This window comes from Megascapheus bottae, chromosome 5 (genome assembly GCF_031878675.1).
Source record: "Megascapheus bottae isolate mThoBot1 chromosome 5, mThoBot2.hap1, whole genome shotgun sequence".
Classification (NCBI taxonomy): domain Eukaryota; kingdom Metazoa; phylum Chordata; class Mammalia; order Rodentia; family Geomyidae; genus Megascapheus; species Megascapheus bottae.
This window is the reverse complement of record NC_143513.1, coordinates 64527849-64599937: the sequence shown is the minus strand read 5'-3', so window position 1 is coordinate 64599937 and position 72089 is coordinate 64527849. Positions and strand designations below refer to the sequence as shown.

Here is a 72089-nt window from a genome sequence, read left to right as displayed (position 1 = left end):
AAGTTAGATTTCAACATAGGACAAATACAGATTCAAATTAAAGCAAAAAACAACAATGACAAAACTTTTATTTGGGATTATATCCTATAGTAGAAGAATATTATTTATGAGTTTATTTCAAAGTCTCAGTTATAAGCATCTAACAAATATTTGTAGTAAGAACATTTACAATAATTACTTCCTAAAACATTTTTAGTCCTAGAGATTTGGGATCTGCCTCAAAACAATTAAAAATTTTAACTTTTAATCATTTAGGCTGGTGCTTGTATATGAGAACAAAAATATACTTAATAAAAGAAGGATCTTGACCAGTTATAATTTTATGGGATAATGTATAGAGGGGTTAGAGTTACATTCACCAGGTAGTAGGTACATTACATCTCTCACATTAATAACCCTTCTCATGTTTTTGTCTCCATTTCCCTTCCCCCACCCCTCCCAATCATCTTTTTCCCCCCTTTCCCTTTTTATTTCAAATAAACAAATAAATGTATATACAATATACCAGGTAACAAAGACAGATACATTCACAATATGAGATTAACAATAGGTCAAAAAAGAGAAGAAAAATAACATATTACATTAAGAACAGCAATTACACAAGATAAAGCTCTTGTTCCAGTTATACCTTTTAAATTTTTTTATTTTGTAGGTGTTTTCAAGGAACCAAAAGTTTATGTATGTAATTTCAAAGGACTACTGGGAACTATCTCGTGAACCTTGAAGGCTTTCTTAAATATATGCATTATATTTTTTCATATCAGAGGTGATAATGTTATCCTTATAAAAATGACTCATGTTAAGAATGAAGAATAACATTAAATATACAAACCCAGAATTCAAAAATATCTTGTATTAATACCAGACAATAACTATCAGAAATTCTCGTACACTAGGAGAGAACATACAAAGATAAACACAAATAACTTTGTAAAACACAAATCATATTATTTTCAGTATTTCATAGCAAAGTATTAATGTCTAAATGAAACAGGAGAAAACTGGAAGAATCTGAACTTTACATAAATGTTTTCTCCCCAGTCTCAAAATTATTATATTCTCAAAGAACCTTCAGGAAGAACAATATTCTTCTATTCAAATCAATACTCTCAGCAATTATTGGTCTAAATCCATGATTAAGAGCACAGGTACCTCTTCTAGCTGAAGAACAGAGTAATTAGCCAACACACACACACACACACACACACATACATGTGGTGCTGGGTTTGAACCCAGATCCCTAATGCTTGCTAGGCAGGTGCTTCACAGCTTAATTCATGCCTCCAGGACTGTATTGCTTTAAAGACTGAAAACATTAGTTCTGATGGGATCCGAACTCCAGTTTCTCTAGTTCCTACTGGAGTGATCTTTACCATGCTATGAAACTTCATTTCCTGTGAGAAGTGAACATGATAATGAATCCTATTGTTGTATGGATTATACTAGATTAAGATGTCTGTAGGATACCAATATATACCTAAGATGGTGGCAATTGTTTAATCATCCTGTCATTTTATCCATTTGGATATATTGCTGTCATGTTATCTTTTCTTTTTTTGGCCAGTCCGGGGGCTTGAACTCAGGGCCCAGGCTCTGTCCTTGATCTTTCTCAAGGCTTGCACTTTACCACTTGAGCCACAGCACCATCTCTGGTTTTTCTGCATTCGTGGTGCCGAGGAATCAAACTCAAGGCTTCGTGAATGCTAGGCAAGCACTCTACCACTAGGGCACACTCCCAGCCCTGTCATGCCATCTTTTAATCACAATTTTCCTCAAAGTCTTTTTTTCTGTCTGTATTTCAAGCAGGAAATAAAAAAATCAAAGTATTTGCGGAGAATTTTTAAACTTTTAAAACTTTATTTTTGAAATATCAGTTAGATTGTAGGAAAACTGACAAATCTGGTGTTTTCATAGACTAGGCAGGGATTAGGGGGGATTATTTGCACTAGACCTGAAGTATAAAGGGAAGACAGAGGTACTATATAAACTCAAAGAGAAGGTTGGCTATAATGGTGCACTCTTATGAGTCAGGGATTCTGGAAGCAGAAGACAGAGTGAGAAACTGAGGCCAATCTGAGATATGCAGAGAGATTCTGTCCCCCAAATAAACAAAAAGTAGGGGGAAAAGAGAAATAAAAGAAAAGAAACTCAAAAAGAAATATAGAGGCTGTGTGGTAGAAAGATGAAGGTGTTAAGAAAACCTATAGGTTAGGGAGATAGCCAATACATTGGGATCCTATAAGAAGAGAGCCAGGAGATTTAATTCTCCTTTTTCTCTTCTAATTACCAGCAGTTACTTCTCTTTAGCCAACACAACCATAATCTCAGGAGAAAGAAGGCTTTGATCTGTTTAGCCACTAAGGACACATTACAATGAAAGCCAAGTGGAAAATGGTCAGAGCTTTGGGCCATTTTTCTTCCCTGTCAAATTCTCTGTTTTCTTGCTACTTCTAATTTCTTAGTTTTGTGTTGGTGATAGTTGAACTTGAGATTATTTGTCTTGACCCAATCTCTTATATGGTTGATTTGTCACTTACACTAATCCTAAAATGCATTGTATTTGTATTTAATCTTTTGTTCAATTTGTGTTTTATTCAAATGGGTTACACTTCTAAGAAGGATTTTAGAACTATGTTCCATAGGTAACCTTTGTTTAGAAAGTTCTATACTTTTGGTTTGTATGTTCTTGTATTTTGCTTATTTTTTACACTTTCTGCATTCGCCATACTGCTGGTGTTCAGTTTGTTCTGTCTGACATAGGATTCCTTATTAAAATTTCCATGTGCTCTGATTGACTGAGTACAGTTGAATTCTATTAAACAGCCTTATGCAATTGGAGTCCTACGTTTTACACTAATGGAAAAAGCAGTGCGGAGTGGGGAAGAAGAAAGGTGTTCTGCAAGTAGGGACATATTTTGTGGAAAGGACTTGGATTTTACTCTCTGGGATGGGTGAAATGGCAGGGGTACTCATAGAGCTCAAATCCTTTTCAATTCATTGAAGGCTCAGAAGCGTGGGTATAAACGTTCTTTAATCCTGAGTGCCTCACCTGTATCTCCCTACCAGCTATTTCTGCTCACTCTCACCAGAAATGGGCAAGCAAGAAAACCAACCTTAATCATTTCTGTGTATACATCCACCTATTCATGCATATTTCCTAGCTGCAGCCATATTGTTTCTGCAAGATGGTTGCAGAAATGGGTCTGAATTTACACAGCAAACTCTATCATTATTACTGCCTCTTGAGGTTTAAGGAATGTGGGTAGGCCTTTTACTTTGTTTTTTTCCTGAATGATTATGCTTACTTTTCACCATTTTGGGTATTGACATTTCATGTGGACATTTAGCTGTATGTTTCAACTGTATTATATATGCATACATATTGTACACATATATGTATATCAATGTGTGTAAAACTGGAAAACAAGCGGTGACATTATATGAGGTAAAAAATAGGGAATAAATTTCTGTTAATTTTTTGTAGACAATTTTGTAGGCAGTTAATGTTCAGAAATTTTTAGAATGATTTGAAGTATCAGAAGAAAATTGTATCAATACAATCAGTATTCCTTCTGGCTAACAATACTAAGAATAGATGAAATGATCACTGTTACTCACTTTGAGCATCTTAAAAGGAGTGATTGCATTCCTTTTATATGGTTAGCTTGAGGTACTTTGTAAGTCAGAACTCAGTAACTGCTTACTGATCAATGGAAGCTCATAACTAAAATTCCTGCCACTTCATAGATCTTAATGTCTCATGTAATTTAGTTATATTTCACAAATCATTGAGAAATGGTTAAGTGTGAAATTGCCTTGTTTCCTTGTGTTACAGAAGCCTGCAGGCCCAATCACTCATGCTGGATGTTTTGTGAAGCTCTGGACAAGCTTGCTACATCCTATTCATCATAGCAACAAAATAATCAACCTGTTCCCTGCAGTTCATAAGAGAAGCTCTGGCTATGTTGAGAAGAGCAAAACGGTAAAAATGATGATGCTGTTATTAATAACAATTAATTATTTATTACAAGGCTGACACAGAACTCCCAGATGGAGATGGCAGTGAATCATAGCTAGATTCCACTGTGCTTAAAGGACTGAATCTCAATGACATTCGAAATTCAGAAACAAACTAAACCTTGACACTGTAACTTAGAATTTCAGAACTTCAACAACAACAACAACAGCAAATACAAATCTTACTTGTTTTTCTTCTGTTTACTTTTGGTGACATTTTCTGACATTTGTCCTTCCACAGAATTATGTATATGTTGAACACAATAAAATATATCTTCTTATCAAATCAATAGCTTGAGGTTAAATGATCCTACTAAATTATACAAGTATTTTGTCTATAATAATGAAGATGGCATTTGATTCTTTTTTATCTTTCTCACTTGACTTCATCTTTACCTGAAATCAGAGTGGGTTTTATTAAATGCAGTTTATAAACTCAATGGATTACTAAATTCTAGTTCTAAAAAGGCTGAAAATAACATTCCAGTGCATTTTTGACAGCAATTTCTATGCCAAAGATGAGCAATGGAAATAAAAATGCTATTGCTCTTGGAATCAACAAGATTCTTGAAGGCTCTGAATTTTCTCAGGAAATCTTTAGGTCTAAGTTATTATCCAGTACATCTATACCCATGTGAGCAATTCTCAAATGCATTCTATGATTTGGGAAGAAAAATGGGAGAGGGAGAAAGATAATAGAAAAGCAGGCAATAGTCTCAAACATGCTTTATTTCCCAAGAGTGACAGGAAATGTGCTAAGAAAAAGGCTGGTCTGCCAAATGGCAACGAAGACCCTTTTCTATAGTTTCCTAGTTTTTCATTTTTGTTTTTAATCATTTTGCCTAAATATTTCCTTTAAGAAAACATTTCAGTTAGGGGCCGGGAGTATGGCCTAGTGGTAAAGTGCTTGCCTAGCATGCACGAAGACCCAGGTTCGATTTCTCGGTCCCACATACATAGCAAAAAAAGGCCAGAAGTGGTTTTGTGGCTCAAGCGCAAGAGCTTTAGCCTTGAGAAAGCCCAAGGGCAGTGCTCAGGCCTGAGTTCAAGCCTCAGGACTGTCAAAAAATATTTCAGTTGTCCTTAGGACCAATTAAAATATTGGAAGTGAAAATGATTTTTTTAAGCTTAAATTGTCTGGAAGATTCATCTTCCAGAAGAAACAAATAGATTGTTTATAATACATAGTGTAAACTAAACCATCCAGAATGATGGCTGCTATGCAATGGCTTTCTTTAGACTTGCTATCTTTCTTTTCTCTAGCAAGAACGCTTTGACTACTGACTGAGACATTCATATTTAAACAATGCCCTCCAAAGCCAGATGGAACTTTGGAGATTACAGTATTTCTAGCTAGGATATTTTGGCTATCTTTAACTATAGCCATCCCAAGAACAAGATTTTAAAAACGTAAAATCACTCCTCAGTCTCTTTCCCCAAGCTGCTAGTATATGCTATTTTCTGTGCCATAGTTCATCTCTGCTTCATGCCTTATCATCTAGGATTTAAACTGATTAAACTTTGTTGGGTTGTCTGAGTGAGCTCTTACCTCTGTCCAAGTATCTTCCCTATCCCACTTTTCTAAGCTAAGTCTAGGTGTCTCATATTACATAAGGATCAACTCTAACTAATTGCACTGATTGCTCATTTCCACTGCTACTCTGCCCTCAGCAATGGAAATTCGCTAGCATTCTGTGATGATTTCCTAGTGCGTTATAAAAACTCTGTTGGCTAGATTAAGATGAAATGTAAAAATTCTATTGGCTGTACTAAGGTGGAATGTAACTCAAAACCCCACTGTTGGTATTAGTAGAGGTTGATCTACATAAAAATAACAATACTTCCAATAGAGCATCATTCTTGTTAAGCCAACATAAATACAAAACTCTGATGACTATAAATAAATAGACATGTATATATATACATGTTATAAAATATATATACAAAATCTCTACTGAGATATGTATGTGATCTGAATATATGTGTATAAGGTGATGAACCATATATACACAGGGTGTTGTATTTACATGAAATTACTAGTCTTTCTCATATTCTACTCCTATGTTAATAATCTTTCTTGTTAAAACTGTAAACGTAATTGTTTTTAAATTTAAAATTTTTGTGAAGTTGATATACACGTGGGTTATAATTATTATTAATTATTAATATTCAGTCTACCTAATCATTAATTTTTAATTATTTTCTAGAGGAATAAATCATATCACAAAAAATTTCTTTGAAGTTGAATGCTTTCTGAATTCTCTCCATTCTAAGTAAAAAGAAATAGCTCAGTTTGGCTTTTCTTGTCCTTTCATTTGTCATTAATGTTGTTGAAAGGTTTTTTAACATTCATATTAGCGATATATCTATGTATTACAAAATATCTTACTAAACCAATTATAAATTATTTTCTTTTGTAAAAGATTTAGGTTTCAGTAGCCTTAGTATAGTATATTCCATATGTAGATACATATACAGCACTGTATATATAATTTATATATATATACATCATTGTATATGTATAATTACACCTTATTGGTTGATCATTTTGCATTTCTTGATGATGTTTTGATCAGTTAAACTCAATGTAGAGGATTTTTCAGCCAGATAGCCAGTTTTTTACCTATGCACAACACGCCATATGCACAGATACACTTACCCACACACTGTGTAAACTGAGCCAAAATGCTGACCAGTGAGATAACTGATCACATTTTCTCGGATAAAGAACTAGCATTCCATTGCAAGTCAAGCCATGAGGGGTGGGTAACACAGGTTAAAAATAATAAACTACAGAGCCAAGTGAACCCATACCTGCCAGTGTTATTTTTGTTTTCCTTGCATATAGTGATGGCACAAATGCATTCAAACACATAACGACAGACTGACCTTTCTATCTATGAGTAGAGATACTCATTTGGCTGGTGTCTATCACTGTGGGGTGCATGTATACTTGAAGTGTATCGAAAATATCGTAAGTTTATATTCATGATTTTAATCAATTTGATCATGGAATCGAATGAATGTTGTTTAAGCTTCCAGTCCCCTCCACTTTGTTATTGTTGCTATAATGACATAATCACTTAATAATGGATAGGTAGACTGAATACTATGACAATATCAAATGCTGCTGAACAATTTAGAAACAACGTATAACTGAGAAAGTTTTATAAGGCCTTGGTGTTCACAATCACATTAAAACAACTGAACATTACTCTGCAGTAGTATTTATGTAACACTCTTCAACATGCCATATGGGAAATGAAAAAGAATAAGACATAAACTCAGTCTCTGTGGATTTTTTTATATAAAAACCATAATGCTGGGAATATACCATATATTATACAAATATAGTCAAATAAATCAGAATTTGCAGTTCAGGTCTAAAGGGTTTATTTCAGAGTGACAGAAGGCTATATAATTGAGACAAGGGTAAGGTTTGTCCTTATATGGCTGGGTATTCAAATCATCTGTTTTCCCATAAGAACAAAACAAAAATGTTACGGGCTGAGTTATTTGCTACAAAAATTTAAGCTTAAGTGAACACTACAATTTTAACCTATTCCTGTTTCATAAAAAATGCCATATGGCATTTTGTAAACAGTTTTGGTTATCAGATTTGCTATAACTATTCTAGAAGAATTAGTGGAGAAGTATAACAAGAAAACTTTTTCATATATTTTTAATTGTAATTAATAGGATTACATTATATTCACCAGATAGAAGGTTCATTACTTCGCATACATTGATACCCTGTCTCATGTCATGGTCCCCATTTCCCTCCTCACACCTCCTCTCTTCATCTTGTTTTCCTCCATTCCCATCCAACTTCTAATAACCAAATACACATATATATAATATATCAGATAACCAGGTGAAATACTGTAACAATATGAGATAACCAAGGGACAGCAAAAGAGATGAGAGATAACATAGTACATTGAGGACAACAATCACTTGTTATATGGCTTTTATTTCTATATCCTGGAGGTCATTTCATTTAGCTTCATACTATATGGCCTTGTGTTTCTAGCTTTTGTTCTATTGTAAATCTCTGCTAGGAGAGCCCAGCACTATTTACCATAGCAAAGATATGGAACCAATCCAGATGTCCCTCAGTTGATGAGAGGATCAAGAAGATGTGGTATTTATACACAATGGAATTCTATGCTGCTGTCAGAAAGAATGGCATCACCCCATTTGTAAGGAAATGGAAAGACTTAGAAAAAATCATATTAAGTGAAGTAAGCCAGACTCAAAGGAACATAGGCTCAATGGTTTCCCTCATTTGTCACAAGACAAATTTTTTTAAAGAAAGCTTTTCAAGAAGAGAAGAGTGTGAGAAAACAAAGTATGTCAATGTTTTTGTGAAGAAATATTTTCTTTTTAAATGGTAAAATTAATGTTGACTAATATCACAAATATAGCAATAATATATATAAATAAGTCATCACATACTAATTTATCAGTAGATGATCACTATTATCACAAAATTAGTCCATTTGAACTTGAACTCAAAAGCTTTCGTAGCTGACAGTCTCATGAAAAATTATGTGCTTTGCATCTCAGCATAGCAATTGGGTGAGGATAAAATACAAGTAATTCTTTTCTCTAATTTCTATTTATACCCATAAGTAGAAAATTAGTCTGGAGTACAGAAAAATAGGAGTTAGGGAATTAGGCTGGGGGCTAAGGGTCCATATCTATAATGCTGAGAACTAAAGTCTGAGTTTCAAAGACAGGCACAGCAGAGCACTCCATGAGATAGCAATCTCAAATATCAGCAGAAAGCCAGCAGGAAGTATAGATCAAGTGACAGAGCAGCAGTTTTCTGTAAGCAAGCCAAGTAAAATGTGTGAGGCCCTAAGTTCAAGTTCCAGGACAAGTTCCCACCTTCCCCAGAAAATTACTGAAACACAGGTAAACAATAAAACAAAGTAGAAATATTGCCAAGAATAGCGTCATAGAAACTATTTAGTATAATACTTCTTAGAGATTTCTTGTATGCCCTTTGGTATGTTAAAGAAGTTCCTATTACTGGTTTTTAAGGAGTTATTACGATCTGGCATTGAGTGTTATAAAAAGGACCAGTAAGAATATTGTATTCTTATTGTTAACAAGCTATTAGTTTGTGTTTTCTCTACTAGTCTGACTTTCTAGACTAACTGACTACAGAGAACAAAGGAATATCTCTCACACGTGAGCAACTTGTACAACTGGAAAGATAAACCAAATCTTAAAGGGAAGATGCATGCTTATGTTTTCTTTATGAAATGCCATGATTATAAGCTAAAGAGTAAATGAAAAGCAAAGGAGAGGCCTCTTCAATGAGATATTGTTATTCCACTACTCACTCATTGCAGTGGTTTCAGAATGTGGGTTGTGCATCCTGGAGCCCTTATTTATTGTTACTGTTTATTACTTGGTACTCCTTATTGTTCAACCACAGAGTTAGCATGCAAAGATTTCAGATTCTGATACGTAAGAGTTCAACTGGAATTGTTGACATAACGCTATACAGCAGAGTCCAGACCAGAGGTCCAATATTTTTCTTCACCAAAAATACTCTTATGCTCTTGGTAACACTGAAATAATGATGCATCAAGTTTTTATTTCCCAGTGAGCTAGGCTTACTGCTAATGAAACTAAGATTGCATTGTCACAACTGTGAGGAATGGTTCCAGGATCAAAATTGCTACCTCCAGATACTTTGCTTTCTCATGACTGTCAGCTGTCATAGGAAATGGAAACAGAGGAGTGGCTCACCTTAACTTGCTTGCGTTATCAGAAGCACAGAGTGACACATTGACAGGATGTCTGTACACATGAGGCATCAACATATTGTCATGGTACAGCCTGACATTTTGAGGGGTTATCAATTACAGAGAGCAGCGCAGAGCCTGCTAGAAGATAGTTTGCATGTTTTCTCAGGCACAGTTTCTCAGCAAGTGTTAAAATACCCAGGAAAACTTGATTGGTGTCAGTACATGAGGAAACCAGGGCAAGGTGAGTAGGTTGTAAAAAAGAAAATGGAAATTCTTTTTCCTCCCTCACAGTTAACAAGTACATTCCACAACCTAATAAGAGTTTAGAATATAAGAACTGTAATAATATTCATTTTCCAGAGTGTGATTCCTCCCAGGCATTGTGCTTATAGACTTGCAACCATTTATGACTGAACTACGTCTCTAGTGTATGAACCTGAGGTATCAAAAGATATAACACATGCTCCAGAGAGAGACATGTCATTTGGAAGGCTTCCCCATGAATAACATGACTTAACACATGCCCTGACAAAGTCTGTCAGATGTGTTCTTTCTCCAGTGGATAAGAAAAACCATCTGGTTTGAAAGAAAATAGCATCAGATCACTGCAACAAAAGGGAAAAAAACCATCAACAGTATTTTATCCACCTTAAATGTGGGCAAATGCAATGGGAAAATAGAATTATTTGCTCACTACACTATTTTTGTCCATCCAGGTCATCACAAAACAGGAGATAACAGAGAATCCTGCATTCGTATGGATCCAGGTGGTTAAAGTGAGCGTAGAGACTTAGGTATTCATTCATCAAGATGGTAGGCTGAGCTGGAGTTGTAATCCAGTGGTAATATACTTGCTTAGTATGTCCAAAGTCCTGAGTTCAATTCCCATCACCATATAGTAAAAAGTAAACTATGTCAGGTATAAGGTAAACATGTTAGAGACAGATTACGGTACTTCACTCAATGAAGTTTGTCTTTGGTGAAGGAATTCCACAAATAAATCATAAGTGTGCTGACTGAGATGGGAAAATTCACACAGATGAGTACTGGAGAGCTGTGCGTCAGCTAGAACTGCCAAAGATGGCTTTGTCATTGGAAACACTGATTTCCCTCACACAACAACTGAGAAATATTTACTTGTCATGACACCCGCTTTTAAAAACCTGAAATCTCTTCTCATATTCCTTCATTTTTGCTTTATATTTTTCCATCCAAAACCACACTAAATAAAATATGCTTTAGGAAGCAATAGTTCAAAATTAAAGTTTCAGGCAAAGATACACATGGTCACTCACCATAAAAGCCTGCCATCAAAGATTCACATAAAACAAATTTGATTTGTATGCAGCATTATGAGAAACATAACATGTTTTTCTTTAGGTATACATATTGAGTAAGAAATGGGTTTTTTATATCTCTTCTTTTAGACTCTTTCATGTATAGAATTCACCACCATCATCATTTCCATCAACGCCATACACTCAGTCCTGGTGTATTTCTTTTTATGTAAACTCCAGATTTCTTTACTTATAAAAAGGGAAGGGAGGAAAACAAGATGATTGGGAGGGGGTGGAGGGAGGTAAAAACATGAGAAGTGGTATCAAAGTGTGAGAAGTAATGCACCTATTACCTGGCAAATATAACTCTAATCCCTCTATACATTACAATAAAACAAAGATAAAAAAAAAAAACTCAGGAAAGCACCCAAACCTTGAGTTCGGGCCCCAGGACTGGGATTTTGGGGAAAAATCAGCATAGTATTCTGTTTTATAATTGTATCACTCATGTATTTTTAGGTCTAGATTCTGCATTGAGAAGAAACATGCAATATGTGTATTTTTCAGTTTGGATGATTTCACTAAACACAATGACATCCATTTCCAGATATTTTCCATTAAAATTGTCTTATTAATGGGCAGAAAGGTATAAGAAGGAATAATTTGTCAAGGTATGTTATATGATATATGGAAATACCACAATAAAATCCCTTGTAAGATTAATATATGGTGATAAAAAGTTAAAAAAAGATTATGATTTGAATGACATCGCCCCATTTGTAACGAAATGGAAAGACTTAGAAAAAATCATAGTAAGTGAAGTAAGCCAGACTCAAAGGAACATAGGCTCAATGGTTTCCCTTATTTTTCATAATCAGTAGAAACCTTGGGCTCTCCTAGCAGAGATTTGCAAAGAGCAAAACCTAGATACATAAGGCCATACAGTATGACACTAAATGAAAGGACCTCTAGGATATAAAAACAAAAGCCGTATAATGAGTGATTGTTGTCCTTAATATACTGTTATCTCATTTCTTTTGCTGTCCCTTGATTATATCATATTGTTACAGTATTTCACTTACTTATCTGATATATTGGATAAATGCGTATTTGGTTATTTGAATTTGGATAGGGAAGGGGGGAAAACAAGATGAGGGGTGGGAGTGGGGAGGAGGGAAATGGGGACCAAGACATGAGAAAGGGTATCAATGTTTGTGAAGTAATGCACCTTCTATCTGGTGAATATAATGTAACCCTTATATTACAATAAAAATATATGAAAAAAGATTATGATTTGTGTATGAATTCGATATTTCTCCTTTTCAACTAAATCTGTCTGTGAAAACTGTTGGGACAGAATGCATCATAACTTCCTAGTCACAATAAAAGCACTTTTAGTGCAATCAACTTTTCACTTAGTAGCATTGTTCTCAAGGAAAACAATTATGGTTGATAAAGAATAAGTGTACATGCCTGAGGTAAGTCTCAGGCTAGTCTTTGGAATAAGCCAAGCAAGTCAAGAGAATTCAGAAGCACGTGTAGAAGTAAAGGAGAAAGGAGTAAGTTTAAGGTTGAAGAGTCAGCTCAGAAAAACAAATGGAGTAAAAGGAATTTTCAAAATTAGATCCAAAACAGATCCAATCCTATCCTGAGTGTGATATCACAGTTGCAAATATAAAAATCTTTGATAAAGAACTCTAAAGATCATTTTTTTAAAAAGTAATATAGTTTTTTGGCTTTCTGGTTTTTTTTTATTCCTCCTTTGTTGCTGTTTTGGATTTCTATGTCTTTTATCTTGTATGTAAGTTTATCTGTTTTGAGGAGGGGGACGGGGAGCACAGAAATGATGAGACAATGTGTGAACAAATGCAGCAGTGACACTAGATACTCTGTTGAAAATGAACTATAGAACTTGTGAGGAAAAAACTGGTAGAAAACAAATGAAGAAGTAACACTGTTTAAAAAGAAATATATTCATTACCTGTCTTACATAACTGCAACCACTATGTGCATCACCTTTATAATAACAATAAAAAAGTAGAAAAAAGAAACTATATAGTAAGTGACCTTTTATTATAGAAAGCATACACAGACAGGCTGAAAGACCAAGGGAAGAGAGGCTTTTCCAATGTCCCACTATTTCATATGTGAGTTTTTGCACAAGTAAAAAATCAGAGATACATATTGAGCTGATAACGTGAGCAGTTTGGTTGGAAGTGAAGATAGTTTGCTTTAGAGAAACAGGAAAAAAAGTAGGTCTAGATGAGATCACTGGTGCTGAACATACACATGAATAAATTTGAATGAAAATAATTCAAGTAAATATGGATATAAACTACTGCTCTTGACACTTAGCTATAAAATGCTTTATACTATCATTTCTAGTTGATTGTTTAATGGATTCACTATTTCATACATTTCCCTTTTAGTTCTCACTATAAATTTATAAGTTTATATGAGATAAATATTATGTCATATATTAAATTCTCAGCCTAACACATGGCTATCAGCACATCAAAGTGAGTATTATTTGTTGGATTAAATTACATATCCATATAAAAAAGTCATGAGCTCAAAGCGGACTTGATGATTCCTTTTACCATTCATCTTGAGAGAATTCATACTCCTATGCCAGCACTGGGCCTGGTCACCCTGCAGTGTTCCATCGTGAGGTGACTGACAGAGGATAGAGCTGAGCTGACATGCCCATATAGGGTTTCAATCCATGATTTTACCCTTTTTGAACACAGCAGGAATGAAATGGGCTCACCCGGCCTCTGTTCATCTTGATACCTGGCAGGAAGCAAAAGCTCACCATAGCCTTTATGATCAAAGTTAATTGCGCATTCCTTCCAGTAGTGAGGGGTTTTCCAAAGGTTTTGAAAACACAGGAATTGCATTAAAAATTCCAAATTAAAAGGAGGTCAACTGAAGTCTCCACAGTAAAATGTGTGCTTCTATACTACAGTTGAAAATAATGGCCTTCACAGCTTACCAAATTCCACTTTTATCATTGCTGCAAAATATTAAAGATACTATGAATCTATTCAAAACTTTAAGAATTGCTATCCTTTTATTTAAACTGTGTTCCAAATGACCAAAGAGACCCAAGAGCAGTTACTAGGACACAAAATCGAGTGTACTTAGACTCACATGGTTTAGGCCCGATACTAAAATTCTTAACGAACTAAAAATTTTCTTCTTCCCATTCAAAAGTGGGAAAAAAAGAATTTGAAGTGTACTTGTCACTCAATCCAATGAAGTAGGCTTCTTGGAACCCCAGGTTTAGAGGAATATAAAAAGAAACCAAACGCACCCCTTTCACTTGATGTTAAGACTGCTCAGGATATTATTATGAATTATTCATGGCAGACACATTTCCCCAAGTACCTAAAATTGAGCTATTGTACAAAGGCAATGAATTAAATAAATTTAAACACAATTCTTTCTTTGGGATTGGAGTTGGTAATTAAAGAAGACTTTTCCCATTGCTTCTAATTCTAAATCTCCATTATCTTATTTCACTCGAACTTTTAGTCATTAAGTATTTAGTGACTGTTTGTTATGTGCTAGCCTGCTGCTAAACACCTGGATAGTTACAATAGAGATGATATTCTGGGACACTTATTTGGTTCTATTGAAGCAACTTAAAAGAGCAAACTCAAAGTATAAGAAGATTTTATTGTTACAGGACTTCCCGAAACTCAAATGAGCAAAACTCAAGACAAAGAGGGGGGGTGAACAGATGTCCTGAAAAAGGCTAAGTCAAGATTTCTGCTGTCCATTTTATCATTGTAGTTCATGCAGTGTGTTCTAAACTTTACACACTTCGTCATTGTACAAGTCATGTTCCAGATATAAAAATAAATAAAGCAGTATACTAAGTCTTCCCTAGAATACTTTTCTACTGTTAAGATCATTGGAATCAGTTGAGTCTTGAGAACTTTCCTGCCTAAGCTGAACCGTGATCCTCACATCTCAGTCTCCTGAGTGGCTAGGATTACAGGTGTGAGCTACCAGTGCCTGGCTGAAATCATATAGTAAGGTACCTCTTGATAGGAAATTACAAAGATATTTTGAGACCTCTCTTTTCAGGTAACAAATTGGCCTGCCATGATTTCATGAGTTGCTGCATAGTTGACACGATGGTTCCTTCAGAGACAAAAGATTTTTATTGGTCACGATAAAGCAAGCAGCTCAGCCTGTCAGTTCTTTTTATCCTCAAGTTCCTTAGGGGCACGGATGATGCACCCCATTTCAAAGCCAGCACAGCTGTTTTCATTAAAAGAGAAGTTCTGAGCACAAGAAATTGATTGCTTTAAAATAGACACATATTATGAGCCTACCTGTTTTTGCTCTAATGAGAAGCACTCTGCCTTCACCATAAAACATCTTTGGAAAGATAGCCAAACCAAGATAGTCAGTACTTCTTGCAAGATCCGCATGGATATGAGACCCATCAGGATTACTGTGCCCACATTCCCTGCCTCTCTGTGCTCTTTGATCTCTTTAACACAGCCTGTCCACTGCCTCTCTGTTTATTTTCCTTGATGGCGACTATGATTTTATTCGTCTCCTCCATAATCACTGTCAGTCTATACCCCCTCTGAAGCATTATCAAATCAGCCCTCCTTTTTCATAACATAGGCTTTGCCCAAACTGTCCAGCCTTCTCAAAATGGCTTGTCATTCACTGCTGACTTGTCACGCCAGGGTCATGAGAGCGCACCTGTCTCCAGACACAAGCAACTTGATCACCTCCATGCGTTCTAGAAGCCCAGTGTCTTCATCTGTAACTCCTGAAATCCTGGCTGGGTTTTGTACTCTCATTTATTCCATGAGATGTTTCTTAAAGCCTCTTTGTCTCTCTCTTTCTCTCTCTCTTGTTCCTTTAGATTAACTGCTTGCATGCATGATGAAAAATGAATTGAATGCACTCACCTGTCTTAGAATTTTCCTTACTATCCACCAGCTAAATCATCTTCCCTCCCCTTCCCCCACACTAAGGCACCTATTGGTTTTGGAAGCAAGCCTAAGACCATAGACATATCTCACACGGAAGCTCTCCTACCCACCTCCATCTCACCTCATGTCTGTCTATCTGTCCATCTGTCCCACTTGACTTTCACTTTTTCTGCCTAACATTTAAAGGAACCTCAGCAGTAAGGGAGGGGTGAGACATTTCTTCACTGATCAGATTAAAGAGACTTGGTTGCCCTTCCTAGGTTTTCCTCCCAAATAAAACTGTGTGGAATGTTGGGTTCCCCTTTCTCTTTGCTTACAATTTCTGTTTCAGATTTCACTACAGTGGAGTGTGAATTCTTGCTTCCTGTGCAAATATCATTTTCATAGAAGCTACAATAATCCTAGAGGAAAACACTGTTCTTTCACTTCTTATCCATCAGGACAGGGACCTTACAGAGCATCCTCATATACCCTGGTAATTGGATTAACATTTTTTGCTAATCATCCCCCAAATACCAGAAGAGTAGATAATAGAGCTAGGTGGCTTTCTCCCTACTCTATATCTTCTGACAAGAAAGGCCTGTCCATAATCTTCTCTCTTAGCCCTCACTTATGCTGGCCTACTTTATTATCCCTCTCTCCCACTGATCATTCCTTCTTCCAAGAAACCCACAAAACCTTCATTAGGATGCTTGGCATTCGGTAACCATGCCATGTTCCTTTCCTTTCATATAAGCCTCTCATTAGTCACCACATCCTTCGATTCAGGTCCTTCTGATGTCTTCTTTGTGTGATGACTAATTTAGGCCTGTCTCCACAAGCCCATTTGCAAGCAGGCTGACTTAGGAGAGGTACAAGTCCTGCTATCACCCTGTTATTCTACTCTCCTTGCAGAGGCTCACAGGGCCTGGTGTGGTGCTAAGAGAGTACTTCCGGGTCATGGCTTACTTTATATCATATATGATATAAGAGCCAAGAGTGAGGAATATGTCTGAGCTTGTATTCTCACCTGGTACCTATCCAGCAGTTCCCTTGTGATATCTTCCCTGTACACCTACAGAGATCCTGTAGAGAAACCCAGCCTTAAAGGACAATTAGGAGAGTCATCATTTTCACTCAATGATCCTCACCTGGATGGGTATTAGCCCAAGGACTGTGCTCAACCATCATCCTCTGCTTATTCTGCATACTGCTAGGCACAATCTTCTCATTAATTATTACCCTTCAAATCTGTTCAGTTCTTTTGGCTGAGTGACATTGCAGATTTTGTATGTGAATTGAGAGAGAAGTTGCCTCCACTATACATCTTCTGGTAACCAGTGACCCACACAGGATGAAAGGTGTATCCAGAGAAAGGGCTGAAACTACTTCAGTTCCTGAAGTTCAAGGAGGTGGCAAAGCCCATGCACCAGTCACCACACTCCACAGTGCGATGCTGGAGTCAAGGCGGAACAACAGACCCTGCTCTGGGGGAGGGTTGGGAGGGGGTTTTATAGGTCTCTGGTAGAACACTTGCCCATCATGCACAAGGCTCAAGAGCTGATCCCAACAGCACAACCTAAATCCCTCTTCTCTGACAGAAGAGAAAGTGTAGTCACAAGCCCTAAGATTTGGAAGGAAGCTGTGCCCAGTTTGGTCTCCAGTATTCTATGAGCTCTCTGAGGAGAGAAAGAATGATATTTTATTCAGGTTTTATTCATACCAGAAGAACTTGCTGCATTTTAAAATGTGAACAGGAAGCTGTGAATGGGGCAAATGAGGAGTCTCAGGCTCAACTAGAAATAACCAGAAGCCTTTAGCTTTGAGCAAACCCTTCAGGAGTGTTCCCTACCGCCTGACTCAGAGACTCTGTTAACCTCTCATGAACTCTGGTTCTACTAACTGGAGTCAGGTCAAAGACTAGGCACTTATTAAAACAATTTCAAGTAACTCAGGAGATCCCCAGAGCAAATCACCCCGGCAGAAATTTAATAAGGTCAGTTTCAAAGACTGCTTAGGGTTTTTGCTGGCACAAAGCTCTAGTCTGGCTTTCCAGGACAATTCAGTAACTCTGTGAGGGTATTTGTGCACCAGAATTCACAATATGTGGTGTACACAAAGCCCAGATTGTGACCACTGCTGAGCTTGAAGTAGTGTCTTGGGAAGGACAGGCTAGGACTTTCTCATTGCTCTACTCAATCTTTTAAGATGTTTTGGAAGAAAACAAACTGTAGAGGACAATATTCAAATAACTGAAATGATCTTTTTTTTCTTTTCTTTTCTTTTTTTGTTAGTCATGGGGCTTTAACTCTGGGCCTGGGTGCTGTGCCTGAGTTCTTCAGCTCAAAGCTAACACTCTTACCTTGGAACCACAGGGCCACTTCCAGTTTTCTATTTGTTAATTGGAGACACAGACTTTAGTGCCTGGGTTGGCTTTGAACCGAAATCCTCAGATCTCAGCCTCCTGAGTAGCTAGGATTACAGGCTCGAGCCACCCCACATGGCTGACATGTTTTGTTTTGTTTTTTGGGGGGTTTTTTTCTACCTTGTCTCAGGATAAACTTCAAAAAGTTAACTAATGTGCCTTTAACATAAGGACCAAAAATAATAGTAACTCATGCTTAGGCTTGGCTAGATTTAATTCTTGAAAATTAAGATAATGAATAATTTAAAATATTACAGTTTTTCCTCAGTAAAAGGGAGGAATATTTTTCTCAATGTATACTTCTCTTTTCAAAAAACCTAGATTTTAAATATAGTTATTACAATGAAATCTGTCTTTGGGAGGGCAAGGAGAGGCACAGAAATGGAGGGAAACAAGGTGAATAAATGAAGCAGTGGTATCAGTAATCACTATGTTGAAAATAAACCATAGCACCTATGGGTGGGGACAGGAGGTTAAATATTAGCCGGGCTCACGCCTGTAATCCTAGCTACTCAGGAGGCTGAGACCTAAGGATTAAGATTCAAAGCCAGACTAGGCACTGAAGGACCTGAGACTCTTATCTCCAATTAACCACTAGAAAATAGGATGTGGGACTTTGGTCAAGGGTAGGATGGTAGCCTTGAGCTGAAGAGTTCAGGGACAGCAACCAGGCCAATCTCAAGCCCTGTGACCCACAAAAAAAAAAAGAATAAAAACTAGGAGAGATAAAAGGAAGGGTGTGACACTGTCCAAAAAGAAAAAAAAGAAATGTATTCTGTACCTGACTTATGAAACGACAGCCCCTCTGTGGGAGAATAAAAGGAGGGAGGGGTAACAATGTTCCACAGGAAATGAACTCTCATTTACCATCCATGTGTAACAATAATCTCTCTGTACACCACTTGACAATACAATTAAATTAAATATTTTTTAAAGAAAGAAATCTAACCATCGTCCCTCAGTGATCTCATATTCTTCATGGTGGCTTCCATAGCATCTAGGGCTCTTCTCAAGCAGGAATCTGTTATTTTTCACCTTCTATTCCTCCCTGCTATCTAGTCTGTCATGCCAGTTCCCCACTGCCTGCACCTCTGGGTAAATTCTTACGCCCATTCAGCTGCTTTTCTACCCATAGGATCCCACCACTGTCACTACAGATTTAACTCCTCTTCCCTGAGAAGCTAGATTCGAGGGACACAACAATAGGAAAGTTGTTTATACTATGAATACTAGTATGTTAGAATAAATTCCAAAAATAGGTATGAGGAATATAGTGCAAAAATTATATGGCCATCCTATGACATTTAGAAACTAAAAGAGCTATATTCAAAGATGTCTCACTGAAGGCAGCAAGATATAGCAAATGAATAGGCACACATGTGATTTTTGCTTTTCCATTTAAAAGAAGAAGGGAGCAGTCCCTCTCTCTATATATATGTGCTCATGCACGTGTATATGTGCACTTAAGAATAGGGAAAGAGAAGAAGAAATCAAGTTTGTGGTGGAAATAGCATGCTGTGGGTCTGTCTCCTCATTGTCTTGACTGTATGTGAGCCTCTAGACTAGCAGCCTATTGGCACATTACCTTACATCAGATTCCCCTGAAGCAGAGCTCATGGCAGACTTTTAGTAGCACAGAACTTAACAAGTAAAGAATCACAGTGAAACATCTATGCTGCTAGTGTAACTTTATTACAGTTTCTGGGTAAGTGAACAATGCCCTGAAAAAAATTCCAACTATAAGCTATTAAACAAATTATTTGCAGAAGCTGACAAAAGAATGCAGTGTCAGAAGAGACGTGCCTAATGGTCTGCTATGGACAAAATCTACTACATACAGCAGAACAACCTGAATTAAACATCCCAGGTTTTCACACGGGAAGTTATTTCAGGAGCTCTCCAAGTATTCTCTGGATATTTCTATCTCTTAAAATTCCCAATGTGGTTCTGAGGTACAGTCAAGATAGGGAAAAAAATCTCTAACCTAAGAAAGAAGAAATAGAACCAAAAGGTGAGAACTGATTTCCTGATGTGCCTGTTGAGACTCTGAGCATAAGCATAACAGTCTTAAGCCTAGGAAACAAAACATAACTCAATAAATGGAAAAGGCACATCCCAAAGGGTTTGTTTCCCAAAATATTATTAGAGCACATATCAGAATGCTACAAAGCCACTACGCAGTCATAGGGAGGGCCGCTGAGAAGCAGCATTGCCGAGATTGTACGTGAGCAAGCACGGTCAAGACTTGTCCTCAGTTAACAGAGACTGGGGGTGTCTACTTTGCCTTATTCCCGTGTACAAGTAAGACAACTTCCAGAATCATCTAGCTGACATTTAAAACATTCAAGCAGGAGTTACAATATATCAAAAAATAATGCTAGTATGACCCCATTTTCATTGGCAAGATTTTGAGCCATTTGAGATTATCCAATATTGAGGACCGGCTGGGATGTAGCTCAGTGGCAAAGTGCTTGCCTTACAAATGCAACGTCCTGGGTTCAATCCTCAGTACCAAAAAAAGGAAAAGACCAATATTGAGGACAAAACAATTAAACCAAAATCCAGACCTCTCAGTGCAGAAGACAATGGCTGTAGAGTGTCATACTACCCAACCATCAAAACGCATGTTGGGAAATATAGTGACTATAGCTAACAATTCATTGCATCCTTGAAAACTTTGCTCAGAGAAATTTTTGAGTGTTCTCATAATCCTGCAACATGTAAGAAGCACTGCATATGTTAATTCACTTCAGTTAGCTACCTTTCAGTGTCACATGTCAAAACACCATATTGTATTTAATAACTATATGCTGTTTTTATTTGTTAGTGAAAAAAGAAAATGTGCTAAGCATTAAAAAAAATCCTGTTTGCAATAAGCACAGTGATATTTATTGTTGTAGAAAAAGGCTCGTTATGTAGCATTGAAGTGAAAACGGCACACAATTATCTACAACATGTCAAAACGTGAATATTCATTATTTCTGGAATTATGAATATATTTTCACTTTCCCAGGTTTTGTTTATTTAACAGGGATTGTTTTCAGAAGTTAAAAATGAAGTTAGAGGGCACTTAGAGGGGAAATGCCAGTCACCACTAACCAGTGTCACATGGACCAATGGAAGAAATAGTGATTAAGCAGAGAACGCTAGTGCAGGTGAGGATTTCAGGCACTAGACTGATTGTAATGAAAACCAAACCTATGGACTCGTAAATCCCTACATGCAGAAAAAAAATAAGCAAACAAAAAAATTGTACTGGAATGGAATCCACAGCAAGTAACACCCACCACAGGAAGTGTTGTAGCCATTTGCCATCTTTTCCTTTCATCATTTCCTTCATTCTTTTACCTTTGGACATAATCTATGCATCCAAAACACCCATGGAACAGTTAAACAATGCAGAATGCTGCAAGGAAAGAAACACAGTGAAAAACACGGTAGCAGCCATTGACTAAGGTGCCAGACAAAAGTGCAACAGAATGGAACAGCAGATGCTTGAGCAAGTGGCCAGATCCAGGTCCACAGTGGTTGAATGAACTGTGCATAGCACCAGTGAGCCCTCAGATTCCACAAAAGAAAAAGACTGTTGCTTCTTTTCCTATAACATTCCCCACACCTAAGATGCTGCTCCACACTGACTCTGCAAGTCCAACTGGTAAGCACAGTAACTGATTATTATAATCCATCTTACCCCAAGGATGATTGTCTGAACTGCCCAAACCGATCTGAGTGAGTGAGAGAAGGAAATTTCACTGGTGACAGGGCTCGGTCCTCTCTCTGAGAAGTAGGAGCTCATGGCCTGGGACAGACTGGAATTTTTTTTAAAAAATGACATCAATAAGTTTTCCTTTCTCTGAACAAAAACACTGGAGCTGTTCCGTACTTACAATACTTTGGAGTGCTTCCCCTGAGCAAGGCAGAGTGGGCCGATACATAGATAGATAGATAGATAGATAGATAGATAGATAGATAGATAGATAGATAGATAGATAGACAGATACATACATACATACATACATACATACATACATACATACATACATACATACATACATAGGCACAGAGATAAAGAGATACACATTATAGTGCTCCTTTAATCACTAGGAAAATTAACCATATCCAAACCAGATCCTGGAACAAGGAGAGTCTTCTCTGAAGAAGAAACAAAAATGGCCTATAGACACAGGAAGAAATGCTCAACATCTCTGGTCATAAAAGAAATGCAAATCAAAACAACACTAAGATTCCACCTCATTCCAGTTAGAATGGCCAGGATCAAGAAAACTAATAACAACAGATGCTGGAGGGGATGTGGCCAGAAGGGATCACTACTACACTATTGGTGGGAGTGCAAACTCATTCAACCACTATGGAAAGCAGTATGGCAGTTCCTCAAAAGACTAAACATAGACCTCCCCTATGACCCAGCAATTCCACTACTTGGCATTTACCCAATCATTTAGAAACAAGGATATACTAAATCCACTAGCACAACAATGTTCATTGCAGCACTATTTACCATAGCAAAGATATGGAACCAACCTAGATGTCCCTCAGTTGATGAGTGGATCAACAAGATGTGGTATTTGTACACAGTGGAATTCTATGCTGCTTTCAGAAAGAATGACAAGGCCCCATTTGTAAGGAAATGGAAAGACTTAGAAAAGATCATATTAAGTGAAGTAAGCCAGACTCAAAGGAACTTAGGCTCAATGGTTTCCCTCATTCGTCATAATCAGTAGAAACACTGGGCTGTCCTAGCAGAGATTTGCAATACAGCAAAACATTGATACAAACAGCCATATAGTAGGATGCTAAATGAAAGGATCTCTAGGATATAGAAACATAAGCCATATAATGAATGATTGTTGTTCTTAAGGTACTATGTTATCTCTCATCTCTTTTTTTTTAACAGGGAAATATTTTTATTTATTTTTTAATAGTTTTTATTATAATTAATAAAAGGGTTACATTATATTTGCCAGATAGAAGGTGCATTAATTCACATACATTGATACCCTTTCACATATCTTGGTCCCCATTACCTTCCCCCCACCCCCCCATCTTGGTTTTCCCCCCTTCCCTATCCAATTTCAAATAACCAAATACAAATATATCCAATATATCAGATAACAAAGTGAGATACCGTAACATTATGAGATAACCAAGGGACAGCAAAAGAGATGAGAGATAACATAGTACATTAAGGACAACAATAATTCATTATATGGCTTTTGTTTCAATATCCTGAAGGTCCTTTCAATTAGCTTCATACTATATGGCCTTATGTATCTAGGCTTTGCTCTATTGCAAATCTCTGCTAGGAGAGCCCAAGGTTTCTACTGATTATGACGAATGAGGGAAACCATTGAGCCTAAGTTCCTTTGAGTCTGGCTTACTTCACTTAATATGATCTTTTCGAAGCCTTTCCATTTCCTTACAAATGGGGCCATGTCATTCTTTCTGACAGCCGCATAGAATTCCATTGTGTATAAATACCACATCTTGGTGATCCACTCATCAACTGAGGAACATCTGGGTTGGTTCCATATCTTTACTATGGTAAATAGTGCTGCAATGAACATTGTTGTGCTAGTGGATTTAGTATGCCCTAGTTTCTGGATGGTTGGGTAAATGCCAAGTAGCGGAATTGCTGGGTCATAGGGGAACTCTATGGTTAGCCTTTTGAGGCACTGCCATACTGCTTTCCATAGTGGCTGAACGATTTTACACTCCCACCAACAGTGTAGTAGTGATCCCTCCTGGCCACAACTCCTCCAGCATCTGTTGTTGTTAGTTTTCCTGATCCTGGACATTCTAACTGGAGTGAGGTGGAATCTTACAGTTGTTTGGTTTGCATTTCTTTTATGACCAGAGATGTTGAGCATTTCTTCCTGTGTCTATAGGCCATTTTTGTTTCTTCAGAGAAGACTCTCTTTAAGTCTTTAGCCCATTTTTAATGGGATGGTTGTTACTTTGGAGATTAGTTTTGGAGTGATTCAATTTTTTGAGCTGTTGATATATTTTAGATATGAGGCCTTTATCTGCTGTATGGTTGGTGAAGAGCTTCTCCCACTCTGTAGGCTTCCTAATTAATTTACTAGCTATGTCCTTTGCCATACAAAAACTCTTCAGTTTAATGCAGTCCCACTTATCCAGCCTTTCTCTGATTTGTTGTGATTCTTGGTTCTTATTAAGAAAGGTTCGACCTGTGCCAAGGAGGTCTAGTGTATCTCCTATTCCTTCCTGTAGAGTTTTCAGTGTGTCAGCTTTTACCTCCAGGTCTTTGATCCATTTGGAGTTAATTCTAGTGCAGGGTGACAAAGAAGGATCCAATTTTAGTTTTCTGCAGGTGCTTAACCAGTTCTTCCAGCACCACTTGTTGAAGAGGCTGTCTTTCTTCCATTCTATTTTTTTGGCTCCCTTGTCAAAGATTAGGTGGCCATAGGTCTGTGGTTTAATATCTGGGTTGTCAGTTCTATACAGGCCTGTTCTTGTGCCAGTACCAAGCTGTTTTGATAGTTATAGCTCTGTAATAGAGTCTAAAGTTTGGTATTGAAATTCCTCCTGTGCTGTTCTTTCTGCTAAGGAGTGTTTTTGCTATACGGGGTCTTTTATTATTCCATATGAAATTTTGGATTGCCTCTTCTATTTCTTTAAAGAATGACATTGGGATATTGATGGGTATTTGTAGGTAGCCTTTGGCAAGATTGTCATTTTCTCGATGTTGGTTCTTCCAATCCAGGAGCATGGGAGGTTTTTCCATTTCCTTAGTTCTGCTTTAATTTCCTTTTTCAGGCACTCAGAGCTATGAATTTTCCTCTGAGTACTGCCTTTGCCATGTTCCAAAGGAGCTGGTATTTTGTGTGCTCCTTATTGTTAAATTTCATAAACTGTTGGATTTCTGTTCTGATCTCTTCGATGACCCATTGGTGATTCAACAATGTGTTGTTCAATCTCCATGAGTTACAGGGTTTTCGTTGGTGGAGATGTGTGTTCAGTTCCAATTTGATGCATTTGTGATCTGAGAGCGTGCAGGGAATAATTTCAATGTTTCTGAATCTGTCCAGGTTTGTTTTATGGCTTAAGATGTGGTCTATTTTGGAAAATGTTCCATGTGTTGCTGAAAAGAACGTATATTGTGCTGTTGCTGGGTGGAATATTCTGCAGATGTCTGTTAGATCTAGTTGTTCTATATAGTTGTTCAATTCTAAGGTTTCTCTGTTGAGTTTTTGCTTTCTTGATCTGTCCATAGGTGAGAGTGGTGTGTTAAAGTCACCAACAATCACTGTATTTCGATCTATGTATGGTTTCAGTGAAAGTAATGTTTGCTTGATGAAGTTTGGAGCTCTGGTATTGGGTGTGTAGTTATTTCAGATCCTATGTCCTTCTGGAGGAAAGATCCCTTTAGTAGTATGTAGTAACCTTCTTTCTCTTTTCTCACTAATTTTAGTTTGAAGTCTATTTTAACTGATATGAGGATGGCAACTCCAGCCTGCTTATGAGGGCCGTTAGCTTGATAGAGTTTATTCCAACCTCTCACTTTCAAAAAATATTTGTCTTTTTGGGTAAGATGTGTCTCTTGAAGACAGCAGAACGATGGATCTTGCTTTTTGATCCAACTAGACAGTCTTTGCCGTTTAATTGGAGAGTTAAGTCCATTGATATTGAGAGTTAGGATTGAGAGATATTTATTAGTTCCTACCATTTTTAAAAGCTTTCATTAGGGCCTGTGTCTTGACAGTTCTTGTGGTCCTTAGATGGTATGATGTTTAGTTGCCATTTTTTTCTCTGTATTGCATTTATGTTGGTTTTCTATGTGTAGAACATCTTTGAGAATTTTCTTTAGTGTTAGTTTTGTTGCTACAGAATGTTGCTGCTTTTCCCTGGAATGGAATGTTTTTATTGTTCCCTCAGTTATAAATGAGAGCTTAGCTGGGTACAGTATTCTTAATTGGAAGTTATTTGACTTCAGGGCATGACCTATATGCTTCCAGTCACTTCTTGCTTGCATGGTCTCTGCTGAGAAGTCTGGGGTTATTCTGATTGGTTTGCCTTATAGGTGATTGATCCCTTCTCCCTGGCTGCCTTTAGGATCCTTTCTTTGGTCTCTATTGATCCAGTTCAGATTACAATGTGGCAGTGGGATGTTCTTTTCTGGTCAGGTCTGTTTGAGGTTCTAAAAGCTTCTTGTATCTTGATGGGCCTGCCCTTCTGGATATTTGGGAAATTCTCTGAGATGATTCCCTGAAGTAAATTTCCAATACCATTGACCTCTTTCTCCAGACCCTCCTCAATACCAGTTAGCCTTAAATTAGGCTTCCTACTTGTTTCTTGGACCTCCTGAAGCGCTCTCTCATATTTCCTAGATTTGGACTGACTCATTCTTTCTCTATAACAACTAAATTATCTTCAGTACCAGAAATTCTCTCTTCTGCATTGTCTAACCTGCTATCAAAGCTATCTACTTTATTTTTCCTTTTCCTTGCTTCTAGTTGCTCATTTTTGATACCTTGCATCTCTTCTTTTAGATCATGTATGGATTTCTTTAGCTCCTTGATTTCCATTTGAGTGGTTAGCTCAGTAGCTTTATTTTCTTTGAACATTTGCTGGAGTTCGGTCACCTTTTGGTTTGTGGATTCTATGAATTCATCCATTTTTCTTTGAAAAACCTTTATTATGGCCTCCTTTATGGCTTCTCCTTTTTCACTTATCACCTTGTTTATGTTTTCCTCTTGTTTAGCTATGGCTTCCTCCCTTATCTCTTTCTTTATATTTTCACATTTTTCATTAATGATGTTTATTAATTGCATTTGTATAGCACTTGGAAGACTCTCCTCTAGGTTTGCCAGTGACTGTTCCATTGTCTGTTTATATTGGGTGGGGGATGTTATTCCTTGATTTGACATTTTTCTTGAGTTTCTTGTTCTGCCCATTTGAAAATGGGAGCAAGATTAATACTAAACATGATTATAGTTGTTCAGATATAACCTACCTAGACCTCTTAAGCTGACAGACACTAGATGTTCACAATTTTTTGTTGGTATTATCACTCTTTCTTTTTGTGCACTTACAGACCAGTCTAATACAACCACTGATAAGCGATTTATGACCAAAAAAATAACCCTCTCAATCCAATCTCTATTGTATTTAAGTCCCTCTGGACCTAGAGTATAATTGAACACCTAGATATACAGTATTGCTCAACAGCCATCAAGTGTAGATCCATGCATTATAAGGGTTGAAAGATGATCAGAGTACCAGAGATAGAAAAATAGTATGAGAGAGAACAGGGGAGGTACAAGAGGAATAACGTAGGAGTGTAAGATTATTATAGTAATGAAGAAAATGTATCGCGTAAAGATAACTGACCTAAGTTGGTAAGCAGATATCATATTTGAGTACAAAGTTTAGAAAGTATTAGATAAAACTTATGTGTTGCGGCATGACTAGCTCTTGGCCCAACCAGTGGCCTCACAGTGGGCCGTGGGATGGATCTGCAAGCTTCAGTCTGAGTGTGTTGGGCAGAGGGTTGGTTTTCCTCTGCTGCTTCCAGGGGCAGGCCCCCGGCCAAGGGTCTGGGATTTGGGAGTTTCCAGTGGCTCTAAGCAGGACCAGCAGGTGTCCACTCTGTCCCCAGAGTGGTGGGGCCCAGCCGAGGACAAGGGCAGAGCCGCGCCTTTCTGATTCTCAGAAGGCAAGCCTGGCTGCTGGTGGGCCCTTCAGCTCTGTGCTATTTCTGCAGCTTTGGCCAGGAGTCTGTGACTGTGGGGGGGCCTCTCGGTGCTGTCTTGCTCAGGATTCCCAGCTGGAGGATGCCCGGCTCAAGATTTGAGGTGGACAGATGCTGGCTCCTATTTTCCTGCACACCCCACCTGCTGTTGTAAGGCAGGGTCTCAGTGCCCCCCCACTCTCCAGACCTAGCGGCCTGGGAGAGGAACCTGTTGGGAGGGTGGGAGGTGGGACAGCTCCACCTCCCTTGATGGTGTGCTGGGTCTTAGCATCCGCCCTCCTGTCATTCTCCAGTCAATGGCCTGGGGGAGGGGGCTGTTGAGGGAAGGGACAGGATTCTAAATTCCTTGTCCCCCTGCTCCTGCCAGTCTTTCTCGGGCAGGGTGGAGGGGTCTGAGTTAAGTTCTATTGCTTGGCACCAGCTCTACTTTCCCGATGGGTTTGGGGACCCGCTGTGGTACTCACGTCTCTGCGTTTGGCTGTGGGTGCTCCACGGTGTTGGGGAGTCTTTCAATCTCCTCGGGTCTCCTCTGCCGCCTATGTTCCACGTCTGGGTTCCGCTGTTTCTGCGGCTCGCTGGCCAGGTCCTGTGCTGGTTTCTGCAGCGGTTGGGGCTGCCCGCGGCTTTTTGCGGCTTAGAGCCGGCGGCGAGGGCTGGGGGAGGGATCCTTGCGTTCCGAATTCTTTGAGAAAGTTGGATGTAAGCTTTATCTGGATTTCTTTTCCAGTTTGAGTCCTTCTCTGTTGCTTTTTGAGTTTGTTGTTGTGGATTTCTTAAGGTAATTGTCTCATGGGACTCCCTGGTTCTCTCTTTTTGTGAGAGAGAGCTAGGCAGCGTCCCTATTGTCTCGGCGCCATCTTCCAAAAGTCACAGGGAAATCTATCTTTCATCTCTTTTGCTGTCCCTTGGTTATCTCATATTGTTACAGTATCTCACTTTGTTATCTGATATATCAGATATATTTGTATTTGGTTATTTGAAATTGGATAGGGAACGGGGGAAAACAAGATGAGGGGTGAGGGTGGGGGGGAGGGAAATGGGGACCAAGACATGTGAAAGGGTATCAATGTATGGGAATTAATGCACTATCTATCTGGCAAATATCATGTAACCCTTCTATTAATTTCAATAAAAATATATAAAAAAAATAAAATAAAATAATAAGGTGGACCATTATAAAAAGTGAGTGCAGCTGGTAACAATATCCTCATCAAAGAGTGAAAACTGTTTGAGACTTGTTTTTGCATGTTTTAGTGTTAGTAGTTCTGTTTGTTTGATAATTCTTGTTTTTATTCTTTCTTTTTCTTTTCATTTTGTTTAACCTATCCCTCCTTAGTCACCTCCCTACTTCCTTATACTAAAACTCATATATTTCACTCATATTTAACAACTAGGATCAACACTCCTCCTCACAACTGATCTATGTAAGTACAGCAAACAAACTTGATTTGGGTATATATGACTTTTTTGATTACTTGTGTAATATAGTTAGCAAGTATTTTATTATGAAGTTTTGTGTTTGTGTTCATTAAACAGATTGGTATATGGTTCTCTTTTGTGTTTGTGTCCTTATGCAGTTTGGGAGAAAGTATAATGCTGGATTGATCAAATGATTTTGGTAATGATTCCTGTTTTTCAATTTTATGGATAAATCGTGGAGTATGCCATTAATTCTTCTCACCTTGTATACTTTAGCTGTGACTTGATTGTGTCCTAGGATTTTCTCTTTTGGATGATCCTTTATTATGGTTTCAATTTCATTGTTTGTCCGTTTGGGGAGACTGTGATTGTCTAATGATAAATCCATATCTACTATATTAAGGCTTGTTTGGGTAATCATTTGCTAAGCATTTCCTCATTCTGTATTTTCCTTGTATTTATTGTGACGTAACCCATTTCTTCCCTAATAAATGCTACATGTGACAGACCTCTAGGCACCATCATACATGATGGTGACAAAGTGAAATCCTTCCCTCTACAATCAAGACCAAGTCAGGATGTCTACTCCCCCCACTCCTATTCACTAACATAGTGGAATTTCTAGCCAAAGCCATAATACAAGAGGAAAATATAAAAAGGGACCAAATAAAGAAGGAAGATGTCAAACTCTCCTTCTGTGCAGATGATCTGATCCATTATCTAAGAATTCTAGACACTCCATCATCTAGCTTATTCAGGACACATGCATGCTAAAGAATGGCAAACAAGAGAGAGAGAGAGAGAGAGAGAGAGAGAGAGAGAGAGAGAGAGAGAGAGAGAGAGAGAATGGGATCCTGTTGACTGCTCGTGTAACAAAATGAATATCAGAAAGCTAAACCATGTCTTTACTGCAGAGATTAAAAAAATTGAAGGAGGGATGACTGGAAAGAGATAAGTAAATAATCTTAATAGACAAGAAAATATAGCTGTTATAGAAACACGCAGCCCTTCACTATAAAAGACAAGTAGTTGCCTGGCCCCAGAGAGCTGTTGAGAAGACAATGGAAGTCACACATTACCTTTCTTAGTATCGCATAGGAGAGACTTCCTTAAAGAAAATGCAGAAGGACGGCTGAAACTAGAAGACATGTGGAATTTGCGAAGTAAATTAATTTCACATCACAGTTTTACTCCTTTGTCTGAAATGTTTAGGCCTGGAATCTGAAATGTTATTCAAAAGCTAATGTAAGGTTTTGGTTGCCAGTAGATGGAGCTTTGGGGAAGTAACTGGCTCCTAAGGGCTCTGATTCCATCAATAGATGAATCCACGCAAGAGTCCTTTCTATGATTATTTGCTTTTCCTTGGGCTCCCATCAATGTAATGATGTGACCATGAACTCTGAATCCATGAGACTGAATGTTGTCTTTTATGTGTTTATCACAGTGACACACCACTGAGCAACAAAGCCTTCTACTATCTTCCTTTTACCTTACTCTTCAAGATGATTAAGAGATGACTTCTATAGAAATAAATGCAAGCTGGCCCAACTCATTCCAGTGAGTTGAGCTTTCACATAACAGAAAACACTGACATTACTTCTCCAAACCACAGAAAAAATGTATAAAAAAACCTTTAGATAAGGAAGACCAGGTACTTAACAGAGATTAGAAGTAAGAACAGCACTGGCTTTCTCTCCTCAAACATATTTGTTAAAACAATACAAAAATGATTTTCTTTAAAGAGCTACCAGAAAATTATTTTTAACTGAGATCTACAGAATTTCAGGACTAATTAAAGGTGGGGTAGAGTAAGGCTGATTTTACAAATGGAAAAAAATATATATATATATGTATATATATATATACAAATCTCCCATGCATCATTTTCTTAGGAAACTACTAGATAATGTGCTTAAGCAAAATATAAGAATAAACCTGGACATGAAGTCTTGTGATATAACTCAAGGTACCCTCAGTTTAAGTAGCTCAGATCCAGGCTCATTCTGCTGGTATGACAGATGTGTGTCTCCATACCCAGCCCCACATTTAACATGTATCCATTGATTTCTATGAATCTTTAAGAGGAAAAAATGAAATATTTCCTCCATATATTCATTGCATCAGGCTTCAAAATGCTAGTGTGTATTTTATAATAATAACAAATGCTCACTGCATTAAACACATTGAGTAAATGAGTACCTTGTTTGTTGGGCAATAAACATGATCCCCCAGTACAAGTATACATCATCATCATTGTTTTATTTCCTTTTCTCCACATGGCTTGGAGGATTTCTCATTCATTCTGCTTTGTCTGTAGCAACCAGAGTCAGAGGGAGGCTTGGGCTGCAAAAGGCCCCCGAGCACTGTCTGACATTTTAATAAGTTCATCTCTTATGTGCTTTAGTGAGTACTTGCTATTATAAATTTAGCTCAGCCATTCTGTGGAGGCCAGAATTTATCAGACGTCTAATACAACTATAGTCATGAAAATTCAGTGATGTCAGAGAAAGCCCCTTAAAAAAAAAGTAGCTCAAAAACCATTTAGTTGGATACATAAAATGTGGTATATATACACAATGGAATTCTACATTGCCAAAAGACAAGATAAAATAATGGCATTCACAGGGAAATGGATGAATCTAGAGCGAATCATGTTGAGTGAGACAAGTCAAGACCTAAGGAACAAAAGGCGCATGGTATCCTTAATATGTGGCTATTAAATCCAAAGAGTACAAGAACGAGGACTCAATAACTGCATACCCAAAGCTATGGACATGGTAATGGAAATATAAACATAACTATATAGACATAAAAACCTATGACATAAAAAAAAAACCATTTAGCTAAAGTGCAGTGCCTAGGCTATTTCTGATAATCTCTAACGTGGGAAGAGGTACAGAACCTATTGTAGAAAGTATAGGGCTTTATTATAGTTTAAAAACAAATGTTTAAATAATTAAATCAAGCATCTTACAGATACTCCAAAGCACTCACATTCGTGTTTTCAGCCATAATGAATGCCCTAGTTTCAAATGATGAGAGCTAAAAAAGCCACTCAGTACTTGGCCGGTGGGGTGGGGGATGAGAAGGGAATTCCCTTTGGCTATGTGTGAGCTTTGTGATATGCATGGCAATTCTAGACTGCTCTCCAACCTCACTGTAGCACTTTTTTTGTTGTTAGTTTTAAGCCAGAAGCTTTGAAGCCAGTTTGACACTAAGAAGTAGCACAGAACTTTGACAGTTTTGCTGTAAACCTGGTGAGGAGGAAGCAAAGAAGACAGACCACCCAGTGTCATGCCAGGCTCCCATGGTCTTAGCTTTTTGTATGTATCCAGCCCTGGGTTTCATGCTAGAGGGCATAGTGCTTCTGTCACAGAAAGCCCTCTTGAGCAATGTCACAGTGTGAAAAAGGTCTCCTCATGAGTTCAGGGATCTTGCCACCTTCCTCTTCCATCCAGTTGACAGGAGAGAAAGCAAGAAAAACAGAAAACAATACAATGTTAATTTCACTGGCTCTGTGATTGAGTGTCAAAAGACTATCTATGTATGTGCTGGCATTGTGCTTGCGCATCTCCTGAACTCCATGGCTGAGACTGCTAGCTGAAAACTCCAATACTAGCAAATTATTTCAGTCCTGTTAGGTCAACCAGTTGACTGCATAAAAATGAAGAGTCCACTCTTAGAGTAGAGCAGGTTGAAAAAAAGACCCAAACCTTCTTGACTTCTATTAACCATGCAAATACTCATGTATCTCAGTCAGCAAAGGTCTCTTGATCTTAAGCTGCAATTGAAAAAAAGAAAGGTACAAATATAACTGACATTTTCCAACACCATGCCAATCAGGATGTGAGTGTTTGTTTCATCTGTTTTAAACTAATATGACAAAACTAACTGTCCAAGTGACATCTACACTACAGAAAACCATGGTGTTTTTGGTTTTGCACCTAAAAGAAACAAATGGCTCTGAGAATAAAAATGAAGAGCTAATTTTGTATTTGTGGCAGAGAAAATGCATCATGCCAAGCAGGGAAAACTCAAAGAGTGCCAACTGGAACGATCCAGCAGAGTTGCTTTTGGGGGAGAATAATTGGAAATGAGGAAAGTGACTTGAACCCAAAGGTCAGAGTTCCTGTTGTTAGTAGGGAGTTAGGGGATTCTGGGAGTCACTCAGAGGAAAGATAATTTACTGTAAGCCTGTTGAGGATGGACAGGAATGCTCAGGGCTCAGTGGCTAGAGGTGAAACTTGAGGGAAGGATGGCATCCATCCTATCAAAAAGGATGATAGATAGAGAGATGATAGATAGATAGATAGATAGATAGATAGATAGATAGATAGGATTACTAGGTAGATACATAGATGATTTAGAGAGGTACATACATACAAAGATATAGATAGATTCATAGACTAATAGACAAAATTGGTAGATAAATGATAGAGATAGGAGGCTAGATAGCTATAGAGATGATAGGTAGATGTAGATACATACATACATACATACATCAAAACAAAGATGATAAAGATTTCTTACTGATATACATAAATATGTGTGTATGTGTATATATATATGCATACATCCATACATACATGCATATAGACCAGTATCTTTATATTTGGTTTAAGTTTTTGACGTACTACTACCAGAACAAATAAAGCTAGATCTCCTCTGGAGCAAGCAGAGATGAGCAGCAATTTAATAAGCTAGCAAATCAAAAAATGAAAGGATACATTTTGATAAGAGAAAGTAACCTTCAGGGTTGGAGACAAGTTTTTAGATAGAAAAGTGGCACTTTTTATTTTCTGCAAGAAACATAATATTAAGTTAGAAAAGATCTATAATACCTGCCATTCAGCTGTGCTTGGGGAAAATATAAAAAGCTTGGAAATAAAGGTGCAAAAGTAGTGGTGCATAGGGAAGGTTCTGCCGCGCCAGAAGAAAAGGTGTGGAGATACCCTCAAGCAGGCACAGAGGGGCAGAGGGCAGACAGTAAAACATCCTAATAAGAAGCAGAGCCCCAGGTGGCCACACTCAGAAAACCTTGGAAATACCAAACACACACAAGAAAATAATAGCAAGGACATTTTCTTATAGCTGGCCTAGCACTTTAGAGAAGATTTTTCAGCTTTTAAGGCAAATTCAATAGAAGATATGATGATCTTCTTTACATTAATGGCAAAACATTGGCCAAGCAAATTGTCCAAAATCACACAGTTTCCAAGATGAATGTTTCCACAGCACATACACTGAAATTTGGAACAACATAGAGAGGATCCATGTAGATCTAGGCCAGGACAATGCACAAACTCCTGAAGCATTTCCTATTAAAAAAAAATTGTGACATTGACTACTGCTGAATTAAGTATCTTGAAGCAAATAATTTAAAAGGCTGATTTTCTTGCATTTACACTTTAACCATTGCAGAAGACAACTCACAGGAATGCAGGTTGTTTTTTTTTAATCTCCTTGAGTGATGCATCTTAACTAGAAGCAGCCAGCAGATTACTGTTTCAAATAAAATAAAGTGGAAATGGGATCATTGAAGATGCACAGGGCTGCTACTCTGTCACCAGGGCTAGCTATCAAGATGCCACTGCCTGTGACCTAGAAGCAACACAAGGAAAGCCACAACCAATACTTCTTCCTGGAATGCATGCTATGTCCCAGTGGAAGTTAAACAATCATCAAGGCATTTCTCACTGAAATGAGATACGAATATTAGAGAGTTTCAGGTCAGAGCTGTGATAGACTGGCTGCCAATTTGTCTAATGTGACTAATTAGCACTGAAATTCATTATCAATTTCTTTATATTTCTATTTTTCATTAAGAAATTATTTACAGGTTAAGATTATTTTTTAAAAGCCCACAGCATTTTCAAGAAACTGTCTCAGTAATACCCTGAATCAACACACAAGGTTACGTTTTTCAAACAAGTCAACAAAACATGGGCTCACACCAACAATCTTAGTTTATGAGAGGTCTTGAGCTCTCCAACATCATGATTCAATGTTAACCAAAGCAGAAAAATCCTTGAAACTCTATCTCTAATATTACTAATCGAGAGCATGGCTGGAGGCCTGGCTCCAGCCAGGATTAGGCATGGCTCAAAGGTTAGAGTGCCAGCTGAGCAAGCAAGCAAAGGAGGAGTAAGGCCCTGAGTTCAAATCCTAGTAACAACAACAACAACAAATGCAAAAGTGACCTGTTCAAATTCTCATTGTCTTTTTACATCACAGCCCTGAATTTGAAAAGTTTACATTACAGAAATAACTCAATAACCTCAAATGCAATGTTTTACATAATATATAGAAAACATTGCTATGGCAATAAATTATGGCAAAGAGGAAAATAACAAATGATTTGTATATCCATGACCATTCTCACTGATGCCATGCAAAGTACATGATTATGACAACTACACACTCAGCTTTTAATTTGTTGTATTTTATATTGACAATAATGACCTAAAAACTGAAAAGGATTGTCGGTTTTAAAGTACTTCAAAGTATCGTATCATGTCATAGATTGTAACAGATATGGTGGGTACTAACTGCTTTAGAACTTAGAGTCTAATACTAATTTTTAATTATAATTTTCAAATAGATGTTCTTAATGATCTAAGAGCCATATTTAACATTTAATTGCAGAAGTCTATTTGCAAACTAACTTTTGAACCAGGAAATTAAAAGTTAAATGAGTGATTTTTGTTGTTGGAGAATTTTTACAGCAACAAAATAATATATAAAAAATTGTAAGCTGATAATCAGTAGAAACCTTGAGCACTTCTAGCAGAACAAAAGCTAGATACATAAGGCCATGTAGTACGATGCTAAATGAAAAGACCTCCAGGATATAGAATGAGTGATTGTTGTCTTTAGTGTACTATGTTATCTCTCATCTCTTTTGCTATCCCTTGGCTATCTCATATTGTTACAGTATTTCATCTGGTTATCTGATACATTGTATATATGCGTATTTGGTTATTTGAAATCTGATAGGGAAGGGAGGAAAACAAGATGAGGTGCGGGGGTGGGGGAAGGAAATGGGGACCAAGACATAAGAAAGGGTATCAATATATGTGAACTAACGCACCTTCTATCTGGTGAATATAATGCAACTCTTCTATAAATTACAATAAAAATATATGGAAAAGAATTGTAAGCTGGACATGGTGGCTCATGCCTATAATCCTAGCTACTCAGGAGGCTGAGACCTGAGGATCATAGTTCCAAGACAACCTTGGCTCCAAGGCCATGAAACTCTTATCTCCAATTAACCACCAGAAAACCGGAAGTGGAGTTCTGGCTCAAGGGATAGGACAGTAAACTTGAGCTGAAGAGCACCGGGACAATGCCTAGGTCCAGAGTTCAAGTCCCACAACCAACAAAAAAAATAGTTAGGGATCTAAAACTTAACTTTTTCCCCTAATTTTGTAATTTATTTAATTTTTAATTTATTTAATTGTCATGGTGATGTACAAAGGGGTTACAGTTAAGTATATAAAGTAGTGAGTACATTTCTTGTTGAATATTATTCTCCCTTCTCTAATTTTCACCAACTATCCCTCCTCTCTAATCTCTCCCACCGGGTTGTAAAGTTAAATACAACATAGTGTCTTGTGAATATCACCATTGCATTGGCTCCACCTTTGTCCTTCACCATTTTGTTGTTCCCTTCCCTTCCCTTGCAACATCAAAAGGCTGAAGAACATTTAAGTAATAATCTCACGTTTTGTCTGTTTGTTTTCCTCCTTCCTTTACAGAGGAAGACAAAAAGAACTCAGCATGTATTGCAGTAATCACTGTACTTTCAGAACAATTTTTGTCCCATTGAATGTTCAATGAAAATGGGAAGATAATTCCTCATTTTAGTTCTTTATGTTTTGATATATGCACATACCTATTTTTATTTGCATATTTCCTCAGCAGCCCCCACACCACCATCACTCAGACATGTCTCTTCTGCATTTTTCCAGTGCCAGTTAACTTCAAAAGTCCTTCCTTATTTTTGCATACAAACTCACTTTCTTCCTCTTGTGTTTCCCTCCTCTTCCATCCTTCCTATCTTTCTTTCTTTTGTTAAGTATTAACTTTCTCCACTCCTCTTGCCTTCTTTTCTTACATTCTAACCTTGATTTGTCTTACTGAAAATTAAATGTTTAGATGACATTCTCATTGAACTAACAAGTGACCCTTAAGGGCAAATGGGGAAACCATCCTGCCATTATGTTGCTACAGAAGTAAATAATTGAAATGCTTCCTAGGCATCTCTTCACAAGTCTATTAAAGTAAAACAAGTGCATTCCATCAAATACCAAACAGATATTTGCCTTCCACTAATTAAATAAACAAAATGTTATGATTTAACAAGAATTTGAGGGTATGCCTCTTATAGAGTCTATAATATGAACTTGATACCTACCATTCAAATATATTTGCTAAAAACATTATATTGATTAAAATGTCTAATTGGAGAGCATTTTCTTTGAATTGCTACTGTGGTGAAACCATGTAACTACTATTTGTCAGCTGTTGTTAATTTATGAAAATCATTTGGATTATAGATGTCTTTCCCCTGAAGAGAGAAGGCTTATGTGATTTTTACCTCATTTTCCATGCTATCAAAAAATATTCATCACATGTTTTGTGCATGAAGCCATGGTCTTACCCTGAAGAGGTTACAGCACCCAAGAGAAGATAAAGTGTGGTACCATTTTAACAGTGCATGTGAGATGATAGATGAACCACCTGAGTGGACCACTTCTGCCTGAAGTAAGATGCAGGTACAGGCTAGTCTGCTCATCTGTACCGATAAAGGGTGATATTCAATGCAGACATCATTGCTTTAAATCAGCCCAAAGCACTCATTCTTATTAGATAATACTCCAAACCCCTTGTCATTAAAATATTTGATCCTTACCTATAATTAACAGAGAAATCTATTTCTTAACTGAATCTTTAGTAGTGCTCTCAATTAGACAGGAAAGAAAAAGACTTCAGCCTAAGAAAATGGTACCTGTAAAACACTACTGCCAGAAATTTCAAAAATTGCAAGTTTGGTAGTTTGTTTTTCATTAAACTGTAATATGTGTTGGAAAATGACAAGAAGATGAGAAATATGGCAGCATAATATGCAGGTTAAAAATAAAATCTTGCAAGTGTTTGTTAAGAGGGGTAGAATACAGTAATAGAAGAGACCTTGTGAGCCTCATACACTGAGTTTAAGTCACGGATCTGCAATTTAATGGGTACAAAAGCATATATACAGATTAGACTTAGTATGCCTCATTTTTCCTATCTGCAGAATGGTATTACAATAGTTCCTACATTATAATGTCCAGAGTTGAACAAAAATCTATCCAAAAGGAGGCAGACACAAAATAAAAGCAGAAACCCAAGTTTTATTCGGCTGTTATTTATCTATGAGACAATGGGTGTCCCAAATGAAGTCAGTTCTGTAGACAGCTATCCTCTCCATCTGCAATAAAAATTCAAAAATATGATTTAGAAATACCACAGCAATGATATTCATATAAGGGAAACTTCCCTTTCCAAATGTCTTAGACAGTAAGATGAAAATGTTTGCTAAACAAAGGTCCGTGTTTAAGAGTACTCTCCAGGGTCTAACAGACAGAATACCAAATGGTTACTTGCAGACAATACAAAAAGACAACATGCGGTCGCTCAGTCTGTCAATAATGATGATGCAGACATCCTTTGGATGGGCAGGGGCCAATGTGGAGGCTCTGTGTCCTAAATCACAGAACACGATATACAATATTAATGCCTCAAGTCAGAATTGGACTTGAAGCTGAAGACAGATGGAATCTGTGGGCAGAGAAGTCAGTGAGGAAATCAGGATGAAAAGGAAAATGATAGACAGAGACCAAGATCACCTGAGATGCTAAATCTAGTATGTTGTACATTCATGTACCACATTCCAATGGATCTTATAGATTCAACCTCAGGCAGTTTTTGAGGTGTTCCTAAAAGAATTAAACATCAGATCTATTTCAAGTAATGAAATAGAAATGACAAATAAGAGACCTTCCATCCAGGAAAAGCCCAGGACCTGATGGATTCACAGTTGAATTCTATGAGGCCTTCAAAGCAGGGCACACACCAACACTCCTCAAACTCTTCAATGAAATTGAAAGTAAAAGCTCTTTGCCAAACTTATTCTATGAAGCCAGCATAAACCTCATTTCAAAACTGGACAGAAACTCATAAAGAAAGAGAACCAATTATTTGATGAGCATTGATGCAAAACTTCTCAAAAAATACTGGCCAATAATCTTTAACAACTCATCAAAAAATTATACATTATGATCAAACAGGATTCATCACAGGGAGGCAAAGCTGGTTCAACATACGCAAATCAATTAATATAATCCAACACATCAACAGGAACAAGGACAAGAATCACATGATTGTCTCAATAGATACAGAAAAGGCATTTGACAAGATCCAACACCCCTTTATGCTAAAAGTTCTGCAGAAACTAGGAATCCATGAAACATTCCTCAATATAATAAAGGCTGTATATGACAAACTCACAGCTAGCATTATACTTAAGGGCAAAAAGCCAAAGCCATTCCCTCTAAAATCAGGAATGAGACAAGGATGCTCACTCTCTCCACTCCTCTTTAACATAGTATTACAATTCCTAGCCAGATCAATAAGGCAAGAAGCAAGCATAAAGGAGATCCAAAGAGGGAAAGAGGAAGTGAAACTTTCCCTCTTTGCAGATGACATGATTCTATAAAAGAAACCTATAAACTCCACTCCCAAGTTGCTTGAGCTGATTCGAAACTTTGGCAAGATTGTAGGGTATAAAATTAACCCTCAAAATTGACTGCTTTTTGTATGCCAACAACGAGAACAGCGACGCAAAAATCAGGAAAGCAATCAGTTTTGCAATGAACTCAAAGAAAAGAAAGTATTTAGGAAATAACTTAATTAAGAATGTAAAGGACTTTTATGATTAAAACTTTAAAAACCTGGAAAAGGAAATCAAAGCAGAACTGAGGAAGTGGAAAAACCTCCCATGCTCCTGGATTGGAAGAATTAATATCTTGAAAATGGCAAGCTTGCCAAGGGCTATCTACAAATTCAATGCAATACCCATCAATATCCCAATGTCATTCTTTTTTTTTTATTGTAATTAGTAAAAGGGTTACACGATATTTGCCAGATAGAAGGTGCATTAATTCACATACATTGATACCCTTTCACATGTCTTGGTACCCATTTCCCTCCCCCCCCACACTCCCACCCGTCTTGGTTTTCCCCCCTTCCCTATCAAATTTCAAATATCCAAATACAAATAAATTCAATATATCAGATAACAAAGTGAGATACTATACCAATATGAGATAACCAAGGGACAGCAAAGGAAATGAGAGACAACATAGTACATTAAGGACAACAATCATTCATTATATGGCTTTTGTTTCAATATCCTGGAGGTCCTTTCATTTAACATCATTCTATATGGCATTATGTATCAAGATTTTGCTCTATTGCAGATCTCTGCTAGTAGAGCCCAAGTTTCTACTGATTATGACACATGAGGGAAACCATTGAGCCTAAGTTCCTTTGAGTCTGGTTTACTTCACTTAATATGATTTTTTCTAAGTCTTTCCATTTCCTAACAAATGGGGCGATGTCATTCTTTCTGACAGCAGCATAGAATTCCATTGTGTACAAATACCACACCTTGTTGATCCACTCATTAACTGAGGGACATCTAGGTTGGTTCCATATCTTTGCTATGGTGAATAGTGCTGCAATGAACATTGTTGTGCTAGTGGGTTTAGTATGTCCTTGTTTCTGGATGGTTGGGTAAATGCAAAGTAGTGGAATTGCTGGGTCATAGGGGAGCTCTATGTTTAGCCTTTTGAGGCACTGCCACACTGCTTTCCATAGTGGTTGAATGAGTTTGCACTCCCACCAACAGTGTAGTAGTGATCCCTCCTGGCCACATCCCCTCCAGCATCTGTTGTTATTCGTTTTCCTGATCCTGGCCATTCTAACTGGAGTGAGGTGGAATCTTAGAGTTGTTTTGATTTGCATTTCTTTTATGACCAGAGATGTTGAGCATTTCTTCATGTGTCTATAGGCCATTTTTGTTTCTTCTTCAGAGAAGACTCTCTTTAAGTCTTTGGCCCATTTTTTAATGGGATGGTTGTTACTTTGGAGATTAGTTTTGGAGTAATTCAATTTTTTGAGTTGTTGATATATTTTAGATATGAGGCCTTTGTCCGTTGTTTGGTTGGTGAAGATCTTCTCCCACTCTGTAGGCTTCCTGATTAGTTTACTAGCTATGTCCTTTGCCATACAAAAACTCTGCAGTTTAATGCAGTCCCACTTATCCAGCCTTTCTCTGATTTGTTGTGATTCTTGGTCCTTATTAAGAAAGTTTCGACCTGTGCCAAGGAGGCCTAGTGTATCTCCTATTCCTTCTTGTAAAGTTTTCAGTGTGTCAGCTTTTACCTCCAGGTCTTTGATCCATTTGGAGTTAATTCTAGTGCAGGGTGACAAAGAAGGATCCAACTTTAGTTTTCTGCAGGTGCTTAACCAGTTCTGCCAGCACAACTTGTTGAAGAGGCTGTCTTTCTTCCATTCTATTTTTTTGGCTCCCTTGTCAAAGATTAGGTGGCCATAGGTCTGTGGTTTAATATCTGGGTCCTCAGTTCTATTCCATTGGTCTTCAGGCCTGTTCCTGTGCCAGTACCAAGCTGTTTTGATAATTATAGCTCTGTAATAGAGTCTAAAGTTTGGAATTGAAATTCCTCCAGCGCTGTTCTTTCTGCTAAGAAGTGTTTTTGCTATACGGGGTCTTTTATTATTCCATATGAAATTTTGGATTGCCTCTTCTATTTCTTTAAAGAATGACATTGGGATATTGATGGGTATTGCGTTGAATTTGTAGATAGCTCTTGGCAAGATTGTCAATTTCACAATGTTGATTCTTTCAATCCAGGAGCATGGGAGGTTTTTCCATTTCCTTAGTTCTGCTTTAATTTCCTTTTTTAGGGTTTTAAAGTTTGCATCAAAAAGGTCCTTTACATTCTTAGTTAAGCTAATTCCTAGGTACTTTATTTTCTTTGAGGCTATTGTGAAAGGAGTTTCTTTCCTGATTATTGCCTTGTTCCTCTCACTGTTGGCGTAAAGGAAGGCAGTTGATTTTTGAGGGTTGATTTTAAAGCCTGCTACTCTTCCAAAGCTTTGAATCAGCTCAAGGAGCTTGGGAGTAGAGTCTATAGGATTCTTTAAATACAGAATCATGTCGTCTGCAAAGAGGGATAGTTTTATTTCCTCTTTCCCTACTTGGATCCCCTTTATGCTTGCTTCTTGCCTTATTGCACTGGCTAGGAATTCTAGTACTATGTTAAAGAGTAGTGGAGAGAGTGGGCATACTTGTCTCGTTCCTGATTTTAGAGGGAATGGCTTTAGATTTTCACCATTAAGTGTAATACTAGCAGTAGGTTTCTCATGCACAGCCTTTATTACATTGAGGAATGTTCCATGGATTCCTAGTTTCTCCAGAGCTTTTAACATAAAGGACTGTTGGATCTTGTCAAATGCCTTTTCCGCATCTATTGAGACAATCATGTGATTTTTGTCCTTGCTCCTGTTGATGTGTTGAATTATATTAATTGATTTGCATATGTTGAACCAGCTTTGCCTCCCCGTGATGAATCCAGTTTGATCATAGTGTATAATTTTTTGATGAGTTGTTGTAGACGGTTGGCCAGTATTTTGTTGAGAAGTTTTGCATCGATGTTCATCAAAGATATAGGTCTATAGTTCTCTTTCTTTGATGAATCTCTGTCTAGTTTGGGGATGAGCGTTATACTGGCTTCATAGAATGAGTTTGGTAAGGAACCTTCATTTTCAATTTTGTTGAAGAGCTTGACGAGTATTGGTGTGAGCTCTGCTTTGAACACCTTGTAGAATTCAGCTGTGAATCCATCTGGCCCTGGGCTTTTCTTAGGTGGAAGTTCTCTAATTGCCATTTCTATTTCAGAGCTTGAAATAGGCCTGTTGAGTTGGCTTAGTTCTTCTTGGTTCAGTGTGGGCCCAATGTCATTCTTTAAGAAAACAGAGGAAGTAATTCAACAATTCATATAGAATAATAAAAGACCCTGAATAGCACAAACAATCCTTAGCAGAAAAAAACAGCACTGGAGGAATATCAATATCAAGTTTAGACTCTATTACAGAGCTATCATGACCAAAACAGCTTGATACTGGCACAACAACAGGTCTGAGAACCAATGGAATAGAACTGAGGACCCAGAAATCAACCCACAGACCTATAGCCACCTAATTTTTGATAAGAAAGCCAACAAAAAGGATGGAAGAAAGACAGCCTCTTCAACAAGTGGTACTGGCAAAACTGGTTACGCTGTAAAGAAACAAAATTCTGTTCCCTTTCTTTTAGTCTAACCAAGCTGTTTTTGGCTTCTGTACAAATATGTTTTGCTATAGGAAACTGCCTAACCATCCCCCCCCATCTGTGAATACTTCACCAAATAGACCCAAGAGGCTTCTCAAGAGACCTCACCCTCTCTCCGGGGCCTAAGACACAGCCCACATCCTGCTTGTCCTGTTATCTGTAATCTGCAGCTGGCCGGCAGCTACACCTTCCAGGCCTTAAAAAGAACAAACAAAATGTGCTAACTCTATACCAGGACAAGGGTCACTTCCCCCAGACCTCGGGCCTATTGAGATGCGCAACTCAGCACGTATGCCTTGCTAGCCCATATTAGGACATGCATTCCTCCCCAAAATGATTGGTTAACATATATGATCTGTTACAAACGGATTGGCTGCCTGCGTACAGACATCACTGTAATGCTTTAAAATTATTGGCTATCAATGCGCAGGCTCTGTGGTAACGGATGGTATGGCCCTATATAAGATCCTCTCCAAAAGGCCTTGGGGCTCTCAGCCACTGATCCGAACCTTGCGGATCTCGTGGTCAAGTGTACCTGGGAGCCCGAGCATGCCCGAATAAAGCTCGCTCTTGCTTTTGCATGAAAAGTGTCTCTTGGTGACTTCCTCAAGCACTGACCCTTACAACACACCTGCAGAAAACTAAAGTTGGATCCTTCTATATCACACTGCACCAGGATTAACTCCAAATGGACCAAAGACCTGGAGGTAAAAGCAGATACACTGTAAACTTTACAAGAAAGAATAGGAGATACACTAGGTCTCCTTGCCACAGATTGAAACTTTCTTAATAAAGACCTAGAAACACAACAAATTAAAAAAAAGTTCAGACAAATAGGACTGCATTAAACTGCAGAGCTTCTATATGGCAAAAGACATAGCTAGCAAGTTTAATAGAAAGCCCATAGAATGGGAGAAGACCTTCACTAACCATACAACAGACAAGGGCCTCACATCTAAAATATACGTACAGCTAAAAAAAACCTGAATCTCTCAAAAACAAATCCTCAAGGTAACAATCATCCCATTAAAAGGTGGACTAAAAGACTTAAAGAGAGACTTCTCTGAAGAGGAAATGAGAATGGCCTATAGACACATGAAGAAATGCTCGACATCTCTGGCCATAAAAGAAATGGAAATCAAAACAACTTTGAGGGCCAGGAGCATGGTCTAGTGGTAGAGTGCTTGCCTGGCATGCACAAAGCCCTGGGTTTGTTCCTCTGGAACCACATACGCTGAAAGGGCCAGAAGTGGCACTGTAAATCAAGTGGCAGAGTGCTAGCCTTGAGCAAAAAGTGTCTAAGGACAGTGCCCAGGCCCTGAGTCCAAGCCCCAGGACTGGCAAAAAAAAAAAAAAAGAAAGAAAGAAAAAGAAAAACCAGTTAGAATGACCATTATCATGAAATCTAATAACAACAGATGCTGGTGGGGATGTGGCCAGGAGATCATTACTACACTGTTGGTGGGAGTGTAAACTTCTTTAACCACTACAGAAAGCCAGCATGAAGATTCCTCAAAAGACTAAAGGTAGAGCTCCTCTATGACCTGTTGGGAACCAGCGTGGAATCAAACTGTACCTTGATTTGCATCAGACAATTGCTTTATTGTCTTATTGTTTTCTGGCCTTATTCTGTTTAAATGACCTGAGATTTACCATATGAATGTAACACCTGGAAGTTCCCTGGTTTCAAGAAGGGATATAAGCCTTGAGTTGAAAATAAACGGGGCTGCAGTCTTTACCTGGGCTGCAGACCTCCCGGACCCCATGTGTTTGTCTCTCTTCTATTTTTTCCAGTCCCTGCCCCCTATTTCAGGAACCCCAATTTGCTGCCGGTAGGCCCCAGCAATGACCCAGAAATCCCACTCCTTAGCATTTACCCAATCATCCAGAAACAAAGACATTCTAAAGCCACTAACACAACCATGTTCATTGCAGCACTGTTTACCATAGCTAAGGTACTGAAGCAACTCAGATACCCCTCAGTAGATGAATGGATCAACAAGATGTGGTATTTATACACAATGGAATTCTATGCCACCATGAGAGAGAATGGCATTGCCCCATTTGTAAGAAAATGGAAAGATTTGGAAAAAATCATATTAAGTGAAGTAAGTCAGACCCAAAGGAACATAGGTTCAATGGTTTCCCTCATTTGTAATAATGTAGTAGGACTCTTCTAGCAGAGGATTACAATAGCTCAAAACTTATGTACATAAGGTCGCACAGGATGAGACTAAATGAAATAACTCTAGGACATGGAAAAAAGAGCTTCATCTTGTGTGTTTTTTGTTCTTAATGTACTATGTTATTTCTTTTTTTTTAAATTGTAATTAGTAAAAGGGTTACATGATATTTGCCAGACAGAAGGTGTATTAATTCACATACATTGATACCCTTTCACATGTCTTGGTACACATTTCCCTCCCCCCCCAACACCCTCCACCCGTCTTGGTTTTCCCCCCTTCCCTATCAAATTTCAAATAACCAAATACAAATAAATTCAATATATCAGATAGCAAAGTGAGATACTATAACAATATGAGATAACTAAGGGACAGCAAAGGAGATGAGAGACAACATAGTACATTAAGGACAACAATCATTCGTTATATGGCTTTTTTTTTTGCTCTTATGGTTAATCTCATGTTAATCTCAGGCTTTATTACTTGGTATACTGTATATACATTTTTGTTTATTTGAATGGGGAAGGGAAGGGGGAAAAACAAGATGATTGGGAGGGAGTGGTGGGAGAGATGGGGACAAAAACATGAGAAGGGGTATCAATGTTTGAGAAGTAATGTACCTTCTACCTGAGGAATATAACTGTAGCCCCTCTATACATTATCCTGACAATAAAAAAATAAACATCATCATGCAAATTATTATACTGATAAACAACAAGAATTGCCATCCAGAAATCTTAAGCATAAAAAATAGCATGATGCAGGAAGAAAATACCTTTACCATCGTGTTTCATGCATTCCTATCTAGGCACTAAAGTGAACTCTAAAAATAGCCTTAAATTTGCCAAACATCTAATGTTCTATGGGTCATAGCTCACCTTTGACATTATTAGCTTTTAGAAATGCTTCAAATTCTTAGGTAGAAAACACATATCATGAATATTTCTTGGAATTCTGGAGCCTTTTAAGAACCTAAATACATGTACACAGTACACAATGACAAGCTTTTATGAGATTTAAGGGAGTTTCTCAGGAAGCACAGTAGCTCATTAAAAACACTCCAGTCAGGCTGCAAATTTGGCCTAGTGGTAGAGTGCTTGCCTAGCATGCACGAAGACCCGGGTTCAATTCCTCGGTACCACATACATAGAAAAAAGCCGGAAATGGTGCTGAGGCTCAAGTGGTAGAGCTCTAACCTTGAAAAAGTCCAAGGACAGTGCTCAGGCCCTGAGCTTAAGCCCATGACTGGCAAAAAAAAAAAAAAAAAAAAAAAACACTCCAGTCAGTTTAGATTTCAAATCTCATTATGGCTATGTCAGTCACCTTAGAAGCATGCCACAAATGAGTGTACAAGCCCAACGTAAGCTTTTAGGGAAACACAAAAAATGATTATTTGAAGATATCATACTCTTAAGTGCAATGCCCAGATGTCCTCATCTTGAGATCTCAAAACAGTGGCTTTTATTCACCAACACTCCTGCCTTGCCTTCTTTCCTAGACTAGATAAACATGTGGACAGGAACCAGACCAAGATCCACTCCCAGCTTGGACTTGGTCAAGCCGAGCCATTACTTCACCTCGAACCATGACCTGAATTCCCACCATTTGTCCCACCGTTAGTTTTTTTCAAACCATCTCCACCAGATAGTTCTATTACTCTATCATTCCTCTATAAATGCTTTAGAGTATAAGCAAGGAGTTTCTACCTTTGGCTGGAGGCTCACCCTAAGAACTCTGTACTGGTGTTAAACCCTTTCCTTGCCTACTCTTTCTCTTGCCTTCATGTCCTTCTTTTTGAACCTAACACCACAAATCAGCAGCTCATCTCAGTGATTATGTAAGGATGTTTGTGTGTATGTACGTGTGTGTGTGTGTGTGTGTGTGTGTGTGTGTGTGTGCATGTGTGAATGAATAAAAACCCTAGGTTCAATCTCCAGCATTGTTAAAAAACATAATAAGTAAATAAAAAATGAGGAACGGAGTAACTTCTGATGGGATGGGTTTCCTGGATCCAGGAAAAACAATACAACACCAATACTGTACAAATGCTACTAGGATGCAGGCATGCTACATCTAATTAAATAAGCCTTCTATATTTAAAGATCAAAAAATATATATTCATTTTCCAGTTTTTCTAACACATGAGGAAAGAAACTTTAAGAGCCAAAAAAAACCCAACAACAAAAAGGAATAGCTTCAAAATAGGCTACTGTCAAAAACACATCATAAAGTAGCTAACAGAAATTACAGAACAAAAAATAGAAAACAAGCACAAGAAACTACAAACAAAACTGAGAAAAACCAAATGTCTTTGTAAATGAAAAATGCAATAAAAAGTTAAAACAAATGATGGGCTTAGCACAAACAAATGAAAAAACAAACAAATGGAAAAATAAACAAATGGAAATAAATACATCTAATTGAGATTTGAAAAGAATTAAAAAATGAGGTATTTATAAAATACCTAAAATATTTAAAGCAATAATGAGGAAGATAATCAATTATGTTGAAATATTCCAATTGAAATACTTAAATAGAATAAGCCAAAGAAAAAAACTCCTAGAAATATCAGTGAAATGGAACAAGTCAAAGACAGAAAGCAGAGAAAAATGAGGAGAAAAAATACAAATATTTTCAGGAAATATGAAATGAGTCCAAAAGAATGACAATTAGCTATTGACTTTGAAAAGCAAGTCTCTAATGATACGGTAAGAGAAAAAAATTTGCAAAAGGAAGAGCTAGAAATATTTTCAGAACACTGAAAACTAGAAGATTACTATCAAGAGGCATGCATTATAGGAAGTGCTATACCTCAGTGAGAAAGAAAGGAATGCTGCTCTAGAGAATAAGGCAAGGGAAAATGAAGAGCACCAAATATGATAAATCTGTGAATTTATTGTTTACAACAGACCGTTAATATAATGCTAGTCACCAAATATCAGTAGTTTAATACAGCAGGGTCTATTTCTTAGACTACACACAAGCAATTCACTAAAGGAATCTGCTATAGGGCAGCTGGGAGTTTGAGTTCTTGCCTCAAACGTATGAAGATCCGGGTTTGATTCCTCTGTACCACGTACACAGAAAAAGCCAGAAGTGGTGCTGAGGCTCAATATGGTAGAGTACTAACCTTGAGAAAGTCCAACGACAGTGCTCAGGCCCTGAGTTCAAGTTCCAGGACTGGCCTAAAAAAAAAAATCTGCTGTAGGACCCAAGACATGGAGGCATTATATCTATGCTATCATGTATCTGAAAGACAAAGCCTACTGAAATCCCATGATTGGGAAGAAAACATGCAAAATATACATAGAAGTATGCATTACCACTTCTATTACAGACACTAGCCACAATCAGTTATATTGTTCCAGCTAACTGGATAGGAACAGCTAAGGTGATCAAACTGAAACACTCAAGACAACACTTGCCCACTGGGAAATTCAATCTTCTAATGTCCTTCTATTATTCAGAAAGAAAATAAAGATATCAATTAATAAAGCTATTTCTCCTGTTACTTCTTTAGATAAAAATTCAGATAAGTCCCTTGACCTTTTTCTGGTAGCAAAATATACCCAGTTCTTTTACAGCACAAAATGGAGACTACTTAATAATTTAAGTACTCAGTAGCATGTAATTTGATAGATTGAATCTTGATGTAAAATCCTAACTAGGTTACGAAATCAAGAAGGATGGAAGTATATAGATTATTCCCTTTTGTCCCCCTATTTTGATTTCTATGCCTCCTCACCCCCATGTCATTCACATTAAAATTTAGGACCAGCAGAAGAAAATAGGAAAGGTCTACCTTGCTGCTATGGCAGCAGTAGTGTCGTGCCAGATTTCTAACTTCAGAAATGTTGAAAAGGCTGAGCTTCTGTTTTCTTGAGCAATTGGAGAGCCTCCCCCACTCCCAACTTCTGTGTTGATCCAGAGTCTAGCTCCTGCAATTCTCGTGGCAGGGTGCCTTTCAATGGAGCCGTAATTTGTTTCTTAAACACTAGGAAATCTTAAAAGCCAGAATTTTCCTTTTAATCTTCTTTATACATGAAGAATCCTCAAAAATAATGGCCTTATGTTTGAGAGAGAGGGGGAGAGAGAGAGGGAGAGAAAGAGAGAAAAAGAGAATGGCCTCACTGTTCCAACTTCATTTCTCATATCTACACATAGATAATGTACAATGATAACCTAAAGTTAATGCATTAACTTTTGAGTTGAAACAATTATAAGAGGAATGAAGTATAACTTGCCAATAGCAACCTGACACTTCTAGCAAAATGATTTTCATGAAATGCTCAGAACTTCCCTCAGCTATAATAAATACCTTAATTATTCTAACAGTTGATGTCATTGTTGTTGAAATTAGGACTACTGAAATTACATTATTACTATTGTTATCCTGAACTGAACAAACTTTGAGAGATACTTTAAATATGCTTCTAATCCATAAACAGAATTCAGGTTAGTAAAAGATATATTGTTTCTCATTTTTAAATAATAAAAAAGGATTAATAAGACAGAGAGCATGTGGTTGAGTCAGGATTTAAACCTGGGTCCTTGTGGTGTTAAAATCCATTCTCTTCAATAATTCCACCACATTATAAAGGGATTTTTATAGTTTCAAGGATAAACACCTTTCAGATGTCCCTAATTATGTCTTAAATTTTTATAGCTTTATAAAATACTTTATACAATCAAGACATACACATAGCTTCTTTCTCTAACATTGTGTTAGGCACTAAGGATGTACCAGGTAGTAAACAAATGAGCAGATAAATATCTATGATGTGGTGTGAAGAAAGAAAAGAAAGTAGGAAGAAGGCTAAAGCGGGCTGATGGGATGTGGAGCCATTTTAGAACTTGTAGTCAAGGAAGTATTTTTGATATATTAATGTACATAAAAATAAATCTACAAGTGTACAGATTCATTTGAACATTATGACATCTATATGAGTTTGGATTCAGATTGACAATATCTTCTGTGACTGCAGACTTTTTTTTGCCTCAAAGGTCACAGGATAAAGTCAGTATAAACAGAATAAACAAAACAAAGTCAAAAAGAAATCATATAGCAAACTATAGTAGTCTCTGATATTTGTTACTTTCATCCAATGCCCTAGAGAAAACTGGGAAAGATCACAACAAAGTCTAGTAGCAATTTCTGTAAATCTTTGAAGTTTTTGAAAAGGCGACCATAACCCAAGTCAAGATTTCTGAAATCAGTCTTGTTTATGATGTTCTACTTTTGTAAAAGTATCGATTTCAAATCCTTTTTAGAAAAAGTAGAGAGGAGAGTCACTATACAACATCCTTTAGAGAAAGAAATCTCAGCAATATGTTTAATAATTGCCAAGTTCCTCTTGTTATGAGATATTTGAATATACACTTGTCCCCTTATCTTACCTAAAGAGTTGTCCTTTGTTAGAACAGCCTGTAAAGGTTTATAACTCCTTGCTAATAAAAAAATGTAAAATTCTTTCATTCTGGTCAATTAAAAAATGTTGGTATTCCTAAAAATAGATATGTGATGCAAATAAACAAATATGTTTCTGTGTTTGTGGGGTTGACTCTCCAAGACATTGCCACTTGCTGTTACCAAGAATCGATGTTCACTGATTCCGGGTTCTTCACCTCCATGTACTCAACATATTTAGGGTAGCCTGAAGGCATTCATACCCAAACAGTATCAATCCAATATGAGAGTCATGTCATCTTCTAAAATGCAGTCACCAAATTTACCTTGAACTTACAGAATCTTTCACAGAGGTAAGGGGAAAAGCTTCACCAACTGACTGGATGTTAGCCCTGTGCAAACTAGAGAACTTGGGACTAACAGAATGTACCCTCAAGAGTGGGATTTTTACTGTCTGGGAAGGAGATGTTGCCACAGTAATAGAATGCCAGTGAGAAAGTGGTGTGTGGTCACAGGAAGTAGAGCACTAGCCTTGTCCAAAAAGAACTCAGGAATAGTGCACAGGTCCTGAGTTTAAATGTCATACACGAAAAAGAAAATGCCAGTGAAATAATCGGGAAGTATTCTGAGCATGACAGAACACATAGAACCTAAATGAATGTTTTTATGAGATTTGTTTTGAAGTTTTCCACATTTTTGGCTAGTTTTTGCTAATTATTGGGTATGTTCAATGAACATAGTAGAGCATCTGGAAACACTTAGTAACTGAGTATTTCCTGCAAACAGCTTGATATCGTTTTCCCATTTTCTCCCAAGAAAAAAAATTATATGTTAACTTTGCATAAAAAAACAGTCATATGTGCTAGAACACTGAACATATTCTAATTAACATATGACAGAGCAGTCAGTTGGTGTGAGCAGAGACTGGCACTAACATCCCATCATTGTATGGGAAATGATAAACACCAAGTTTCTAAATGCAAGAAAGTAAGTAAGCAGGCAAGTCAGGATAGAGGCAGATGATACCACCCTAAAACGTGTGCCTTGAAACAAGGACCATTGTTTTTACTCAGACTACAAATAATAATAATAATAATAATAAGGACCACACATTATGCTTAATTTGTTCCCTTTCTCTGGAGAACAGACCTTGTAGAGAATTATATAATTTCTCTTGGATGAATCTGATTCTTAGTGATATAATTCCTTAAAATGATATTTGTGGTTTCCTAGGAAGTTGAAATTGAATACAGACTAGACTGTAAGTTTCCCTTGAATACAAATCACTTCACTGGTTTTTTTTTTTTAACATAATCAACTTCTTCCAATTAACCTCTGTTTGCACGAAAGTTGAAGTGCTCACTATTGAGAGATCACCTACCTTGACAAGCTCATTGTCTTGGTTTAGGCACAAATGTTTGGGGCTATCACTTGGTATAAAATAGAGTGAGCAGAGGCAGGCCAACTAAGCTGTTTTGAGTAGAGCTGAGCCACATTTCTGCTTTTTCCCCAGTATATCTGTTGAATACTTAACATTATGCTAGGCCCCAGATAAAACTATATCCAGAGATAATTAAGAAATAGTTACTATAATCTTAAAATTTTATAACAAGGAAACATTTTAAATGAAATACAGTTAACTCAGTTATTAGATTTCTTGATCCTGGCAATTCTAACTGGAGTGAGATGGAATCTTCAAGTTGTTTTGATTTGCATTTTTTTTATGGCCAGAGATGTCGAGCATTTCTTCATGTGTCTATAGGCCATTCTTATTTCTTCTTCAGAAAAGACTCTCTTTAAATCTTTGGCCCATCTTTTAATGGGATGGTTGTTTCTTTGGAGATTAGTTTTGGAGTGATTCAATTTTGGGGGATGTTGATATACTTTAGATATGATGCCTTTGTCCATTGTATGGTTAGTGAAGACCTTCTCTATGGGCTTTCTATTTGGCTTGCTAGCTATGTCCTTTGCCATACAGAAGTGCTGCAGTTTAATGCAGTCCCACTTATCCAGACTTTCTCTGATTTGTTGTTTCTTAGTCTTTATTAAGAAAGTTTCAACCTGTGCCAAGGAGAACTAGTGTGTCTCCTATTCCTTCTTGTAAAGTTTTCAGTGTATCTGCTTTTACCTCCAGGTCTTTGATCCATTTGGAGTTAATCCTGGTGCAGGGTGACAAAGAAGGTTCCAACTTTAGTTGTCTGCAGGTGATTAACCAGTTCTGCCAATACAACTTGTTGAAGAGGCTGTCTTTCTTCCATACTATTTTTTTGGCTCCCTTGTCAAAGATTAGGTGGCTATACGTCTGTGGGTTAATATATGGGTCCTCAGTTCTATTCCATTGGTCTTCAGGCCTGTTCTTGTGCCAGTACCAAGCTGTTTTGGTCACTATAGCTCTGTAATAGAGTCTAAAGTTTGGTATTAAAATTCTTCCTGGGCTGTTCTTTCTGCTAAGAAGTATTTTTTTTACTATACGGGTGTTTTATTATTCCATATGAAATTTTGGATTGCCTCTTCTATTTCTTTAAAGAATGAAATTGGGATATTGATGGGTATTGCATTGAATTTATAGATAGCCCTTGGCAAGATTGCTATTTTCATGATGTCAATTCTTCCGACAGGAGCATGGAGGTTTTTCTATTTCCTCGGTTCTGCTTTAATTTCCTTTTTCAGGGTTCTAAAGTTTTTATCAAAAAGGTTCTTAACATTCTTAGTTAAGATAATTCCTAGGTACTTTATTTTCTTTGAGGCTATTGCAAAAGGAATTGCTTTCCTAATTGTTGCCTCATTCCTCTCTCTGTTGACATATAGGAAAACAGGTGATTTTTGAGGGTTAATTTTATACCCTGCTACCTTGCCAAAATTTTGAATCAGCTCAAGCAGCTTGGGAGTGGAGTCTATAGGATTCCTTAAATACAGAATCATGTCATCGGCAAAGAGGGAAAGTTTTACTTCCTCTTTCCCTGTTTGGATGCCCTTTATGCTTGCATCTTGCCTTATTGCTTTGGCTAGGAATTGTAATACTATGTTAAAGAAGACTGGAGAGAGTGGGCATCCTTGTCTCATTCCTGATTTTAGAGGGAATGGCTTTAGCTTTTCACCAGTAAGTATAATGCTAGCTGCGGGTTTGTCATACACAGCCTTTATTATACTGAGGAATGATCCATGGATTCCCTGTTTTTTAACAACAGATGCTGGAGGGGATGTGGCCAGGAGGGATCACTACTACACTGTTGATGGGAGTGCAAACTGGTTCAACCACTATGGAAAGTAGTATGGCTGTTCCTCAAAAGACTAAACATAGACCTCCCCTATGACCCAGCAATTCCACTACTTGGCATTTACCCAATTGTCCAGAAACAAGGACATACTAAATTCACTAGCCAACGATGTTCATTGCAGTACTATTTACCATAGCAAAGATATGGAACCAAACCAGATGCTCATCAGTTGATGAGTGGATCAGCAAGATGTGGTATTTATACACAATGGAATTCTATGCTGCTGTCAGAAAGAACGACATTGCCCCATTTGTAAGGAAATGGAAAGACTTAGAAAAAATCATATTAAGTGAAGTAAATCAGATTCAAAAAAACATAGGCTCAATGGTTTCCCTCATTTGTCATAATCACTAGAAACCTTGGGCTCTCCTAGCAGGGATTTATAATAGAGCAAAACCTAGATGCATAAGGCTGAGAGATTTATAATAGAGCAAAACCTAGATACATAAGTCCATATGGGATGATGCTAAATGAAAGGACCTCCAGGATATACAAACAAAAGCCATATAACGAGCGATTGTTGTCCTTAATGTTCTATGTTATCTCTTATCTCTTTTGCTATCCCTTGGTTATTTCATATTATTACAGTATTTCACCTGGTTATCTGATATATTGTATATATGCTTATTTGTTTATTTGAAATCAGACAGGGAAGGGGGAAAACAATATGAAGGGCAGGGGTGGGGGGAGAGATATGGGGAACAAGAAATGAGAAAGGGTATCAATGTATGTGAAGTAATGCACCTTCTATCTGGTGAATATAATGTAACCCTTCTATGGATTACAATAAAAAATATATGAAAAAAAGAAATATAATTAACTCTATTTCAGGCTTAAGGAAACTGAAGCATGTTAAGCTTGATAAGCATATTCAAGGCTCCAATATTATGACTTTCTCCAAAATCTGTGCTTTCAAAGTGAATGCATCCAAGATATCTGGCTCCTGGCACTTTCCTGGCATATTGACTTACCTTCCAGTGCTTGACCTGCTACTTGTAATTTTTTTCTTCCATCTTTGGTTTACCTTCTCACAATTGTTATGATCATTAAAGTTTAAATTTTTTTGTGATTCCTGTTACCCTTTGAGGAGAGAGTCTAAAACGCCATATTCCTTCACTTTCCCCCCTTCCCTTCTCTGTTTGCCTCTCTCCTCCTGGTGCCACCCATACCCTAAAGAAAACCTGTTTAACATTTCTGTCTTTCATTTTCCTAATCAAATGCTAATTGCTCAAAGGGGTTTCACCTCAGTGTTTCTCATATTCACAAAATACTGACTTTTCTTAAATGAAGAAACAAGCCTAGGGTAACAAAATAGTGACTCATGATCCAGTCACTTCTCTTAGTTCTGTGGGATCTAATGCTTCTAAGATGAGTTACCCTTTCAGATTTCTGGTTTATAATTTGCCCTCAAAGACTAGGATGTATAAAATTTCTACTCTCATATACTCCATGGGTTTTGCTAATTACTCAAAAGTTAGGAACATAGACTTATCAAATAAAATCTGTTAAAAATAATAACTGAGTAATTCTACACATATGGTCTTCCCAAGGAAGCTGAGCAGCAGTAAAAATGTTGCATTTGGAACAGCAACTCCATTTCCCCAAATTATTTGATAGCACAGGCATTGGAAGAATGCTATAAAAACTTGTCTATTATCTATTTTACAGAGCTATGAGAGTTATTGCCATTTCTTATGCCTGAAATATGGCTCAGAATGTGAATTTCTATGAGAGCCTTTTAAAAAAGAGATCAAAATAAATTGAGGTCATATATATAGGCCCTAAGTCTGGAGTTGTAGCTAAGTGGTAAATTACTCATCTGGCAAGTGTGACACCCAGAAATCAAATTGCATCCCAGCACAACAATAACAACAAAAAAAAGGCAACATGAATGGGCCCCAATCTCACATGTCTGTTAGGTCTGTGTCACTATTATTTATTTCATAACCCATACCATAATTTACTGCATAATCACTGTACCCAAATGATCAATGTATAAAACAACCATATCAGACAAATGCAGAAAAACATATTTCTAGGAAAAACAAAGTTTCATGGAATTACAATCTGATGACAGTTTTTTTTATGGTACTGTTTAGCTTGTTAATGCAATAACTTTGCAATTATACAATAACTATGTAACTAAATAACAAATTGTACTTTAACTATTGTCAACTTGGGGCCACTAACAATTAGAACTGCGATTGGGTTACACAAATACGTTACATTTAAGCTTTTAGGCCAGACTTAAATATTTATATTCAGCAAATGAAGCCTAAGAAAAAGAATTATTCATGAATTTGTAAGTCATTATTTCTATTGCAGCCATTATCTGAACATCAATAAATTACAGATTGATATGTTTACTTATTTGTTACAGTTTTGTTAAATTATTGAAAAGAAGTGCCTACCATTTGTAGTAGAGTCTTTTCTGCTATTGATTTTCATTTAGCTATTGGATACTGTCCATATGCACAAAAATGCTTTGTAGTCATTTTCTTTTCTTCTGTGGTATCCCTGCATAATTACTTAAACTACTGAGTGATAAACATGTCCTCTGACTCTAACAGGTGACTAGAAGTCTTGGGGAAAACTTCTATAGTCAAGGACAGTTTTACATTATTATTTCCATTCTAAAAAAATCTGAAATCTATATCTTGTCTATCTAGAAACAGCAACATAACAAAACGATGTGTGGTTTAGTCAGTGTCTTCTAAATTATTGACAAAAGTTGAAAAGCAGGACCAGGAGCATGCATGAAGACCCAGGTTCAATTTCTTGGTACCACATACACAGAAAAAGGCAGAAGTGGTGAGGTGGCTCAGGGTAGAATTCTAGTCTTGAGGAAAGCCCAAGGACAGTGCTCAGGCCCTAGCTTAAGCCCAGTACTGGCAAAACAAACAAACAAACAAACAAAAACCTTTAAAAAAAAGTTGAAAAGTAAAGAACATTAGCATATTTCAACATTTCTAATAGGAAAGTCAACAGCAAGTACTTTATGTTCATCAATTTCTTAGTTCATTTTCTCTGGTGTTATTCAATACATGATTTTACTTGCTCAGTTTCTCCAGGAGAGTAGACAGAGCAGATGGCAATTTCCCTTAGGAAATTGCCTTTATTTATTTAATAATCTGGATGATACTTGAGCTGCTGTATTGAAACTCTACTGGCAGCAAATCTGGCTAGAGTTTTCTAGTGAAGAGTGAGCTTGCTTTGAGTGCAGGAAGAAATATAAATGATATGAAAAAATCATACATATATTATATATTTATATGTGTATGTGTATATAAATATATATATATATCATGCCTAGCAAAGGCAACCAGAATAATCCTTTGGTTTTGAACTAAAGATTCTAAAATAAGCCTCCTTTTGCTCAGGCTTTTCTCTTCATCTAGTGTGATCCCACAGTGAGAACGCTCCTCAGGTAGGGCCTTTTGAAGATCCTTGAATGGAAATAGTTTCTGATAAGGTCTTCAAGATCATCTACCACTCATATCACTTCACTTTACCTGTGAAGCATAGGAATGTCAGAGAATAGCCACATTCTTAAGACGTCTTGGTCTCATTGAATTGAAGCAACTAGGATTTTACATTGAATACTACCTTTATGGATTTGAAATTTTATTCTCTATTAGCACGGAGATTCCATTCTTTTTGGAAATTATTAAAATAAATTTATTCCTTCAGGAGCAGTAGTACATGATTGTGAAGAAGAATCATGATTCTGAAGGTATTGTGAACAAGAAAGAAAGAAAGAGAGAGAGAGAGAAAGAAAGAAAGACAGAAAGAAAGAAAAGAGAGAGAAGGGGAAAGCAGAGAGGAAAGTAAGGAGGGAAAGAAGAAAGACAGGAGATGAAGGGAGGGAGGGAAGTGTAGAGAGGTAAAGGAAGGGGAGAGGATAAGAAAGAGAAGTCAGAAAGAAAAGAGGAAGGAAGGAGAGAGGTGAGGGAAATAAAGGACGGGAAAGGAGGAAGGAAGGAAGGAAGGAAGGAAGGAAGGAAGGAAGGAAGGAAGGAAGGAAGGAAGGGAAGGGAAGGAGGGAGGGAGGGAGGAAGGAAGGGAGGGAGAGAGGAAGGAAGGAGAAAGGAAGGGAATGGAAGGGACAAAGAGGGGAGAGGAGGGGAAGTGTGAGGAGGAAAAGAGAAAGGGAAGGATAGAGAGGAAGAAAAGGATGAGACAAAAAGAAGAAAGGAAAAGAGAAAAGGAGGCAAGTGGAAGAAGAGAAGGATGGAAGGAGGGAGAAAAGGAAGGAAGGAAGGAAGGAAGGAAGGAAGGAAGGAAGGAAGGAAGGAAGGGAGGGAGGGAGGGAGGGAGGGAGGGAGGGAGGGAGGGGGAGGAAAGAAGGAGGGGAGGAAAGAAAGAAGGAAGGAGGGGGAGGGATGGAGAGAGGGAACAAAAGGAGAAAAAAGTTTACCATAAGTTCTGACTAATATAGATAGAACCAATTTGAAGTAGGAGTAACTACACTTACATATAATTTATCATCTTTGGTCTCATATATAATTAAAAGCTTTTGTTTGCATTGTTTCTATTAATAGATAATTGTGATAGGCTCACAAGATAAATCCAAATCAGCATTCACCTTAGTCTTAATTGACTTTATTTTTTTGATCTTGTGATTTATTTATATATATATATATTATTGTAATTAATAGAAGGGTTACATTATGTTCACCAGATAGAAGGTGCATTACTTCACATATATTGATACCCTTTCACATGTCTTGGTCCCCATTTCCCTCCCCCCACCCCCACCCCTCATCTTGTTTCCCCCCCTTCCCTATCCAATTTCAAATAACCAAATACAAATATATCTGATATATCAGGTAACAAAGTGAGATAGTTAACAATATGAGATAACCAAGGGACAGCAAAAGAAATGAGAGATAACATAGTACATTAAAGACAACAATCATTCATTATGTGGTTTATGTTTCTATATGCTAGAGATCCTAATAAGACCCAGCACCCCACCAAGGGAGGCGGAGGTGTCCCAGCCCCCACCCACCCAACAGGCTCCTCTCCCAGGCCTCTGACTGGAGTCCAACAGGCGGGCTAGACAACCTTAATTGACTTTATAAATGTCACCCTCTAGTGTTACAAGGAGGCAATTTGCATTCTAGTTGCAAAGAAGTTCCAATCATTTTAACTATAATGCAAAGTTCTGAGTCATCTGGCTCTGCAGACAGCATAATAAACTTACCTCCCAGAAAGAGTCTCAGTTCTTTGGCAAGATAGCTTTAAAAAAAAAAGGAAGAAAATAGATGAATAAATGATCTGATCTGTCATTCTATATGAATGAATATAATAGCAAAAAGAGGATATTTAACCCAGTTTCCTCTAGTTTCTGTTTATCAAGAGTCAATATAACATCATCTATTGTAAAATAGACACTTTAAAATTCAAGTATGAACATAAACACTTTGTGTCCTTATGCTTTGATTATTATCACTGGACATAGACTACTGTACTATAAAGAACATCTATATAAACTGGATAAAATTGCCTTATTCACCATTTCTGTTAAAAATGTGCATTTGCTAGGGGGTAAAATAACACAAAAGCTCAGATCAAAATTAGCAACTATAAATAAGAACGTAAGGAATAAAATGTTTATCTATAAAATCTAGCAACTTTCCCTCTGCTTCCAGCCTGCCTGAACTCAGAAACCTACAGAATGCACTGGTCGGGGAGGGAGCTGGGTTGCCATACTACTAAGCCACAGGTAGAGTAATAGAACATGGTAAGAGGTGGAACCAAGCTTGGGCCAGCAGTTCCTTCTAGCCTGTTTATTTTAAGAAGGGATACTGACAAGGAATATCGTGTACCCCTTTAGGCAACCTCCATCATGTTAGAATCGCCCCTCCCAAAAGTTTTTAACTGGGCATAAAATCTGAAGGTTGATATCAAGAAGACAGCAAAGACACTGAGATGGAGTTGAATACCAGTGGTCCTGAAATGACAGATATGAGCCAGACTAATAAAAAGCCTTCAGTCTGCAGACTTAAACATTGAAGGTACCAAAGACAAACACAAAGGTTTTCCCTGAACCATTCGTAAGTGTTAGTTTAAGAACCCAAGGATGGACTTCTGAGGTTAATTTTCTGCCCCCAGGGCAACAAGTATAGATTGTGAAATCCTCAAAGCATAATATAAACTTTTAAAACAAGACTATCAAAAAGCAGGCTCATCCAGAGTCATGGATCAAATAGTAAAACACTTGCTTAGCAAACAGGAAGCCCTGAGTTGAATCCCCAAACACTACCAAGAAAACAAATGAACAAATAAAGTGAACAAGTGAACAAATAAAGCAATGGCACTCATGGGACACTATGTTGAAATGAACTATACAACATGTATGTAGGATAGGAGAGAAAAACTGAGAGAGTGAGAGAACGGGTTACATTAGCCAAAAGGAAATGTACTCTTTGTAACTCTAACCCTTCCATTTTTAGTATTTTCAAATTAAAATACTAAAGAAATAGATAAAAGGAGGAGAACATCAAATAACTTACATATGAATGATTTGGTCCTTCAGAATACACACAGCCTTTACTTGTTTATGGTCTGAATAATTTTAATAAACATTGAACAGTAATCAGTTAAAAATGCCATATTATCAGCTTGGGTTACCGTATTTTAAAATTAATATGAGGTATCTTATCTTATTGTCGATTTTGGCTAATAATTCAGATTGGTTCTTTTAGAAAACTCCATTTGAACAAGTTTTAAATTATGTTGATATATGTTATTCATGGTACTAATAAGGCAGCCTTAATCAAAATTAGCAATTATTAAGTCCCATCAGCCTAACTGTAGTTAATACAGAAAATGAACAACAAGGCTCAATGTTGGACTGTAAATCAATCTTCCAGCTCAGATTTCAGATTCACAACCTTTCTCTGACCCTTCAGCCTTTCCTTGTGGCCTCTGAGACTTGTACCAGAGTCTAGTATTGGTATTCCTCAGACCATTGTTTAAAGGGCAGACAAAGAAAAGAGGAAGAAAAAAAACAAACTGTATGGAACAGGAAATGTCAGAGAATGGGAAGAGGACATATATAGAAAAAATTATTTCTCTTGTGTCTGTTATAGTCTCTGAAGGTTATTCTAAAAATGAAGCTCAAAAACAATCTCTGAGCAGAGACAGAGATGGAGGATAATATTTTGGCTTCTGACAGTTCCTATACAGTGCATTGTCTGGCTTAGGGTTTTACTCCTAACTTTATTGCTTTTCTCATACATGAAATGGAATCCTAGAGATGGGGTAACTCCTTCAAGACCTCACACAGGTCGCTGAACTAGGATTCAGACTGTTTTTCTTCATAGACTTATGGACATTGGATTCAGCACAGATGACAGATGAGAACCAGAATAATTTTCTTTTCTTGAAAGCTAAAAATAGAGTCCCAGAGATTTCATTAGCCAGTGTGAAAAGTTGAAGTAAAAGACCAGATGGACTTGGAGACTGAGTGTAAAAAGCCAGTCTAGTCCGTAAATAGGAAAGAATGAAGCAGATATACATTCAAGTGTGTACGTGGGGGAGGGGGGTGGAGGTATGGGAATGAAGAGATAGAGAAGCTGTAAATGTGGTGTGTGTATGAAACACAGACAGACGACAAAGAAACAAAAATAGAGGTTGACTCATTTTTTTAAAATTTTCCAAGCTGTATTGTAAAGTACAGCAGAACTTAAAGCTGGATTTCATTAAAGTCTATGTATTCTTAATATTTCATTGCAAATCTTCCTTAATTAATATAACTTCTGTTTCTTGTAACAACTGCTTAGCTTCAGACTTCCTTCCAGTGAACTACTTTTGGGTGGGAGAATACAAAGGAAATAGTTCAGAGGCCACAAGTGCTACTAGCAAAAATGTTCTCCATATGCAAAGCATCAATGGAGCCACTTTTCTTTTTTTTTTAATCTCTCACAGTATTTTTTCCATATATTTTTATTGTAATTAATAGAAGGGTTACATTATATTCACCAGATAGAGGGTGCATTACTTCACATACATTGATACCCTTTCTCATGTCTTGGTCTCCATTTCCCTCCCCCCTCCCCCGCACCTCATCTTGTTTCCCCCCTTTCCTATCCAATTTCAGGTAACCAAATACGCCACTTGTCTTATGCACACAATCTTTGTTTGATTCAGTGGCAGATCTTGGCCTGGGAGGGGAAGCATCCACTTAGAGGCCCCAGCTATAGCACTGCTAACTCAAATGGACAGAGAAATACAACCACATCTCTGCTCAGCAAAGATTATACCAGAGGGCTGAAAGTGTGGCCTAGTGATAGAGTGCTTGCCCAGCATGCATGAAGCCCTGGATTTGATTCCTCAGAACCACATACACAGAAGAAGCCAGAAGTGATGCTGTGGATCAAGTGGTGAAGTGCTAGCCTTGAGCAAAAGCAGCTCAGGAACAGTGCTTAGGCCCTGAGTTCAAGCTCCAGGACTGACCCTCCCCAAAAAAGATTATACCAGAAACATTCTGTAAGTTGATCGTTCCAGTTACTGTCACCATTCTGTGACCTCTGAGAGGGCACTTCTGCCCACCCTCCCCCCAATTCTGAAAAAATTAAAATGGCAGAATGTTTACTAGTAACAATTGCTATAACTTTGACCTGAAATAAAATTTTAATATAGCATTTAAGTTGTATGCACTTTTCTCCCTTTTTCCCTTCCTATTTTTTAAATAAGTTTTAATAATTTTTTGTTATTTTGATGCAGAAATCTTTTCACAGTGGGAATATAAGCTGAATTTATCTTTATTATAATAACATTAGCTTAAAATTTGAGTGGGTCTTAGCCTAAAACTGAAGAAAGCAATCCCTGTCTTATAAACTTATTATAAAGCTTCAGAAAACAGGACATGTGATACTCCAACTAGAACAGACAAATCAGTCAATGGAACAGAGCAGAAAGCATAAGAATATATAACAGAAAGTCACCCAGTTAAGCTTGATAAAGAAGCAAAGCAACACAATGAAGTAAATCTAATTTTGACAAGTGGTGTTGAACCTACTGGATCTCTCTAGGAGGAAAAAAAGCCACAGTCTTTATATTTTTAATGTAATGTTAACTTAAAAGGAATGCAAAAGACAAACATTTAAAACAATTTTAAATGAGAGAAAATTGAGAAGACCTTAGGTGTAATAATGACTTTCAGTTGCAAAACCAAAGACACAATCCATGGGAAAAAAAATCAATAGACAACCCAGGAGTGAAGTTTCAAAATTGGAAAACAATACCAAAAGAATAAGAAAAACGTATCATAGATGGGAGAAAACATCTGCAAAGTACACATCTAATAAAAAAGAAACATTCACAATAAATATAACCTGGTTGAAAATGCTACCAACACCTTAATCATTATGTCATCCAAGAAAATGTATAAATGCAAAATAACCTGTGAAAATCCATTCCATATGTCCTTTGAGTCAAGTAATGCAAATGAAAACAGCAAGGAGATACCACTAAAGATTTTTGTGGTTTACCAGAATCTGGAATGAAGATGACATCCAATGCTGAGTAACAGAGCAGCAGGAACTCTCACCCATCACTGGGGAGCAGGCAACATTGCACAGCCACTTTGGTAGTTGTTTAGAAAACTACATAGCCACTAAGCGTATTTGTTTAACCCTAAGGAACTAAGAAATGCCTGTACAAAAATCTACACATAGATGCTTCCAGTACCTTTATTTATAATAAGGAGTTATGTATATGTGGGCATAGGAGATAAATGGAAAATCTTTGGAATGCCCTCTTAATTTATTTGTGAAACTTAAAATACTCTAAAAAATAATAAATGAAGCCCCCAAAATAAACAAGGAGAGCTTCTGAATAAATTGAAATATGGCTCAATGTAAAAACATAGTTTATTATTAATGGTATTTTTATAATGTAAGAGAACAGTGAACTCAATATGATTTTTTGCATAGACTCTCAATGTACATACTACCAAATAAGGAGATGAGATGTAAACGTTCATGGAAGAGCCTTAAGAATTTCACAATATTGACCAAAACAAGCCATATTTGAGAAAAAATTCATAGTCCTTTAGAGATAAATAGCATTAGAAGAAACTCAAAATAGTTCTACATATAAATATTGTATTTCATAAAGAATTATCATGAAATTCATTGTCATTTTTTCTCTCCAAAAAATGTGCATGAATAAACTGCGATCCATAGCCAAATATTTTCTCTACAAACACAGACACACACACACACACACACACACACACACACACAGAAATTTCTAGGCATGCATAGTATTATTCATGAACTCTGCCTTTTTCTCTATCTCTGTTCAGGAAAAGATAGACTTTTTTCAATGGAACTTCAAGATTGTGACAGACCAGCGACTACTGTTTGCTTCTCTTCTCCCTTCAAATGAATGAGATAATTTACTGTGGTTGTCCCCTTCACAACTTAACACTGACTTTAAATGGGAGAGCTATTTATTTATTTATTTATTTATTTGGGTTTATATAGTCCTATAGATCAAGAGGACTGGCAGTGTAATCTGATCCGGAATTTAAGCCTTCATTTTGTGCTGTGAAATCCAGTGGATCCAATGAAGAAAATGATGTGTGTTCCTTGATTTTGAATAGTTATGGCCAAGAAACAGGTTTTCATTGACCTGTTCTTCAGTCTGTGCCCTGCATTTTAGAAGCTGAAGCTACTTACACTTTTGGTTGAATGTATTATCCTCTCCTCTCCTCCTGTTTTGTTTGAAAGACTAAATAATATTATTACTTGCAATGAAGTGGGATCCTAACAGATAAGATCCAGATGATTGTTTTTATAAATGACTGGGGGTGAGATAATTTAAAATGAATTCTATACTACTCATGAAATTACCTTTCTAAGACTCAGGCCAAAGAGAAAAATAAATATGACCATTCCAGGGAAAATGTTTTATTATATATAATATTGATTCATGATAGCCTTTGTAACTAAGAACTCAAGGAATTTTCCTAATCCAGGTAAATACTGTGGCTTGTCATCTTTCTTGGCAAAACATTGAAAGTTTTCCTTTTACTACCAGAAGTGAGATAAGGATATTGACTTGCCCCACTTTAATTCAAAAAAGGGGAAAAAAGTCTAAAAATAGAGGAGGAAAAATAAAATTATCATTCATATATCCAAACCCATAATTATTTATATAGATATTACCATGAAAATGCATGGATATGTAGTAAATGATAGGGCAGTTGCTTAGAGTATTTAAAGCCCAGGATTGATTTCCAGTACAAGAAGAAAGTAAGAAAGGGAGTAAAAGTAAGAAAGAGGAAAGGAAAGACGGAGGGATAGATACCAAAGAATATTCAGGTCAATTATTAGATTTTATATTCAGGTCAATTATTAGATTTTAAAAATGAAAGGAGGGGCCGGGAGTTTGGCCTAGTGGCTAAAGTGCTTGCCTAGCATGCACGAAGACCCGGGTTCGATTCCTTGGTGCCACATACATAGAAAAAAGCCGAAAGTGGTGCTGAGGCTCAAGTGGTAGAGCTCTAGCCTTGAGAAAGTCCAAGGACAGTGCTCAGGCCCTGAGCTCAAGCCCAGGACTGGCAAAAAAAAAAAAAAAAATGAAAGAAGGAGAAATGTTTCTGTATTGCAAAAACAGACTATAGACACAATTAATATTTCCCTCTAACCAGGCACAAAGCAAAACACATTTTGATGCTACAAGTAGACAAAAAACATTTATTCAATCAATACTGTGTGTGCTTTGATTTTCATTATCTATGATTCTTCTCATTAAGAAGAAAAGGAGCCTCACAAAAGCACTGACATACTTCTTAAGTCCTGGATTCTTTATCCACTGGAACTTACACAATGGTTCAGCTAATTAGGAGGGAAATTTATAACCTTTATTATTATTATTATTAGTTATTATTACTGTAAAGTTTTGGATTTGAGTTTTTTAAATTGTCAAGCCAGCCAGCTCTCCTCCACATATTGCACTGTTACAAGATTTTTTTGGGGGTGGGGGTGGGGGAAATGGGTCATGGGGCTTGGGGGCTTGAACTCGGCCTGGGCGCTGTTCTGAACTCTTCAGCTCAAGGCTACCACCCTACCCCCACTAGTCCTGAGCGCTGTCCCTAAGCTCTTCAGCTCAAGGTTACTTCCCTACCCTTGAGTGGAGCCCCACTTCCCATTTTCTAGAGGTTAATTGGAGATAAGAATCTCAGGTCCTTTTGTGCCAGGGCTAGCTTTGAACCTTGATCCTCAGATCTCAGCCTCCTGAGTAGCTAGGGTTACAGGCATGAGCCACCTTGCCCAGCACAGCTGCGAGATTTTATGGCATGAAAGGCCTAACAGAAAATGTTGAAGATAATCAATTTCTTTCCCACTATAATAGGTTTGAGTTAGTTATCATTATTTAACCATTCCTAAGGTAGCATAATGTTCTGCCTTGCTTGAAGAACATCACATAGAATGCATTTGCGCTCTTTTATTCTGAATTTTTTTCTCTATCATCATTTTCTCAGTTAAATTAAAAGCCTTAGGTCTTCCAGTGTTACCGGATCAATATAAGAGCATACAAACCTTAAGTAACTACAAAGACTGAGATGGAAAATGCCAACATTCAGTGTGTGAGAAATGGACAGAGAATGTGCAGGTCCACTTCAACATTCACCTGCTTCTAAAAACTAATAACAAAGGAAGCCTTATTTTCACTTCCCATGTCATGTATAAGCCTTATTTTCACTTCCTGTGTCATGTGTAGGCCTTGTTTTCACTTCCTGTGTCATGTATAAGTGGCTAGAAAGTAAGTCTCCAAAAATAGAAAATTTGTTTTTTACTTAGGTAGCATCCTAAATAACATTAAAATAAAATACCATTTAGTCTACCTGCCCAGTAAACTTAATCTGACAGCTCTTCGTAATCCCATTGCTTTCTATTTTCAGCCCCGCTCTTTAGATTGTTTCTAGTGGTTGTGATAAGAGCTCCAATTATTATCTTAAAGCTTTTTGATGATGAAAGATTGTTGTTTCTCGGTACTTTTAAGGAAAACAGGATGGGTCTTTAAAAATGTTCTGGCATAAACTTGCTCAAAACATTACCAGTTGCAAGCTTTTAGCCTCTAATCCACAAACATCTTTCATATGAGAACAGGTCACAGAAAAAGAGAGCATTGACCCTTCTGAGCCACAAAAATGTGCTTTGTGGTATATTCTCCAGGATTTGATGAAATGATGTCAGATCAATAACTGATGTTTTATTGTTATTTATATTTGGAAGCTAAAACAGTACTTGCCTGTGGGGATTTTTTTATTTGTTTTAGTTTATCTTGTCTTATTACTATTTCAGAAGAAATGGCATATTGATGAACAGCCGTGCATTCAAACTAGTTGTACAGATGTGAGCAAATGTAGAGTTCCTGTCAGTTGCACACACACGCAAATGAGAAGATGGTGATCAAGAGGATGCTCTGTCACATGTGAGCATTTGATTTACCTGGAACTCCAAGGCTGAAGGGTGCTGCTGTCTCTACTCTTTGCTTTCAAAACAAAAACCCACAGGCCAAGAGAACACCAAAATAAAATAAAGAGCATTCAAAGGGGTAGCAGAGACTATTCTCCCGATTATCTGTTTCATTGTGAAAGATTCTTCCTTCATCTTCTTTTGCTTCAGCTTTTATTATGCTGAGCTGAAAAGCAGTTTCATCTTGCTTGGAGAAAATAAGAATCTGAATCCCCAACTGAGAAAAAGAAAACAGAAATGTGTACAAACCTTCATTATTTAAACACACCTCCAATTTCAGACCTGACTAAAAATGTGAATAGAGGGCCGAAGAGGGGATGGGACACAAAAGAATCCATTCTTTTACCCACATCTGAAAACAGGAAGTGATGAAACCCAGGGGACAAAGCTTATTTCTAGTGCTTCCAAACTGAGTTTTCAGATGAAAGTGGGTTGGAGAGGTAGCTTGAAGCCTTGCTTTGTTAAGCAAATGATGGGCTTACCTCCAAAACTTCAACCAGCCAGCCTTGTTCTTTCAATTCTGTTTTGAGCCTGTTTCAAGAGCAAAGGGAAGTTTGTTGTTTCAGGACTAAATGTTATTAAGGGATTTTGGAAACCAAATAGTCCCAGATCCATGTTCTTTGCATACCAATGCTTCCAGTACTCACTGGGTTTTCACAGATAACTGGAAGTTATGTATATCCTAAAACAGCTGAGCAATTTTGTTGTGGTTGTTTTCCCTATACCACTTAAAATTATGGGAGCAAAGTAACCTCATTTCAAAAACCCAAATATTATGAGAAAGCCTAATTAAAGCTAGGATTTAGGTATTAAAGAAAAACAACAAGAGAAAGTCTCCTTTGTTCTCTTTGATGAAAAGAACAAGTTGGATGGAGAGAGTAGAAAGTGTGAGCAAAACACAAGTAGAGTAGTAGGTTAAACATAAATCATAAATAAATACTAACTATAAAATGTTTCCAAGCAGAGCATTTTCCTATGATTTCTTCTTATCTCTTTCATTCATATCAGAATGTATACTGACAAGCTAGTGGTCTTATATGTGCATATTATAATCAAGACCTAGAGGATCATAAACTCCAGGTGGGCAAAGGAATCTTTAAAACATATATATAGCTGTTTCCATGTGACAAAGTAGTATCAGGCTCATTTCTAAAGTGATGCTTTAATGGACAATATATCTATTATTTACTACTAATTCATTTTTTACTTCACTAAATCCATAATTCCTTCTTGCACATTTCTTTCACTCATATGTTTTCTCCCAGATTTTTTTCTTTATAAATCATTTTCTTTTTTAAATTTAATTTTATTGTCAAGAAATGTACAGATGGATTATATTTACATATATAAGGCAATGAGTACATTTCCTGTTGAACATTGTTACCCCCCCACATTTGTTTTTTTTTTTATTTATTTTTTTATTTTTTATTTTTTTATTGTCCCCCCCCCCACATTTGTAAAGTTCATTTCCAACATAGTGTCTTGTGAGTAAATTATTCCCCTTCAGTAAGCAGAATAAAAGAATAATAATAATAATAAAAAAAAAACCCTCCAATTGGAAAAATCTCCAAGGACCCAAAGGCTGAATAAACAGGAACTTGTGGACCCTAGTCAGCCATTGTTCGCACAGGTGTCCATAAGCTCCAGGAACTAACCTATTTTGTGTCAAAATTAGACTACACGTATAGCATTGTATAGCATTTGTTTCCCAAACCACAAAACTACCCTCTGACAGTTGAATGGGACCCCCCAGCGGTGTGAGAACTTCCTGTGGGTTTCCACCAGCCTGGGAAGCTCCCTAACTTATCTCACTCGACCACCTGCTGGGTGTAAAGCTGTGATTTTTGCCTTTAAAAAGACTGTGTAAACCCTGACTGTCAACTTCTCTCCCCACCTCACTGCATCACTGCTTTGGGGTGTGAGTGGACAAGTTCCTTGCCTGACTCGTAACCGGCAATAAACCTTGCTTTTGCATTTTGGAACGTCTGACTCTCAGTGGTCTCTTGGTGGTCGTCCTGAGATTTGGGCATAACAGTGAGTATTGCTTTTGCATTGGTTCAACTTTTGTCCTATGTCTCACCATTTTGTTATTTTCCTTTGCTTTACCAAATCAGATAAATATATTTACAATACACAAGGTATAAAAATTAAAAGCAGTGTCAACAGGGAATAAACCAAAGAAAGATAAAAAAAGAAAGCAAAAAGAAATAACATCACATAGTACATTCAAAACAGCAACAACGACAACAAAAAAACCCTCTTGTTTCTGCATCTTAGAGTTCATGTAGATTAGTATCATTTCTTGGACCTATGTTCAGGAACATTTATCATTTACAACCTGCATAATTTAAAGTAGAACAAAATCTGTATTGACTTTTTACCAATTCAGAAATTAATGTTCACATGTTCCCAGGTGAAAAAAAACACGCGAAATAAGTTATTTTCCAATAGATTTTCAGAGAATTGTTCATGATTAAGGGAAATTGAATCTCCTTATATCTAAAAATCAAAGCACTAATGTGGATATAATATTCTGGGTTTTTTTTCTCCAACATCAACTTTTCTTCTTTTTTTTTTTTTTGGTTGTGGGGCTTGAACTTTGGGCCTGGGTGTTGTCCCTGAGTTCTTCAATGTGTTGTCCCTGAGCTACAGCCCTACCCCTTGAGCCACAGTGCCACTACCAGTATCAATTTTCTTGAGTGTTTCTTTTTCTATCCAGTCCAACCTGTATTGAACTCTCAGAAAAATGCTCTAGAGAAAACTAGAATCTAGTTTTAGTCAAACAAATCATACCATGATATTAACACACCCTCCCAGCCAAGTTCCAGTAGTACTGGGAATCGAACTCCACTCCTCACACATGCTAAGTAAGTTTGTGCATGAACTCCAAGATATATTCCCAGGTACCAAGGTATTAGTTTAGATGAGTTAAACTTTACAAGGATATTTCCAACTTTAAAGGAAGCCTGGAGAGAAATCTTTAACCTGATGAACATCTGTTATTGGGAAATCTCCATCATCAGGGGGGAGTCTTAGAGACTAGAACTCTCCATAAATGCACAAATTACCTTGTCTGCAAATGAGTAAACAGAGAGAATGCAGGACTGCTGACTGCCTACATACTCACCATGTTTTCTGTTTCCTCTAGCTAATGTTTTGACATGAATCCTTTGCACCAGAACTAACGAATTTCCATAGATAGAAAACAAGTGCCCCCAAAGCCTGCCTTTTACACATCAGTATAAACTAACCCATTCTAAGCACATGTAACCACAGGCTTCATTTCCCAAGAGTCAAGCTAGGGCCAAGCCCTGCATTCCAGAGCTTGTAACAATTATTTAAATTAGCCAATCCTGGGCCAGGAGTTTGCCCTAGTGTTAGAGTTCTTGCCTAGCTTGCATGAAGACCTGGGTTCGATTCCTTGGACCACATACATAGTAAAACCGGAAGTGGTGCTGTGGTTCAAGTGGTCAAGCTCTAGCCTTGAGAAAAGTCCAAAGATAGTGCTCAGGCCCTGGGTTCAAGCCCCAGGACTGGCAAAAAAAAAAAAAAAAAAGCCAATCCTAACCTAGTCCAGCCCTCTTGGCTTGTGTCTACTGGTCCTCAATCTGAGCCCTCATGGAGACTTCCCTGTCTTTCCACTTGCTCTATCTATAACCCAGTTCAGCATTTTCTCCTGTGG

The 72089-nt window shown here is 37.3% G+C and overlaps 1 long non-coding RNA gene across 1 annotated transcript; it reads right to left on the bottom strand.

The window, feature by feature from the left end:
* Positions 1-38982: 38982 nt before the first annotated feature.
* Positions 38983-52039, bottom strand: LOC150063520 (uncharacterized). Its single transcript, XR_016535437.1, has 4 exons — positions 51621-52039; positions 50026-50217; positions 49354-49408; positions 38983-39054 (listed from the first exon to the last, which is right to left on the bottom strand). It is a non-coding gene; the product is annotated as an uncharacterized LOC150063520 (long non-coding RNA).
* Between the last annotated feature and the right edge of the window lie 20050 nt (positions 52040-72089).